Consider the following 71,909-nt stretch of genomic DNA (forward strand, 5'->3'; position numbering starts at 1 on the left):
GCCGAAGAGCTCTGAAGGGTTTATTCCACTTAAGAGCTAACAAGTTAGCCCTCTGTGGTTTCACGGATGCTGGCAGAGACAGACTCCTCGAGACAAAGGGCAGTTTGTTATTCACGGCAGTAGCAGAAGCCAGAGCATCAGCTTTTCTGTTGGGTCCCTAAGCCCCAGTTCCCACAGGGCAGCAAGAAGAGGGTTAGATGAAACCAGCATATAGAGTGTATTTTGTTACAGTAAGGGGAACCCCAAGTTCAGGGCACCTGAATCTTATAATGGGCAGTCAGCCTGCCTATTCTGTGCCCCAAGGGCAACATGATCTCTCTTTAGAAACAGCCTTGGAAAGAGAGTCCAGAACAAAGGCAGACAGTGCCTCTGCTTCCAAGACTTGTGGAATCAAGAAAGGCTCCTAGAGAATTGTCTCTCAACACACATAAGAACATGTTAAGGAGGCCCATGTAGCTGGAGTGTTTTGAGGGAAGTGGAAAGTAGAATAAGGTGAGGTTGAAAAGCCAGGCAGGTACAGAGGAGCCAGCGCCTTGCAGACCATAAAAAGTTTATTCAGAATGCAACAGAAAGCCATTGAGTGATTTTTTTTTTTCTTTTGACATCTGAAGACTGTAACTTTATTTTTTTCTTCAGCTCTTTTGTTTTCTTTCAATTTATAATCTTTCTTTTAATTTTATTTTTTCAAACAGCAGGTTATTAGTTATCTATTTTATGCATATTAGTGTATATGTGTCAGTCGCAGTCTCCCAATTCATCCCACCACCACCACCCCTGCCCCGCCTCCGACGTTCCCCCCGTGGTGTCCATACCCATTGAGTGATTTTAAGCCGTGACATGTGATAGAATTTCAGATTTAAAAAGATCACTAGCGGAGGCTTCCCTGGTGGCGCAGTGGTTGCGAGTCCGCCTGCCGATGCAGGGGACACGGATTCGTGCCCTGGTCCAGGAAGATCCCACATGCCGCAGGGCGGCTAGGCCCGCGAGCCATGGCCACTGGGCCTGCCTGTCCGGAGCCTGTGCTCCGCAACGGGAGAGGCCACAACAGTGAGAGGCCCGCGTACCACAAAAAAAAAAAAAAATCACTAGCTATCTTATGGACATCTTTATATATTCATTCCTTGCATCTCTGTAAGGCAGCTAAGAACTAGAAAGATCCTCTGTTTAGGTAGGTGATTTTTGTCAGGATGAGATCACTGCACTGCACTTTGGGTAGTTTCCCCCTTGTGGGGACTGTGACTGTATAATTTATGGACAGTTTATGGCTTCACCTTAGGGCCTTGCCTTAGCTGTTCCTTCTGCTTAGAATACTTTCCCCCTCACTTTTCAGATCCCAGTTTAAATGTCACTCCTTCAGAGACTACCCAGTCTAAAGTAGTCCCAGTCACCCTGTCACCTCATTTTCATTCTTTGCTTATCACTTTTTCAGTATTTTTCTTGTTTCTTATTTGTTTTCCCCAACTTAAATACAGGCCTCACGAGAGCTGGGGACTTTGTCTTGTTAACTCTTGTGTCTCCAGTGCCTCATAAGGTGCTTAATCCGTGATGAGTGTTGAAAGCTGTTGCTCACCACATTCTCCTCATCACATTTGACCCAGAAGGAATTTTAAAGTCTGTAATGAGGGAGTAGTGTGTTAATCTAAGCGTGATATGAAGACTAGTCAACTGTGATGAAAATCTGTATAATTCTCCAATTTACATTTTTTAAAGTGTTGGAGGTGATCAGGGTTTTGTTTGCTTGCTCATCGGGGAAGTGCTTGGCCAAGAAAAATCTGCACATTATATTTTAAGGAAGGGAAGAGAATGTGAGGAAGGCAGTAAGAAAGTCACAACTAGCCTTTTTCTTAATGCTGAAAGTGGCCTTCCGTTTACTCTAGTTCTGTCACTTTAAGACGAGGGAACTGAGACTGACCAAGAGGCCGGGTCCTCCCTGGGAGTCTCACGGGCCAGGGCCTTGCTTACATGGTGTGCTGTCTTCTGGTGCAAGTGATTTATTTAATAAGCATGTATTTTATTAAAGTCAAAAGCTTTAAAAAGCAGAGTTTAAAAGGGAAGTTGTTATTATATAAATAAGGATATTCTTTGTTTAAAAATTGAAAACATTACAGCTGAGACTCAAGTCCTCCATGTTTACCCCAAACCCATTTCTCTCCCTGCTTCCCTATTTGCCTGCTGCTTGCTTTTAGTTAGTGTGTGTCCTTCCAGACTTTTTTCTGTGTGTCTTCATACAAATATATATAATCAGAAAATATCTGGCGTTGCTTTGTGTATATATTTTTTTATCACAATTGGTATCATACTGTGTGTATCTTACGGTAGTAGGTATGCTGCATCAATACATGTATTGAGTTTTCTCTCTTATTAACAAATAACAAAACAGGGCTGCAGCAAACATCTTTGTTCTTTGTACTCATGTGCGGACATACTTTTTCTTAATTTGGGTTTTGGATGCCTGTTGTATACATAGCCATTTACTCTAATAATAATTGTAACAGTATCAGTTGTTGCTAAGGTTACTTTGTTGTGTGACAGATGTCAAGAGTAGAGATTGCTGAACTAATGTGACACAGTAATCTCCAGTCTCTTAGGAGATCCAGTGAGGAAACATCCAAATTGATCTGTTACTCTTGGTAATCATTATTTTAATGATTATTTATTTTTACAAACTGATTTTACAGTTTATTTTGTTGGGTATTTATTCTGTTTCTTGTCCTGTGTGGAGGAGAAGAGGCTTTGTTTGTTTGTAGGAAGCTTAATGTTGTTATTCATTTTAAAAACTCTTAGGTGCATTATTGCAGTTAAAGTAAGACTTTTGTCTGACTCGTCAATACAGACAAGAGAGTGAAGGTTTTTAAGGTTTTCTTGCTCTAGACTTCTGGTTTGTGTATATATATATTTGCAACAGAGCACAGAGTGATAGAAATAAAATGGGTTTTGCAAATTAGATTACGGATTGTTTAATCTCTTATTAGAGATCGTTCCTAGGGTCAACTGGAAAGCACTGGAAAACTTAAGAACTTTGAAAAAGAACTTATTCAATCTATATTTTCTTTTACAATCACCTGAATTGAGGTATACTTGACATACAGTAGAATGCACCCATTCTAAGTGTCCAGTTCTTTAATATGTTTGTTTTTGTTTGTTTTCAGACCCGTCACAAAGTGAACTAATGGGAGAACCACATTTGATGGTTGAATATAAGCTCGGTTTACTGTAATGCAGTGTGCTGTTCATGGAAATAGAGGGGCTGCATCTTGTTTATAGTCGTTTTTTACTATAATTTGACGTGCACAACATTAAAATTACTGACACATGAGAATTTTTGCCTAAATAGTATCTGTGATCATTTGAAGTTATTTGGGTCTTTGGTTTATGTGATAATTGAAGGCACTAAAGGGAGATGGTTTAAAAACTTCTAATTTATATTAAAACAATAGCCTTCTATGTCTTTAAAAAAATGTTGCTGATTAATATCATAAAACTATGCACAGGTTCCAATTCAGCCTGTTTCCTAGTTATTTCATAAATTTAATTTTGAATAATCATTATTGGTATTTGAGCCTGCAAACTTCATAGTAGCATCTTTCAGAATAAACATCTGTTCAGTGGCAGCATTTCAAAGTAAGTACAAAATAAGACTATTATATTTTACCTTGTTTCAGTATAGTCCATTAATACTCATAAGAATAACACTTGCTTTATTGATGCTACTTAGGATTATAACTACATTCTTTGATTCTTTCAGGTTGAAAAGTATAAGTTCAGAGGTTTTGATTTTGGTCTTGTCTTTAAAGTGAAAAATTAAACAATCAGCAGATGTCAATTAAACTGTAGTACTGCATAGATTAATATATCATAAGATGCTTAAATTTAAAAAGGAAAACAGAACATTTGTGTACACATACAACTATTCATGAACAAATTCAATAATAGTTTATTTAAAAATAAATCTTCCCTATGGTTGTTCTTTGTTAATAAGGTATTTTTTTATGGACCTAGTATACAAAATTAAAGATTATCAATTTCTCAGGAGTATTTTTATTGTCTAAGTCACTGATTTATGACTGAAGGCAATGTTTTCTCTCCCCACTGGGAGTGGGGGGGTCATTTAACAGTGTCTAGAGAAATTTCTGGTTGTCACAACTTTGGGGAGGGTTTCCAACTGGCATCTAGTGCAAGGAGGCTAGGGATGCTGCTAAACATCCTACTGTAAAAATTGCTCCTGACCGTTGAGAATTGAGCTTAAAACTGTCTTTGCCAACACAATATTTGCCAACCCACTTTACACTTAAATATTTATGAGAAAATATAGAAATAATGAAGGTTCACTAATTGATTGTTTCTAAATGTGTTCTCTTTCAACTAATTAACAAAGTTGGATATTTCTGTACCTTAATTAGTTTTAGGAATAGTAGATACTCTTCCTGACCAGTAGAAGGTACTATGAATTAATGAACATAGTTTAAATGGAAAAACTGATGCTTTAAACACAGAAATTGGTAATCATGATTAGTGCTTATTCTCTGAAGGTCTTCATGCTTGCCCCTCTCTCCTTTTCCTCTTTTACCTCCTTTGTGTTTACACCCATGATCCTTATCCCTGGGTGTGTGTAAAATCACCTGGAAATCTTGTGAAAGAATTTTGGTGTCAGGGTCTGAATCTCAGAAATTCCAGAAGGACGAGTCTGGGGTGGATCCCAGGAAGTCTACTTTTGAAAAGCTCTCCAGGAATGAGAACCTTTGATTTATATGCTTGCTTTCGCCTTTATAGTAATATTTATTAGCATCAGTTAATTCTTCCCGTGTACCCCGGTGCTGGAATGTTTGCTAGTAGTCTCTGCAAACTGCAGTGTGTGCCTGGAGTTGGGATGATTTGGGTTCCTTCATAAGAGTAAATTTCAGGTTCCTCTGAGATACTTTGCCTAGGTGCCAGACTCTTCAGTTAGGCATTTTTTCTTTCAGATGCCGTGGGGTTTGTTTTAAGGAATTAGTTTAGTATTTTGAGGGTTTAAGAGATACTTCACAGGTTGGTGCCTGATTACAATTAATTTTACTAACACTAAAATGATAAAATTCACAATAAAAGAGATATAAACATAATTAATGGACTGTAATGTAGTTCTGTGTTACTTTTTTTTTAATATATATGTGAATAAAGGAATTTGTGGGTTTTATTGTCTCAAAGCGGGTGGGTTTGCAAATAACTGAGCACTGTTTGGCACATCATGGGATGGCTCTTTCACTAGACACGTCTCTTCAGTCCTACCCTCTGTACAAAATATAAATGATAGGCTTATTATTTTTTATTAATTTTTCTTTTTGCAGTGGGTTTCATCCCTCTTTCAGGAGTACACATAAGTATAACCCAGTGCTTTCCTGCATTTTGTTATTCCTTTGAATGCAGACATTTCAAGAGTGTAGAAAATTGTCTGAACAGGTAGATTACTTTTGAAAAGCTGAAAGACTGTATAGTGTATAATCTTCCACTGGAGTCTACAATTGGATGAATCTAAGTTTAACCAAATTTTGACTTGATATTTCAATAAAGCAAAACCAAAAATGTGATACTTCATTGAACTTATTTAGCTCATGATTTCAAAGTTGAAATTCAGGTTCCTTCAAGTACAACAAATCCTTAATTAAGAGCCCATACCTTGGTGGGGGCAGTGGCCAAGATGGCAGAGTAGAAAGTCCCTGAACTCACCTCCTCCCATGGGCATGTCCAAATGACAGCTGTTTAACAGCACACAGCTGTCTGTGGAAACAACCTGAAGACTAACAGAAAAGATTTTCCACCATTAAAAACATAAAGAAGGGGCTTCCTTGGTGGTGCAATGGTTGAGAGTCCGCCTGCCGATGCAGGGGACACGGGTTCATGCCCCGGTCCAGGAAGATCCCACATGCCGCAGAGTGGCTGGGCCCGTGAGCCATGGCTGCTGAGCCTGTGCGTCCGGAGCCTGTGCTCCGCAACGGGAGAGGCCACAACAGTGAGAGGCCCGCGTACCGGAAAAAAAAACATGAAGGAAGCACGAGTCAGGTAGGAAGGACAGAGATACAGTATATCAGGACCCACACCCACAGGTTGGTGAGGAAGTGGGAGGAATATCACAATTATAGAGATCTTCCCCAAGGAGCAAGGGGTTTGAGCCCATTGGACTCCCCAGCCTGGGGGTCCTCCACCAGGAAAATGAGCCCCCAGAACATCTGGCTTTGAAAACCAGTGGGGCTTATGTTCAGAAGAGCCAGAGGGCTACAGGAAACAGACTTCTCTCTGAAAGGGTAAGTGCGATCTGACTCCCAGTGTAGACGTTAATTCGAAAGGACAGAGGGTCAGACCTGCTTGCTCATCTTGGATCCAGGGAGGCAGGAGGCACCTGGGACTCCCCCTGGGGAGAGATGCTGGCAGCATCCATTTTGGGGAACTTGTTCTACCACAATAACACCAGCATTGTGAAGCACCATTTTGGAATTCTCATGTCCTGTTAGCGCCAGGGACCTGGTCCCACCTATCAGTGGGCCAGCAGCAGCCCTGTGCCCCACTGGGTCAAACACCCAACCACGTGGGAAGCCTACCCTGCCCTCCAGCAAGTACAAGCCACTGCACAAGGCACAACCTCGCAACCAGATGGGCCAGGGTCCAGCCCCACTGCCAGCGCACCCACCGTGGTCAGTTCTGCCACAGAGAAGGGCACACACAGCCTCCCTAGAGCATAAAGCTCTGGTGACCAGAGGGAAGCCTGCTGCTGGACCCCATAGAGCATCTCCAACATAGGAACACTTCTCCAAGATGAGGAAAGTGGCTGACCTATGTAACATATAGAAATAAATTTGCCCGAGAATTGGGTACAATGAGGAGACAGAGGAATATGTTCCAAGAGAAGGAATAAGAACCTCAGAAAAAGAACTAAATGAAGTGGAGATAAACAACCTCCCTGATACAAAGTTCAAGGTAATGATCTTAAAGATACCCAACGAACTGGAGAGAAGAGTGATTAACATAGTGAGACTTTCAACCAAGAGTTAGAAAATATAAAAAAGAACCAAACAGAGCTGAAGAATACAATAACAAAAAATACACCAGCAGGAATCAACAGTAGCTTAGATGATGCAGAGGAATGGATCAGTGATCTGGAAGGCAGAGTAGTGGAAATCACCTAAGCTGAACAGAAAAAAGTTTTAAAAAATGATGATAGTTTTAAAGAGACCTCTGAGACAATATCAAGCATCCTAACATTTGCATTACAAGAGTACCAGAAGGAGAAGAGAGAGAAGCAGGCAGAGAACTTATTTGAAGAAATAATAGATGAAAACCTTCCTATCTGGGGAAGGAAACAGACATCCAGGTCCAGGAAGCACAGAGAGTCCTAAACAAGATGAATCCATAGAGGTTCACACCAAGACATTATAATTAAAGTAGCAAAAAAAAAAAAAAAAGAGAATCTTAAAAGCAGCAAGAGAAAAGCAACTAGTTACATACAGGGAAACTCCCATAAGACTGTCAGCTGACTCTGTAGCAGAAACTTTGCAGGCCAGAAGGGAGTGACACAATATATTCAAAGTGATGAAAGGAGAAAACTTAACAACCAAGAATATTCCACCTGGCAAGGTTATCATTCAGAATTGAAAGAGAGATAAAGAGTTTTACAGACAAGCAAAAGCTAAAGAGTTTGGTGTCACTAAACTGGCTTTACAAGAAAATGTTAAAGGGACTTCTCTAAGCAGAAAAGAAAAATCCACAACTAGAAAATGAAAATTATGAAAGGAAAATCTCACTGGTAAATGCAAACATACAGTAAAGGTAGTGGATCAGCCACTTATATAGCTAAGAGGAAGGTTAAAAGACAAAGATAGTAAAATCACCTATATCCACAATAAGTAAAGGTTACAGAAAAAGATGTAAAATATGACACTAAAAACATTAAACATGGGGTGGGGAGTAAAAATGTAGGTTAGTAATGCATTCGAACTTAAGAGAGAAAATAATCATATACATGTCGTTATATATGTCTCATGGTAACCAAAACCCTAAAGTCTATAATACACACACCCACACACACCAAAAAAAAAAAAAATTCAAACATAACACTACAGATAGTCATCAAATTACAAGGGAAGAGAGCAAAAGAAGAAAAGGACAAAAAAGAACTACAAAAACGACCAGAAAACAATTAACAAAATGGCAATAGGTACATATCTATCAATAATTACTTTAAATGTAAGCATAGGAAATTCTCCAATCAGAAGACAGAGTGGCCAAATAAAAAAAACAAGACCCATATATATGCTGCCTACAAGAGATACCCACAGACTAAAAGTGGGGAATGGGAAAAGGTACAAATGAAATCTGTGGTGGAATGCTTATATCAGACAAAACAGACTTTCAAACAGACTGTAACATGAGACAAAGGGCTTTACCTAGTGATCAAGGGATCAATCCAGCAAGAAGTTATAACAATTGTAAATATATAGGCACCCAAAATAGGAGCACCTAAATACATAAAGCAAATATTAACAAACATAAAGGGAGAAATTGACAGTAACACAATAGTAGGGGACTGCATTTACATCATTGGACAGATCATGCAGAAAAGAAAGAAACATCAGCCTTAAACAATACCTTAGACGGGATGAACTTAACATGTATACATATATGAAACATCCCATCCAAAAACTACAGAATACAAATTCTTTTGAAGTATACATGGGACATTCTCTAAAATAGGTCATATGCTAGACCACAAAACAAATCTTAATACATTTAAGGAGATTAAAATCATATCAAGCAATTTTCCTAACCATGACAGGATGAGACTAGAAATCAACTACAAGAAAAAAAAAAAGAAACCTACAAAAACACAAACGTGGAGGCTAAACAATATGCTACTAAACAACCAATGGGTCACTAAAGAAGTCAAAGGTGGAATAGAAAAAAAGATAATCTGGAGACAAATGAAAATGGAAACAACTAGCCAAAACCTATGGGATGCAGCAAAAGCAGTTCTAAGAAGGAAGTTTATAGCAATACAAGTCTGCCTGAGCAAAGCAGAAAAATCTCAATCTAACCAAACCCAAAGTTAGTAGAAGGAAAGAAATCATAAAGAGCAGAGTGAAATAAATGAAATGGAGACAAAAAACAAACAGTAGAAAAGATCAGGGAAGCTAAGAGTTAGTTCTTTAAAGAGATAAACAAAATTGTTAAACTTTTAACCAGGCTTATCAAGGAAGAAGAGAGGGGACCCAAATAAGTAATCAGAAAAAAAGAAAAAAAATAAAGCTTTTGCACAGCAAACTATCAACAAAATGAGAAGGCCACCTACTGAATGGGAGAAGATATTTGCAAGTGATATATCCGATAAGGGGATAACATCCAAAATATACAAAGAACTCATACAACTCAACATCAAAAAAACAACCCAATTAAAAATGGGCAGAGGGGCTTCCCTGGTGGCACAGTGGTTAAGAATCTGCCTGCCAATGCCGGGGACATGGGTTCCATCCCTGGTCCGGGAAGATCCCACAATGCTGCGGAGCAGCTAAGCCCGTGCACCACAACTACTGAGTCTGCGCTCTAGGGCCCGCGTGCTGCAACTACTGAGCCCGCATGCTGCAACTACTGAAGCCCGAGTGCCTACAGCCCATGCTCCGCAACAAGAGAAGCCATTGCATTGAGAAGCCCGAGCACCACAATGAAGAGTAGCTCCCACTCGCTGCAAAAATAGCCCCCGCTCGCTGCAACTAGAGAAAGCCTGCTCACAGCAAAGACCCGAACGCAGCCAAAAATAAGTAAATAAAATTAAAAAAGAAAAAGGGCGGAGGATCTGAATAGACATTTTTCTAAGGAAGACTTACAGATGGCTAACAGACACAAGAAAAGATGCTTGACATCACAGATTATCAGGGAAATGCCAATCAGAACCACAATGAGATAACACCTCACATCTGTCAGAATGGCTGTTATCAAAAAGACCACAAATAACAAGTGTTGGCAAGGATGTGGAGAAAAGGGAGTCTTGAATCCTGTTGGTGGGAATGTAAATTGGTGCAGCCACTGTGGAAAACAGAGTGGTTCCTCAAAAAATTAACAATGGGACTACCATACAATCCAGCAGTTTACTTCTGGGTATTTTTCTGAAGAAAACAAAAACACTAATTTGGAAAGATACATGCACTCCTATGTTCATTACAGCATTATTGACAATAGGCAAAATATGGAAGCAATATAAGTGCCCATCAACAGATGAATGGATAAAGAAGATGTGGTATATATATATCATGGAATAATACTCAGCCATAAAAAAGAATGAAATCTTGCCATTTGTGACAACATGGATGGACCGAGAGGGTATTATGTTATGCTAAGTGAAATAAGTCAGAGAAAGACAAATACCATATGGTTTCACTTATTGTGGAATGTAAAAAATAAAACAAAGGAACACAACAAAACAGAAACAAACTCACAAATACAGAAAGCAAACTGGTGGTTGCCAAAGGGAGGAAGATGAGGGGTTGGGCAAAATCAGTAAAGGGGATTAAGAGGTAGAAAACTCTAGTTATAAAATAAATAAGCCGGGGCTTCCCTGGTGGCACAGTGGTTGAGAGTCCGCCTGCCGATGCAGGGGACACGGGTTCGTGCCTCGGTCCGGGAAGATCCCACATGTCGCTGAGTGGCTGGGCCCGTGAGTCATGGCCGCTGAGCCTGCGCGTCCGGAGCCTGTGCTCTGCAATGGGAGAGGCCACAACAGTGAGAGGCCTGCGTACCACACACACACACACACACACACACACACACACACACACACACACACACAAATAATAATAAAAAGCCACAGGGATGTAATATACAGCATAAGGAATATGTCAATAAAATTGTAATAACTTTGTACGGGGTCTGATGGTTACTAGAGTTATCATGACAATCATTTCATAACGTATGCAAATGTCAAATCATTATATAGTACACCTGACACATAATATTGTAGTCAACTATATTTCAAGTTTTAAAAAACCTATACTTTTGTTGTATTATACATCCTTAAATGTTGTTTAAGTATGAGAACATACTGTTAGGTTTGTTAATAGAATTTCAGCAGAGTTTTTTTTTTTTTCTAGATCGAAAAAGTATAAGGGACTTTAAAATGTTTTTTCTTTTAAAGATGAAAAATCAAGTTTTGAAAATTTAGAGTTTGCTCCGAGATCTTGAATTTATTTCTAGAGCCAGTAGACATGCTTTGTCAGTTGTACTTTGTCTTTTTGCTTCTTTTTGGTGTCTCAACCTGGTGGAGACAAAAGCTATACTGTTCATCTCTGTGACGAAATAGAGGTCACATAGAGGATACAGCTTTGGATCAGTGAGGGCCCAGAAGGAATTCAGCTTTCACTTTGGCTAGGCTTATTTACTTTTGGAGAGATGGATTGATTTTAACTCAAGACTTCAGCCAGTCTTTTTGTTTTCTGTATTGTATAGAAACATTGCAAAACATAAACCAAATTAGTTTTTCACCAACTCTTACTAATTTGGAAACTTGGAGAAAAATAGAATAATACATAGAGGGGAATTGCTTGGCGGTCCAGTGATAAGGACTCTGGGCTTTCACTGCCATGGTTCTGGGTTCAGTCCCTGGTCAAAGAACTAAGATCACGTAAGCCACGCGGTGCGGCCAAAAGGAAAAAAAAAATACATAAAACACCCAGTATAACCTTCATGAGATTCACCAGTTGTCAGCATACTGCCTTATTTCCTCATGAGTAGATTCAGGATAAATGTTTTTGGCAAGAAGTCTACAAAGATGATGTATGTACTTACTGTGTCATATCAAGAGCCATGTGAGGTCAGGTTGTCCCACTTATTGGTGTTGCTAAGTACGATCACTTGGTGGACAAGTGGTGGCCGTCAGAGCTCTCCATTGTAATAGTACAGTTTTCCTTTTGTAATTAATAATAATAATCTGTGAAATAATAACTTGAGACCTTGTATACATCCTGTTCCCGAAGAACCTTTCACCCAGAGGTTTTAGCATCCATGAAAAATCTTTACCTCAGTCATTTACAACATGGTCATTGGAGACAGGAAAGGGCCGAAAAATTGTGATATTTTATTATTCCTTCTGCATTTATTGGTTGACAGATTTTTGTAAAGCCAGGTTCCCCCCCCCCCATTTCTCTTCCTCTTTAAGGTATCCTTTGGACTCATGGATTCCTACTTAATGTTTTATAATCCATTCCTATCATTACTCTTCTTAATGCCCTAACTCTTATCATTTTAATGAATACATAGACGTTCCATTTGAACAGAAAATTACATTGGTTTTAAAGTGCTACATTTAATTTCTAGCATTACTAATTAATGTTTTTCACAGAATATTGAATATATTTGAGATACTTTAGTTATCATAATCGTAGTTATCATGGAAGTTATGACCGAAGAAATCCTATGTTAGCCATCGGGAAACACTGCTGCCCTTAATCTACTGATGTGTGGCCCGATCACATGAGAAAGTCACAAGACCAGGACAGGCAAGGGCAGCCAGAGCCTTCTCCATTTGGCACTGTGGCTTAAAAGTAGGCACTATATTATGAACACTGAAGAAAAGACAAAGGGAACTGATAAGGCCCAAGAAGCATTGCATTTTTCTTCTTTTTAAACTTTTTATCATGGAAAATTTCAAACACCTAAAAGTAGATGGGAAAATACAATATAATCTCATGTTTCCATCATCTAATTTATCCATGGCCAATCTTATTTCATCTATATTTTTTACCCACTTTCCCCCTCAATGTCATTTTGAAAGAAATTCCAAATATTATTTATAGGTGTAAATACTTCAGTTTATAAAAGCTAACCTAACCACAACACTGTTATTATCATACCTAAGTTAACAATAATTCCTTATAATTAAATGTCCAGTCAGTATTCAGATTTCTGAAGGTCCAGTAATAGTTTTTAAGCTATTTTGTTTGAATCAGATCCAAGTAATTTACACGCATCGTGATTGGTTTTGTACCAGCTGTCTCATAATTTACGGCTTCTACCTCCATTTCTTTCTCTTTTTCTTGTGAGTTGTTGAAGAAACCAAGTAGTTTGTTCCATAGAGTTTCCCACAGTCTAGTTTTTACTGTTTGCATCTTTGTGATACAGTTTAACATGTTCTTCTCACCCCTGGCTTCAGAGGCTCTCTCTTTCCTTAATAAAATGAAAACTCCGGGGTTTGGCTTTGGGTGAAAGATAGGCAAGGTCAGCACCCAGATTCCATTTCTCTTTATTTCACCTTGCACTTTGTAGGACTCATTTGTTTTATTTTGGCTGTCCAGCATCTACTCTGATAGACTCTGAATTCTTTAGGGGAACCGCCTTTTCTCTGAGTTGTGTTGTCTTGGGGGAGGGCGTGCTGTTCCCTCTCTAGAATGCTAAGAGGGCCCACCTCTCTGCTCCTAATGACTCCTGGGGAAGGCTTGTGACCCAGGTCAGCTGATCAAACTTCAGTCCTGGACTTGGATTCTAGAGCAAGGACAGGAGGAGAACGGTGAGGCGACCCATCACTGCCAGAGGCAGTGCCCTTCGCCCTTCGTGCTGCATGATCATTGCTGTGTCGCTGCCGCTTTATGTCTGGAGCTCCCCTGGCTCTTGATTGTTTTCTTAGGCTGTTCCTAAGCTTTTTATTGGAGCTGTGAGCTCCTACTTTTATTCCAGTAAATCCCCGTGGGCTTAAATAAACAGAAATAAACAGTACACGTTGTTGCCTGCAATCGGGATCTCTGAATGATGCAGTAATTGGCATTAAACAGTTGGTGTTACAGGAAACACGTCCCCAGAGAAATTTGGGAACTGAGGCTGGTTATCTCACTGAGTCAGGTTAGGCAGTGAATCCAGGTAGGAAATCTAGCTGTCCCTGGCAGGCACTTGTAAAATAGCTACCCCATCTGGTCACATGAAGTCACACGCGCAATTTACAGCAAGGTTCTGGGCAACCAGAATGGGAAGAAGTCAGGATGGTGGGGTGGCTGCTTCTGACAGCAGTGAAAGTTTAAAGCAAGTAAATAACATATTCAAATCTCCAAACCAACCTACAGAAACCTAAAGAGTGTCATTTCTTACAGGTAGAGCACTTGGCAGAAGACAGATGTGAGTCTCCTGACTTAGTACAGCTGGTGCAGTTACTGCCCTACCAGGTTTAAAGTGTGAAAACTGGAGCACTGTGTAGGACCCCGAGAACTAAGGGGGAATATGATTGAGGAAGGAAGCAGATTCTTCACTTAGAAGGAAGAATTCACTTCACTTAGAAGTCGTCCTTTTTTTCCTTAAGACTTCCTTCACCTGAGGGGTCAGTGTATCAGGGAAGCCAGTAAGCCTCTTGCCCCAGTGCTCTTTATTTCCAAACCCAGAGCCAGTGGTTAGAGCCCAGCATGCCCCCTGGAGGCCAAACCCAAAGGAATTTAACATGTAGAAAGAATGTGGGGACCTTGCCAGTTTATGTCAACAGGAATTTCAGGGACATGTGAACGAAGAGATCTTGAATGTGCTTTTAGATTAACAATATGATGCCCTTACACAAGATAATTCCAGATTCATTTAACTCAAGAAGATGGATGTGTTTTTAATAATTTCCCAAACTGGATTCAACACAGGCCTATACTGAATGAAGATGAGATGCCAGAAGTCCTTAGTGTAGTGCAGAGCAGTGGTTCTCAGACTTTTTTGTGCATTAGAATCACGGGGCAGCTTTTAAAATCACAGATGGCTGGGTCGCACCCCTCGAGTTTGTGATTCAGGAGGTTTGAGGTGAAGCCTGAGAATCTGTGTTTCCGGCAAGTTCTCAGGTGATGGTGATGCTGCTAATCCAGGGACCACACTCTGAGAACTGCTGGTATAGAGGGAGGAGATCAAATACTTTGAGAGGAAGGAAGGTCGGAGTAGTTTGCCGATGTAAATCCCCTATTCACTGGCCACCTAACTGTCTTTCGCAAGACAAGCTGGATAACATACCTTTACCAAGGCTTTCAAACATATATTAGTGCTGGCTTCAAAGCCCTGATATAGTCTTTCTTATTTAACATTATCGAGGTGTAATTTACATAGGACAGATGTACCCACTTAAAGTATACGGTTATATACATTTTGACAAATATACGTATACAACTGTATAACCACCACCAAACCACCCCTAAAAGTTCTGTCCTGTCCCTTTTTATCCCTGTCTTTCCTGATGCGAGCCCCAGGCAAACACTGACCTGCTTTCTGACATTGTAGATTAGTTTTTTGTTTTTCAAGAATTTCATATAGAGTCATGCAGTATGTAATTTTTTGTGTCTGGCTTCTTCTGCTTTGTATAATGTTTAAAAACTTATCAATGTTGTTGAGTAGTTTTGTTCTCTTTTATTGTTGATTAATATTTCATTATATGGATATAGCAATATTTTGTCTACTCATTCATGTATTGAAGGATATTTGGGTCATTTCCAGTTTGGGGCTATAATGGATGAAGCTTCTATGAACATTTGTATACAAGCCTTCGTACGGACATCTGTTTTCGTTTGTCTTGGTAAATAACCTGGGCGGCATTGCTGAGTCACGTGGTAAGTGCCTGAACATTCCAGGTGCTGGCTCCCTCGTTAGTACTTGGTCTTGTCACACTTTTTAAACTTAGCCATTCTAGAGAGTACATGGTGGTATCTCACTGCAGTTTTAATTTGCATCTCTCTCATGACTAATGGTGTTGAGCATTACTGTATCTTTATTTTGTGAACTGGTTTCTCAAATCTTTTGCCCTTTCCTCCACCTTTTAAAAAGTACAGCCAGTCCCCAACTTACGATGGTCTGACTTATGATTTTTCGACTTTTCCATCGTGCAAAAACAACTGGCATTCAGTAAAAACCGTACTTTGAATGTTGACTGTGGCTCTTTTTCTGGGCTAGCATAGATCCTCTCTTGTGCTGCCGGGCAGTGGCAGCGAGCAGAGCTCCCCGTCAGCCACGCCGTCACAAGAGTGAACAACTGGTGAACTTGCAACCATTCTGGACCCAGACAACTATTCTGTTTTCCCTTTCAGTACAGTATTTGATGAATTATGTGAGATATTCAGCACTTTATTTTGAAATAGGTTTTGTGTTAGATGATTTTGCCCAGCTGTAGGCTAATGTTAAGTGTTCTCAGCACGTTCAAGGTAGGCTGGGCTAAGCAGTGATGTTCGGTAGGTTCGGGGTATGAAATGCATTTTTGACTTATGATATTTTCAGTTTATGATGGGTTTATCTGGACGTAACCCCATCATAAGTTGAGGCAGATCTGTAGTTTGCTTATTTCGTTGAGTTGCAAGAGTTTTTTTTTTTTTTTACTGTATACTGGATATAAAGCATCTGTCAGATATATGTATTGCACATACCTTCTGGAATCTTGGCTTGCCTTTTCATTTTCTTATTGGTGTGTTTCAAACAGCAGAAAATTTTAATTTACATGAAATCCAATTAATGTGAGTGTTGGTGTTTTGTGTCTTTGGCATCCTATCTAAGGAATTTTGCCTAACCCATGATTATAAAGATTTTCTTTAATGTTTTCTTCTGGAACTTTTATATCTTAACAGTGTTGTCTTCTAATACATAAGCACGTATCTTTCCATTTATTTAGGTTTTCCTTAATTTCTCTCAGCAGTGTTTTATAGTTTTCAGTGTACAGGTCTTAAACATATTTTTTAAATTTGTCCCTAGATATTTTGTGGGTTTTTTTCAATACTATTTTTAAGTGGTATTGGTTTTGATTTTGATTTTATCAGTTGCTTGTTGCTAGTATATAGTCATAGAATTGATTCTTGTACATTGACTTTGTATTCTATGACATTGCTAAGTTCATTTATTAGTTCTAGTAGTTTTTTTTTTTTTAAATGAAGCTTTAGAATTTTCTGTGTCATGTCGTATGTAGATAAACAGCTTCACTTTGTCCTCCCCCATCTGTATGCCTTCTTGCCTTACAGCTAGGACTTCCAGTATAGTGTTGAATAGGAATTGTAAGACGGGGTATCCTTGTCTCATTCCCAATCTTAGGGGGAAAGTATCCAGTCTTTTTACTATTAAATATCGTGTTAGCTGTATGGGGTTTTTTTGTTTGTTTTTGTTTTGTAGATGCCCTTTATTAGCTTGATCCTAGGTTCTTGAGAATTTTTATCATGAATAGATGTTGAATTTTGTTAAATGTTTTTTCTGCATCTCTTGATATGACCATGTGGTTTATTTATCCTTAGTCTGTTAATATGATGCGTTATTACATTAAGTGATTTTCAGATATTGAGTCAGCCTCACGGTTTCTGGATACCCTCACTTCGTCAGGATGTAGTATCTTTCTTATATATTACCTGATTTGTTAATATTTTGTTGCGAATTTTTTGTTTATGTTCATAAGACATATTAGTGTGCAGTGTTGAAATACCTTTCTAGGCCCAAGATGGAGCTGCTCCTGCCTGGGTGCCACATCAGCAAACCAAAACTTAGGTAACTTTCGTGTCCATAAATTCTTCCCTTGACCAGAAAGGCAGTATATCCAGTCAGCCCATCCCCAAATGCCAAACCAACTCTGGGCTTTATACAGTTGGTCCTTTGTATCCACAGATTCCACATCCTCAGATTCAACCAACCTCAGATCAAAAATATTTGAAAAAAAAATTCCAGAAAATTCCAAAAAGCAAAACTGGAATTTGCCATTCCAGCAACTATTGTATTAGGTATCATAAGTAATCTGGAGATGATTTAAAGTGCACAAGAGGATGTGCATAGGTTATATGCAAGTACTGTGCCATTTTACATGAGGCACTTGAGCATCCATGGATTTGGGTATCCTCAGGGGGAGGGGGAGGGAAGGGTCCTGGAACTGATCCTGAGCGATGACTTTTCTTGATCCGTGTTCTTTATCATATAAAAAGCTTCCTGCCTTCCACTCCGTTTTGCCGGTCTCCAAATGTAGATTGTCCCCTTCATGAAGTGTTAAAGTTTGTATCACCTAACTTGTCTTCTTAAATTATTTTTTTTTTAGGAGTAGTTTGCTTTTCTTGTAGTTTCTTTATCTGGTTTTGTATCAGGATAATGCTGACCTCATAAAACAAGTTGGGAAATGTTCCTTGCTTCTATTTTATGGAAACACTTGTGTAGAATTGATCTGTTTGTTCCTTAAATGTTTGGCAATGAAACCATCTGGGCTGTGTCCCATCTTGATCACATTCTAGCTGCATATCATTCCCAAGAAAGCTGTCTCTAAGTAATGATCTGTAGCCATGTAAGTCCAGAAACTTCTGTCAAGTGCAACCAGAATCGATTTGACTCAAGGGACTGCCTCACGCTAATCAAATGAGGCTGATTTTTTAAGCCTGAACTGAGCCAGGCGCTGTAACAAGTGTTTTATATTAACACTACTTTATGTATTCTGTAACCTAGAATCCCAGTAATTACCATGAGGGACGTATCTCTCCAGTAACCAAAATATGTGTGTCCTCCATGGAGAGCAGGGGTTCAGCACAGTACTGCCCTGGGCCAGGTTCAGCTTGTTTTGTTTGTTTTGTATGTTTTGTTTATTGGAGCACAGCTATGCATGTTCGCTTATGCACGGTCTAGGATGCTTTGTGCTACGACAGCAGGTAAGTGAGTAGCCGTGACAGACTGTGTAGCCCACGAAGCCTAAAATATTTACGTTCTGGCTCTCTGGCCACTTACAGAAAAGTTTGCTGACCCCTGATCTAGAGCAGTGATTCTCAACCCTGGCCACATACTGGAATCACCTGGAGAACATTTGAAAAACTACTGTTGTCCGCCTCCCACTCCCAGCAATTCTGACTTGGTTGGCCTGGGCTGGGACCTGGGCATTGGCGGTGTTTAAAACTCCCCAGCAGTTCTGCCCAGCAGCCAAGGCTGAGAACCACTGGCCTAAAGTAAGGCTTGGTATTTGTATTTGTTTAACTGCCCGCCCATGCTGATTGTCTGAGTGTGCATTTAGGAATGAGAAGCACTTATCTAGGGCAGTAGTTTCCAGATCTGAATGTGTGTCTGTCACCTGGGGAGATTTTTTTTCATAGATTCTAAGACCCCACTCCAGTCCAAGTGAATTAGAATCTCCAGAGATTTTTTAAAAATTCCTCAGGTGGTCCTGAGATACAGACATTTCTTTAAGAAAGACTGAACTTAGGGCACCTTATTGTTATTAGCAAGATTTTTGGATACTGAGTGAGTAACCAGAGGATTATTTAGTGAGCATAGGAGTGGAGGAAAGGGGTTCCTTGTGTTGTGCAGTACAGGCTATGGAGGATCCTACTGAATAGTCCAGCCTCATAGAAACGGAAATACACCCTCCCGAGTGATGAAAATATTTATTTCTGTTAGCTATGGTATACCTAACCGCCCTTGTACAGTCCTAGATGAAAGGAACATGTTTTTCCTTTTGGTTCCTCTTTATATAGATGCCATAAAAACAAGTCATCCATTAATATTCTTTGTTCAGATAGTTAGGTAATCAGGTCACATTACAGGAGGTTAGATAATAGCTTCCCCTCCACCCCTGCCACCCCATGTCTTGGCTAAATACCCCCATCAGCTTGCATGCTTCTCTAGGCTCCTGGCATCCCATTTTACTAATTATCTCTTAGGACAGACTCTTTGGAGATGGCTAAGCCCATTCATGCTGTGTTCTTACCCTGGGCTACCCCAGTCCAGTCCCCGTATACACTTACTGCATCTCAAATGGTCTTTGCTCAACTGAGAAACTATCTGTTAATCCTCCCACTGTATTAAACATTCCCATGTGTGTTCTCTTCACTTCAGGTGGAATGTGTAAAATCAGGGAAGGTTGAGCTGGAAGGGACTTTGTTATAGACCTTATCTAACCTCAAAAAAGTCAATCTTATGGGCAGTTAGTTGGGTAATGGTAGTGCTTATGTGTTTGGGGGGGCACTTTATACTCTTCTTGATACAATTCTCAATATTGGATTTATAATCTGTCACACCCTTCTGTGAAGAACCTCAGCAGTGCCAAATCCATCTCTGTGTAATCCTGTTGCTTAGTGGTAGCTGAATAACCATGGTCAGGTGAAGCCTGAGACTTGCCTTCCTTGTCCATAAAATGGGAAAAAGGAAGATCTGCTTTGCAGGGTTATTAAGAGGGTAAAATAACTTGACATAGCATTTTGTAAACCATAAAGTACTTTTTATTTTGTTCTGGGAAGAGCATTGTACAGGAAGTAAAACAAAAATCAATCCGTCGGTCAATCTGAGAATAGCCCAGAAGACATTAGCTAAACCTGAAGGGAATGGTCTTGGAAAAAAGAATTTCCAGTCTTTTAAATTGTGAGTGCTATTTGCTGGTGAAGCAATCATTGATTACCTTACAGGAAAAAGCCGTAAACAATGTTATGAAACAGAAGACTACCTATTTTCAAGAGATTACAAAGGAGTTAATTAGCTAGGTGTACTTCAAGACATTTGTGTTATTATATATGGAAACTTAGAAAATGGGAGATATTGAAGGACCTGTGAAAATACCATAAAATATAAATGCATATGGGCTACATATTTTTCAATTTATTTGCAAGGCTGGCTTAATGACTATGGCATGGTATCAGTGGTTACTCTCATAATGCATTAAATATATAGCTTTAAATGATTTTTACAAGTGAAAACAAAACTCTGTGTTCATTTAATTCAAATTTTATTGTGGATATAATGAGGAATCAAAGATTGTCCCTGTCCTCAAGGTGCTCATTGTCAAGTAGGGGAACAAACATTACAAGACAAGGGAAAATGCTTGGATGGCAGTACCCAGAGAGCTGTGGGGGCCCTGCAGGGACGGGGGTGGGGGGGTGGAGGTGGGCAGGAGGGGAGGGTAGAAATGTTCGGAAGGGACACGGAGGAAGCGGAAGCAATGCCTTGGCTGAGACTTAAAAGTTTCAACGTAGGGAGGGAAGAAGGCCCAGTGGAACCTTGTGTGCAGACAGGAGGCAGGAGAGGATGCGGTGTTTTCAGGGACCATGGTGGTCCCAGGATGAGTATAAGGCAGTAAGAGATGGATACCCTTTGACAGAAAGAAGGAGTGAATATTGACTCTATAAGTACTAGTTACTTTACATCATGATTGCCTGTTTACTCAGTTTTTACATTTCTGTAGGAACTATTTGTAATCTCTTTTTTCAGTCACCCCTGTGTTACTTATGGAAATATTATCATGCCTGTCACTGATGAAACATATTAGGAAAAGTGAAAATGTATTCATTAAAGTGCTTCCCTTTGAAGGATATTGCAGCTACTGAGAGCTTTGACTATCACTAACACCTTGATGGGCTCTAAAAAACAAAGCATTACCCAAGTAGAAAAAATTATATTATGAATACTTGAAACTTCTATCATTCTTCTATAAGCGACTGACATCATAATTTTCAACAGTTATGCCTTCAAAATCTTTGAGAGGGGTCAAAAAGTCATTTTGCAGATGAAGAAACTGAGTCAGACAAAGAGTTCTTCTTGGTCTTAATGTGAGAGACTGGAGTATATCAGGGAGATTATTGCTTTTGATTGTATCAGATTTCTTAGTCCCATTTTATACCGATAAGTTTCAGTTTCTTTGGTAAATCCCAAAGTGGGAGGTGTCTTGAGATTTGTTCTTTTATCTACTGGGAATATGTCACGTGGTCTTCATAAAGTGCTCAAAGTGCACGGTGCTGTAAGAAGCTAGATCAGCAACTATTTCTGACTGTTTAGTTTAGAAGAAAGGACTTGCAGCATTGATTATTCATGAAGTACTGATTGTGGAGCTAGTTTATATCCTTCAGAAGTCAAGAGTATATGATATGAGCATTTGGATTTTTTTTATTCACAATTAATCATCTGTCTGAAGTGTCTTCGCTGGATTCTTCTTGTATAAGAAGGACATAGCTTCCCGCATTCCTGCTGATGCACTTGACAGCACTGCCAAAGCAAATAAGACATCGATTAAGGCAATACATAAATAATAAATAATCTGTATTCCATCTTTTCCCTGGTTACATGGCTTTTAATAAATTACACAAAGAAGGAGGATACTGGTATTTTGAATCTAACAGGCTTGTTATGCATAGCTTTCTGAAAATAAAAATTAAAAAAATCTACATGAGTTCTTCCCCTTCCAGATCCCTAAAATGTCCATCTGTCCCATTGTCTCCACCACATAGTCCACATAAAATAGTTGTAACTAAAGCTATTACTGAAGTTCATGTTTAATACCTATAACTGAAGCTAGGATAGAAGACATCAGGAAATAATGAAAATAACCTGCAATTTTAATTTTAAAAATATTGAACAGATTAAAAAAAAATCTCAGAAGACCAACTACATTTACACTAGATGCATTATTAAAAGCACAATGACCTTTAATCTCTCTGCACTGATTTTTCCAATTATAAAAGTTATATGTGTTCATAACAGAGTATTTATAAATATATGAAGAATAAAATTAACATGACCCATTATTCTACTTCCCATGTAATACAGTTCTTACTAAAGTCATCGTTCATGGTACGGATGCACCATCCTTTACTTAACCATTTCCTGTTATTGGCCATTTTGGTCATTAAAATATTTTTTGCCATAATGAACTTGTTTATATATAAATTTTTGACATTTCTGATCATTTCCTCAGGATAGGATTCTAAATGGGATCACTGGTTCAAATACCATGAAGTTTTTGGGGAAGCTTTTGATACATGTTCATGAATTGCTTTCCAAGAATGATAATGCCGAATAACACTACTCCCAGCAAAGTATAAGGTTGATGGTTTCATCACGTGCTCACTAGCAAAGCGTGGAGTTTTAGTTTTGCCAATTCAATAGGTGATAGTCTCCTTTTAAAAAGATACCTAGCAAAAATAGCTTTTCATCCCAGTTACAGAGGAACTGTAAATACTATGGTAGTCCACCTAACACAGATCTAGGTATCAGCATCCCACTGAGACAGTATGTACTGAGGTCCTACTCTGAATAAGACGCAGGCCAGCCCTTTAAGGAGTTCACAGCCATGGCAGAGTTTAAAGCCTGTGTGGATAGATTCTGTTCTCCCTCCCTCGCAGCCACAGCCCACAGTGCTTAGGGGAAGGCAGATGCCAGACCCTGTGCCCCACCTTCTACCCATCCCCATCACCCTGCTCTGCGGCAGCCGTGTGAAATGGGCAAGCCCAGCAGAGGCAGGTTAATGAGCTCTTAGCTCAATGCTTGGGCCCCAGAGAATGTGTCAAATATATTTGCTTGTGCGTTTTCACAACCACTTATCTAGTTGGCTTACACATTTTGTTCATTGAAAGGGACAGGGAGAATACATATTTCTTGTAAGTTTATGCCTCTGGTCTTTTTAGTCTATGTACTATTCACAAATAGAATTTTGTAGTTTGTATTTACTTGGATATTTACATTTGAAAAGGAAATCATCAAATAAGCCAACTCTCTGTAAGGGAAAGAGAATTCTTAATATCCAGTGCATGCTATCTGCTCTTGTCATTTACCCAAGGATCTGTATTAAAGTATATCTTCTTAGAGTAATCTTTGACCTTCAGGGGATATTATACTGTAGGAAGTCATTGTCTGAATGTATATATATGTATATACATATTCATAGAATATATGTGTATTGAAAATACATATGAATATATATGTACTGATAATACATACATATTCTTAGACACTAAATTCATCAGTTGTTCATATTTAAAGATAAGGGGGTAACTTCTCAGAGTGTCTGTCTAACCCAGTGTTTCTTTCTCTTAGTCCTGGTTGGCCACACCACTGTCTCTTTCTTTCTAAGTCTCCAAAATTATTGACAGATGTCTTCATGTCTAAAAGTTCTTGAGAAAAGTACATTCCAAGGCAAAACTTCAACAGATCTATGTAATTGCACTGGTGAGGTCAGGGAATTCAATCCATCTATCCTTTGATAAAAGGATAAAAAGTAATGACATACCATAGACTGATGGCTGGAATTAGTAATAAAACAGCGGAGAGCAGAAAGACGAAGCCTTTGTACCAAGCAACAGTGGCTGAATAAATTCCGTTGAAAGTAGAAACTGCAGTGATTCCGCCAAGTGTTTCTAAGAAAGCGAGACAAGCAAACATGGTGCCTGTTTGGGGTCAGGGTGTGGAGGGAGAGAGAGAAAAGGCTGAGTTACAAAACAACAAACAAAAATAATGCAGAAAATGGCTACTCAGTGAAAAGTGCAGCCCTGGGGGCACTGCTTGGTGAAGGAAAGCTACTCCCTCAATATCCCCGAGAAGGCAGTCACCCGTTTTGTGGGTGAAGAAACGGAGCTCAGGAGTTCTCCCTGGACCTGGTGTGAGAGGAGCTGGAATCAGTTCTTCCAGGGTCCGTGCAGCAAAGCTAAGAGGCACTGGAAGCTGAGGCGTGTGGAATCTGCCGCATCTCCCGTCCCTGCTACAGCCTAAGACGCAGCCCCACCTGCCCCTGAGGTTCGTGGTGCCACCTTCCACTCTCAGTCCCTGCACTAATCTGGGACACACCTGCAGGGGCAGGATGGCTCCCAGGCAAGCAACGTCCCACCCACCGGCCCTCTGAAAGGTCAAGTCAGATCTGGCAAGAGTGACAGGCAAGGCAGAGAGATAATCTTCTTACCATACATTCTGCAATTTGAATTTGATCTCTTCCTCCAGAGTAACAAAAAGTTCAGTCACACGAGATTCCTGTGTGACTCATCAAGTAACTACATAAGTGCCCGGTGCTCTAGTGAAGGTTATGCCACAGTCTGACATTGAGTGATTCTTTAAAACGTATTTTTCTGTCTTACGTGCTTACAACTGGCTCCCCTCTGAGGGGACTCTGCTGTCCTTCCCGCTTGCCACATGCCGAGTGTGGGAAAGGGCAGGCCATGGAGCATTGCTTAAGAAGCCTGAAATGGCTGCATGGTCGGCCCAAGCTCACAATCAGAGAAATGGTCATTATTCTACAAGTTTTGAATTTAGTCTGGAATCCAAGACCATACTGACTGAAGAGTGAAACTTCTGAAAGACAGCTGGTCATCTTGATGTGCTTTTTTTCCTCTTTGTCAAATTCTGCATCACTACAATTGTGGCTGTTCTCAGCTCTCTGTGGCTTCCGTGGCATAAGTTCCTACATAGTTTCTGCAGACTCTTAAACCATTGCTTGTTCCCTACTTTGCCAAGTTTACTTTTCCATGACAAATTGTAATATATTTTTCTTACAGACAGTGCAAATCCTATAAATAATTGTGTTTGATTGGACTGATAGGAAGGAAAAGGGCAAGCTTGAGGATCTAGCTTGGTTATAGTTTACATGTCTAGACTTTAGCTTTCCCCATGGTCTTGATCTTTTAGACTGTGTATTGATTTTTATCTATTTAAACTTTCACTTTATTATACATATTCTCATACATTGCTTCAGTCTTCACTGAACAACGGGACACATGTTCATAAAACAAACATCTCTATGCAGAATGCTGGGTTATCAGAGATATGTCTTCTTTTGACCAAAATGAAAGTTCTGTCAGTGTCAAGGGCACATATGCTCTTTTCACTGCTGTGTCCCCAGGGCGGAGCTGGCACCTGGTAGACATTTAATATATATTTGTCAAATGAACGAATAAAAGCTTCATTCAAGGGCGACTACCAGTCATCAAGCAGCATATGGACTTACTGCCTCTATGATTTATGACAGTACAGGAAGTTAGTTTAATTGGAAAGAAGTTCTCCTAGTTATGTATCTACGTTATTGTTTCATTTTATTTCTGATCCCTTGCTACAGCCGGGGACGGGTGGTATGGTGCTAATCCTATTATGCAGCCGCTTGAGTCCTTTCTTGTTGGGAACTCGGTCAGGCCGTGCTGTGTTCTGACAAACAACCATCTCACGAAGTAGCTCTAGCTTGTTGCTGAACTTCCCTGAGCAGCACAACTTATGATTACTTCATTTCTTTTTAGTGCGAAATTATATTCCGTTGGACAGACACACCTCATTTTGTTTATTCATCAGTTCATGGACATTTGCATTGTTTATGCTTCTTGACTGTTACAGATAATGCTGCTGTGAACGTGTGTGTACAAGATTTTGTGTGGACATGTGTTTTCATTTCTCTTTGGTATATACCTAGGAGTGGAATTGCTGAGTCATAAGGTAACTCTGTTTAACTGTCTGAGGAGCTACCAAACTGTTTTGTAAGACGGCTGCACCATTTTACACTCCCACAGCAGCGTATGAGGGCTCCAGTTTCTCCACATCCTCGCCAACACTTCTTATGGGCTTTTTCATCTTGGCCATCCTGGTGGGTCTCACTGTGGTTTTGATTTGCATTTCCCTGATGGCTAATGATGTTGAGCACTTTTTCATGTGTCTGTTGGCCATTTGTACATCTTTGGGGAGATGTCAGTTCAAATCCTTTGCCCATGTTTTAATTGGATTTTCTTGTTATTGCTGAGTTTTAATAGTTTTTATATATTTTAGATACAAGTTCCTTATCAGGCGTACGATTTGCAAATATAGTCTCCCATTCAGTGGGCTGTCTTTTCACTTTCTTGATGGTGTCCTTTGAAGCATAAAAGTTTTTAATTTTGATAAAGTCTAATTTATCTATTTTTTCTTTTTTTGTTGTGCTTTTGGTGTCGTATCTAAGAAACCATTGCATAATTCAAGGAAGCAGGTAGGTTTTTACATACTGTAGTTTTAATATTCCTAAGTGGTTTTCCAATTAATCCTCATCACACAATCTATAAACAGCTGTGTGAATATGTGCTACATCTTATGAGTGGAAAAGAATCAAGAAATGTATTTTCAGCCTTATTGAATTATGCAGTCTTCTCCAGTGTTGACTAAAGGGCCATAAGTACAATAGCATAATTATGAATTATTCATAAACACTTGATATGAACATTTGCACCAGGCTAAGACATGGAACAAAAGAAAGCTCCAAGGTCTCATATAATATTCATATGATCAAAGCAAAAGGAGGTCAACCACATATGCCTAGTATCTAACAAGTACCCAGTCCTAACTAGAGATTTAATTTTTGTTTTCCTTCTGTACTGGTCATTCTCTGTCCTCCCCTTCAGCTGTTGGATCTTCTGTGCCCTGCTCTGTGCTCGGGAGGCTGACCCCACAGATATTATGACTTGGACTTCCTTGGACTTGGTCAGTGGGGTCCCGGAGGAGAAGGCTATGCAGTTTCTTCTCTGCTCCCTCCCTCCTTGGGCCGTCCTCTCCTCTGTGCTGCCCTTCCCTGAAGTCTCTTGATTGAATCAGCTGAGTGGGATGCTGTTTTTTCTAGGACTCTGACTCAGGCCCAGCTCTAACATTTGGGGGATCCAGCGTAAGAATACAATTAGAGGCCTACAAGTTCTAAGTATTTAAAAGTTATAATTCTGGGAGTTCCCTAGTGGCCTAGTGGTTAGGATTCTGGGCCTTCACTGATGTGGCCTGGGTTCAATCCCTGGTCGGGGAACTGAGATCTTGTAAGACGTGTGGCGCAGCCAAAAAAAAAAAAGTTACAATTTTGACTAACAGACTGTTAACTAAGGTATGTTCTGTCTCCCTACTCTGAGAAAATACCTTCCTAATGATTTGGAGGTCAGACACAAACTTAGAATTCTCAGACGTTTTAGAGTTCCATGTGGAACATGACAGCCCTGGGAGAGCTGGCCCTCACCCTCCAGTCCCCAGCCTGCAGGCTGCAGCCACCCACATCGTATTCTACCTCTTGTTCTGCTCAGAAAGGGTCATTTACACGTGGGTGTAGACACCCCGCCCTGCGATTCCAAGGTTGGGCCAGACCCTCCTGTCAAGAGTCACCCTTTGGCTACCCCTTTGGTGTACAGGAGAGCACACTGGGGTCACAGTCTACCCTCAGGAGAACGGGTCTGAGAAAGAGGATCATCAAGGCATTCACTGGATATGAGCTGTTCAGCTGGGAGTTATGGGGACCCATGCACACGTACCCAGAGTGTAGCCTAAAAGGGGGGAGTGTTGTGGGCTCCCAGGGGGCATATCGCCTGGCCCTGAGGTCTCCCCTCCCCTTGGGGCGGGGCAGCTCCAGAGAAAGCCCTCTAAAGCACCAGGCCCCGGGCAGGGGCTCCCCTGCTTGAATATAAGCTCTCCTAACGCAGCCCTTACCAATTCCAAAGGAGTTCTGTGCAGAAAAAGGGCTGTAGAATATCCTGAAGAATCAAACACTGATGGTACACAGATACGAGTTGGTACAGATCACAGATTCATTCTGTTCCTTAAGCAAATTAAACTCACCTTGTTCAGTAGAACGAACCACTTTTGATATCATGGACCGTAGAACAGAGAATGGCACAACAGTGAAAAGGAATGGCAGCCTGACTGTGAGAGGAATAGTTGGAAATTACTGGCTGAATCAGAAAACTAAGGGTTCATTTTAAAGGCGGAACACTTAATCTCTAAATACTTCATTTTCTATAAGCATCTTAACTCATTGCATCTAACGGCTGAATTAATTAATGGTAGAATTCTGTTTAATTAATTAAGATAGACTATAGACACGTCAGTTTAAGATTACTCTCAAGTTTAAGTTTACTCTTAAATTCTTATTCTAGTGCAGAGAACAAGAGTTCATGGAAGTTACAGGTCCAGATCTATATAATCTGCCACTTGAAATGGATCTGTTTCCCTAGTTATTAGAGTAACGTCATGTTTAGCAGGTTGCGACTGTTAATAAATTTTTTGTTTTCTGTTTTTGCTCTTTCAGACTTGGCATTCTCATCGTTAAAATTCTTTTATTATATTGATCTACTTATTGGTAAATTGGTTTCTTCTTGCTTCTTCATCTTTGTGGGTGAATAATTTCACGAACACAAGTTGCCTCTGCTCTTAAATTATGACCCTTAATAGTAGCATTTTTAGTTATATGACAAAATGGTAAGATATTACATTTGCAGACCACTTTATGTTTTCATCATGTTTTCACATATATTAACTTACTTGGAGTTGGCAACTCCAAGGGAAACAGGGAGGGAGAACTGGCATTTACTGAACCCTTGGCATTGCGCTAAGTGGTTTACAGTTATCTCTTCTAATATTCGTTATAACCCTCTGACTTAGGTACCACTATGCCCATTTTATAGATGAAAAAACAAGGGCTCAGAGTAGTTCAGTAACTTGCCCAAGGTCACCTAGTGCTGTAGATGGAAATTAAGCCCAATTCTGTTTGGTCACTCTGCTTCCCTGCAAGGTAGCAAGAGGTTAACACTGCCTTTGTAGAAAAAGACTAAATTGGATCTTTCTTGAGGTCCCACTTTAACAGATCCTTTAACCCTTTCAAACACAGTATCTCACTCAAGCCCTAGTTAAGGAAGCAGTCCTATTTGCCAGAAAGTGATTCCTCAAAAGCCAATTCATGAAATGACCAATTTGCTGAAAGATCAATTTGCAAAATCTTCTTGAATATATTCAATGAATTTTTTTAATGTATCTTTTGAGTATACTTTAGACACTTGTCTTAAAATTGTAGCCTTCTTAGCATCATTTTAAGAAATATTCAAGTTTCTTGAATGCTATTTTGAAGGACTGATTCACAAGAAGGATGTTCCTCAAAACAATTTTTTGGCAAATGTGCAAATTTGGAAAATTGTGGTTATTCAACTTTTTTTTTTTTCTTTAAAGTCAGTTGGTTTTCAGCTTCTGGAAAGCTAGCTTTAAACAAATTACCTTTACTTGAACTAAAATGCATTAAATAGAGAATTTTATATTAAAGTTTCTCACCCAACAGACTAAATTCATTTTATGTAAACATCAATACACAGTTCTAGGCTACATTTGTAACTTACCTAAAAACATCATCAATGTTGTTCTGGCAAAAGCAGTCATAGCCATTCCTACCATGGTGGTAAAAATTCCAATGAAGGCCATGTGAATATCTTCCATACAATAAGAAAAAAGCCATATTCCTAGGAAACTGCTGAAAAAAGAGACACTACCCAACGCTGATCCATAACCTATTAAAACTTCATCCCAGCAGAGCGGTGAATCCAATTCATAAAGGATAAAAATGGGGGAAATGCCAGCTGTCACGAAAAAATAAGTGATCATTGTAAAAAGCAACAAACAGAGCAAAGATCGTTGCTCACCAGAATTATTTTTAAAAAGCATGTAAGTTCGGTAAAATAAGTTTTTAAAGCCTTCAGTCCATGATACAGAAACATTCTGAGATGAAGGCTCTTTCATCGAATCCTCAAGAAAGAATAAAATATAAATCAAGTTAACAGTAAGAGCCATAGTAGCAATTAAAAACGACCACACAAAACCTAGTTCTCTAATAAAATAGCCAGAAGACAGTCCTGTTAATCCAGTGACAATTCCAAGCAGGAAGTCAATTATAGCTATTCGAATTGTTCTTTGTTTCTTTTCTTTACATTGATCAACTATGTAGGCAAAAGAGGCTCCCAGAAGTGTGGTGTAATTGCCACAAAGTGCAACCAAAAAGGTAGATGCAATCAAAAGCTGGATTGGAAAGGCAAAATAGGAAAGCAAACAGAGCCAAGCACTGTTTGCAAGAGCACCAACAGAAGACAAAATCAAAGGGAATTTTCGTCCTCCGTGGTCACTATGAGACAGAAGCATGAATGTAGACACGAGACCAGGAATTAACCCACTTATGTCCATCTGCAGATTAAAAAGAGACACTTTTTTCTGAACTTCCTGCAAATAAATAAAAAGAAGACAAAGTGTTTACAGAGGCTTATACAATATGCCTAAAAATACCCTGGTACATACTTTTTCTTGATATTGCCAGTAGGTCAGGGATGGGGAATCTCTAGTGCATGGGTTTGATATAGCTTAAATCTTCATCCAGTTCACAAGGCAAATATCAAGAGGTGATACAATCATCAATGCTCAGTCACAATATTCAGGTACCACAGTGGAGACATTAATCCATAAAAACAGAAGTGTGTGTATTGGTGTATGTCTGACTTACATAGAGGATCCGCAGAACCCAAGGCCTCAGGGACTGGTTATGTAATGACTTCTCCTTCTTCTGTGAACAGTTAGCACTAAGAGATCATGACCACTGTTCTAAAGCAAGAACGGTACCCTTTCCCATGACACACCTTTCTGTCTAAAGGGGAATGAATATCACATGTAAACATCGTATCTGATAGGCCTTTATTTAGATAGAGCTCAGTTGTCCTTTTCACGTGTCTCCACAAATATTCCTTTATTTACTAAAAATTAAGATAAAACTCGAAGAGGAGCTTTGTATTGACTAAAGATGGTAGCATGCCATGAACTAAGGAGTGAGCTAAACTCAACTTTCCTGAGGCCCAAAACAACTACGTACACGTGGATTGGCAGATGTAACAATCGTGACACTAGGTATATGATGGGAAGAACTTGGGGTGATTTAAAAGCCTTTTCTTCTCACCACTTTTCTGTATTTTCCAAACTTTATATTAAAGGATATGTGCCGTTTCTATAATGGAGATTACTAAACTCATTTTAAAAAAGATTTATTCATGTAATATTTAGAAAGCACCCTAAAAACCACAAAAATATGATTAACCACAGAAATATCAGATACTGAATTAATGGCTTTTTAAAATAGTGAGCCTATTTTTATTTTTATATATTTATATAATTCAAGCCATTCCATGTTGCCAGGAGATGTTCTGGTCACTCAAACCCCAAACTTCAGTCATCTTTGCTTCTAGCCTTTCCCTTCGTCCATGCCCCCCAACACAATCTATCCTGTCCCGCTAAAGTTGCTCACTTTACCTTCTTGATGGTCCCATAGTTGCCACTTGGATGACAACTCCCATTGTTTTTCACCTGGACCACCCTGGCATCTAACTGGTCTCTTCATTCAATTCAGAATATAATGTCAATCTTACCACTTTGCAGATCACAGACACTACTGCTGGGCACATGTTGCATAGCACCACAGCATACTATCGGCATGTCTCTCACCTGCTCAGAAGCTGCAGTGTCTCCCTACTGCCTGGGAAAGTCCACACTCCTTAGCCTGGTATTTAAGGCCCCCGAGACGTGGCCTGATCTCATCTTCAGCGTTATCCCCACTCTCCCCCCAGATACGGTCTATGCTCCAGGCACAGTCCATAGTCAGGTCCCACCTAGATTTCCCTGAAATTCTCCAACAGGGGTCATCACTCCTTTTTCTGAACCTTCTCGTAGAACAGTTATCATTCCCCAGCTGTATTTTTTTGTGTATTGATTAAGAGCTTGAGCTCTGGATTCAAATACAGTCAGTTCTGTACACCACAGTTTGAGTGGTCTTTAAAAACACACATCAGCTCGTGTCACTCCTCTGTCAACCCCCCAGTGGCTTTCCTTACACTGCAATAAATGCAAACTCCTTGCCACGGCGAGGGGCGACCCCACGTCACGGAGCCTCTGATTCATCTCCCCTTCCTCACTCCTCTCGGCCGACAAGCCATCCCACAAACCTCCATGCTACTTGCTGTTCCCTCTGCCTGATCGTTGCACAGCTCACTTCCTCAGTTCAAAACCACTTCCTCAGAAGGGCCTTCCCTGACCATCACTCAATCCAAAGCAACCCCACTAATCCCACCCAGCGCTCCAGCCCCTTATCCTTGTTGTTCTTCTCCTTAGAGACTCACCGGCTCCTTGACAGGAAATTATATTTTATCCGATCTGTGCATTGTGTGACTTCCCTCCTACAATCTAAGCTCCCGGCTGGGGTGAAACCTTGTCCTCTTCACCATAGTATCACCAGCTCTAAGAACAGCGCTTCCAGGGAGGGTAGGTACTCGATAGATAGATTGATTAAATGAACAAACCATCAAGTAAAACAGGCCTCTGTAGCTTGCATGCTCTGTGTGATCCTGACCAAATGACTTGTCTCTGTAGCTTCCTCATCTGACCAGAGGGAATGTCAACAGTCCCAACCTTGCAGGCTGTCAGGAGACTTAAAATTAAAGTCAATATAAGGTGCTCCACACAGGGCCCACATACAGTCAGTGCTGTTTCATTTTTACTAGGTTAGATCTTTTGAGCACATCTTTGTATCTCCTACAGATATAGAAGCCATCAAGTAAATATTTATTGAATAAACAAATAAATGAAACAGTTATCGTTTAATCAACTCCTCAGCAAGATGTTCCAGTCTGGGGTTCCTCCTCCCATTTCCACGCCTCCGCCTAAGTCCTGTCCCCTCCTTTTTTCCTACTGTCATCCCAACCCAGTCTGTTACACAGACTACTCACCTCATCTGCAAACCATGTTGTGAATTTCAGATCTTAACAAACTCAAAGCATATTTCAACCATAAATCAATGTTGAGACAGAAGAAATTGTGTTTGAACATTATAAACTCTGGAGAATTTTGTGTTATGTGTTATAGTAGGGTAGATGGGAGAAATCAGAGTTAAAAAAAAAAGCTATCTCCTATACAAGATTGAACAGAATGACAAGGTACTGAGACGGGGATAAACTAAGGAAAGTGCTATCAATTTTAAGGAAGGCACAATTTCATAGGCTAAAATGCATATATTCCAGTTGAGCAGAAGGTATTCCTTACCTGCTGGTAACCAGGGATTGTGTTATTAAAAGGTTTATAAATAAATTCCTGAGCGAGAACAACTTCGTGATCTGTTGGGTGACCCGAAGTTGTCCCCTCCAGCGGCAGAGTCCCTATCTTGAAAGCTGCCTGAAGAGAACAGGCCACAGTGGCCGGTGTAACACTTCAAAACCAATCATTTACAAGGGAAGGAGAGGGCGGTAAGGGGCTTAAAAATTCCTTCCTCCACAAAAGTCAATAGACATCCCAGAATTCCCTACTCTCTGCCCTTTGCCAAGAGTTTCCTTCCACAGCCTTGCCACTTTGTTAAGAGGCCTGTTAGAGATTAATCTCATCGCCCAAGAGAAGTATGTAGTTGTACTTACAGTCACAGGGCTCAGAAAACTTGAAGATTTGAAAGATAGGTTAGATCAATAGCCATATGAATATATATGTTATATATACCTTAACCCCAGATAGATTGAAAAATATGACTTTCATCCAAATAGACTTTCAAAATGTTAAATATAAGTGAAATCGCTCCGATTATTCTGATATTTTTACCCTGAAATTCATGACACTATCTTGCGTACCAATACGTATGTAAGTGTGTATATTTGTTACGTGGGAAGGTTAAATAAAAACAGCATAACAGAGGTTCAACACATATTCTTACACACAACTGATCTTTTGGGAGAGATCTGAGAAAAATCTGAGCTGAAAAAGTCATTTATTTATTTTATCAGGGGCTGACCCTGTACTATGACATCTCTTATTTTTAGGGTTACAAGAACAGTCCACAGATCTCTAAGTGGAAGCTCACAGAACAGGGAACATTTGTTCTCGGATTTAAAGGGGGCAGAATATTCTCTGAGAAGCTGAGCAGGGACAGGATCCAGGGAAGGGGTCAGAAGGAGGTGTTCCTCTGTCCTAAGGAGCGAGTGGTGAGTGGGTCGCCACGCCCTGTCCCAGTTGTGGGTGGGATGGTTTCTGGTTCCCCAATCTTAGAAGAAGCACCTATAGCTCTAGCGCACCGACTGTAAGGCAAGGATCTAGGGCGGTATGTTCTCTTGAACATTAATCCAGTGAAACAGCAGTCAATCGATCAAAAAATTTGGCAGAAATCTTCAAAATGAGACCCCTGCTCTGGGCAGTGGGGGGCTTTCAGCAGCTGGGTTAGGCAGGGAGCAGGGCCAACACTCATCACCTGCACAGTCACAGAGGTCACCAAAGCAGCTGGACCAAGGCCCGTCTCCCGTCACTCTAGAGGGTGAGGACAGCCGACCTTTCCAGACACTCAAGTCCTCTCCTCTGTCCCTCCCACTGCTCCCAGGGGGCTGGTGAAGGAACTCACAGTATGAAATGGAGAAACTGATGAACCTCTGGAACCTTCTTACTCCCTGGAGATATATACATGTAACAGGAACATTCTTAAAGGGAGACAAGACCAAGAGGAGAGCCCCTTGTTGGCCCTTCTGTTTTTATGACCTCACTCTAGGCCAGAACCTTGATATCTGCATGGCTGTTCAGAAATAATCTGTTCTTTTCTCCATGGGTGCAGATGACTCAGAGTCCCTTAGACTCTTTTCATCTTTTGACTGGGGAAGCAGCACCACTCTTTTGCCATCACAAAATATTCCCAAGGGGAAGAGTTCAAAGTTTACAAGTGTGGTGGTTTTTCAGTCATGGTGGGGGGGGAGGGGATTTCCAAATCTGGATGCTCTCTCTGCTTTGCATTTGGACACTGGTAGACTGGTAAAGACTGCCTAAGGGAATGGAGACTGGCGCCGTACCTCCTGGGGGAGGAGGCTGGACCTGGGGAAGGAAGGGCTCTGGAGTATCCGGCTGAACATTTTCAGTGTCCTCAGAGCGCAAGTGGGTGCTCCCCACCCCCCATATCCTCACACAGATGCTCCTCAGCACTGGGGGGTCAAACTGATTTGATAACACCGAATGATGGATGACGAATGCCACCCTCACCCCATGACAGACCCTGGCGCCGGGCCCACAGTCTTGAGGGATGGTCCACTTTCTGGGGTCACTGAAAACTGGGTCATGCCCGTGAAGCGGAAGCGGGTAGGGAGGAAGTGGGCAAGGGAAAGGCAGGACCCATGCTTCACCCGACCCCTGGCCACCAAGTACCATTCCAGCCTGCCCTGTCCCAACTGTCAGGCTTTCCGTGGGGAAGAAGAAAGGAGACAACCACGGAGATGAGACTGCCCTGACATTTTCTGAGACAAAGGAGAAGAGCCAGTGTCACAGAAGAAGGGGGTTTTAAGTAGAAGAGGCAGATTAAAGGTGTCAGGAAGCTTCAGACAGAAAGGAGAATAAAGGCTTTTGGTTTGGGACTTAGGGGTTTTCGTGTGACCCTTAAGAGATCAATGTATGAGGAGTGCAGGATCCTCTTTCCTTTAAAATCCTGTTGCACATTCTCTTTTTAATACATGTTAGGAATATTTTAATTTCTTACCTCCTGGAATGTGAAAATTGGGCTGCTTTTGTTTTTTGCACACTCAGAAACATTGCTATCGGGTGCAATGCTGTAGTTGCCTGTTTCCTCCCATATTCTCCTGTACACATATTGTGTTGTCAGTGGAGCAGTCAAAGTCATAGCAAATACACTAAAGCAGATGGCAGGTTCCACAAATGGAATCTTCATCTTGCTTGGGTAGGTAGCTGAAATTCTATTAAGAAGAAAAGGAGAGAGATAATCAGTTGCACTCTTATCTGAGAGGCTAGATTTTCAATGATGGGGAAGTTGGGGGAACTTTGTGGAGTAAACAAGCAAACTAGGGAACAGAAAGCAGTAAGCACTTCCTAAGACAACAACAACCTCAGACTGTCATACTTACCATTTTTAAGAGCTGGACCTTTAAGGACTCAACCCGCCCTTGAGATGATTCTTTAAGATAGTCTTAATAAGCTGTCTACCACTTTGGCTATCCAGTGGTCACACTACAATTCCCACACTGAATACTGCCAGCTGGTTTTCATAAGGGAAACAGTGAGGTTGCTCTGGGGACGAGACAATTACGTAATTGTTTATTATTGATTTTGCTGCTTGTGAACAGCGGACAGGAAGGGGGCCTTTAAAAAGCAGCTTCCAATCGTAAGGGTTTGTTTATGTTGTTTTAACTCACCCCACGGTCACAGTCTTCCTGCCGATCTAGGCGCGGGTCTGACCGTTTTCGGGGCCGGAGTCTCGGGGGCTGTCTCTTTTCAGGGGCTCCTGGGCAGCAAGTGCGCACGGAGGCTGGGTCTGCGCCGCCGCGCTGGGATGGGAAGGGGAATTGCCGCTGAATTCGACCAGATGCACAGGTCGGGAGACCGCAAGCCAGATTTTAAAGCAAAACAGGAGAGGGCACTTCCGCGTCCAGAGTGACAACGGTGACAGTTCACCGCGCAGCCCTCGCTCAGCTCCTGAGTGGCCCTGCGGGCTCCGCCCGGCGAGCTCCCGCGGGGCCCGCGCGCCGGGCAGCTGCTCCCTGAGCCGTCGGCGGGCTGTCGCTGGGTCCGCGGCCCGGCCTGCGCTCGCTATGACTCAGCTGCGCCAGCCGAGCATCGCCTCCGGCCCAGGAGACGGGCCTCGGGGGTGCTGGTCCCTCGCCGCCTGGGCGGTCGCTGTCCTGCTTTCCTGCGACTGGGCCCCTTGGCCGGCACCCCCGCGGGGATTGGTCCGCTCCGACGTCGCTCCCGAGCGCCCGCCCCCGGAGGCCCCAGTGGGGCCGCCGCAGCCGGCAGCCCCGGGGTTCGTGCAAGGACTGAGGTTAGAGAGCTTTTCTGGGTCCGAATATCACTTCTCACGGAAGCACACAGGAGATTTGCTGCAGAAGTAACATTTTGGGATGCAGGCCACTGTAGCATCCGTGCGGGCCAGGCAAGTGCTCTGAGAAACGCAGAAGAGGGGGACCGGGTAGGGACGCCCGTGGAGGGTGCGGGAGAGAGAGTGCTTCTGGCAGGGTTAGCCGGGGTCTGGAATGTGGTCGCTGGCTCTTCTTGGTGATGCAACCTTGGGCTAATTATTTCATCGCTATGAACGTCCATTTCTTTATCTGTCAGGTGGTCATTAACAGCCTTACCGGATCATTGTGATGAAACCCTCGAGGTGTGCATACAGCACATCCCCGGGGCAAAGGAGGGACAGTACATTCCCCCCAGCAAGCCCACCAGGAACACACCTGAAGATGAACGAGCTGGATTTACTACTTCTTGTAAGGGGGAGGAATGCATTCGCAGGGAACCACGGGATCAAAAGCTAGATTTTCCAGGGCAGAGGTCTCCAGGAGAATTTTGAAATTTTATGTTTTCAGTTTAATGACCTAGAGACTTTAACGTAAGCATATTCTGAATTGTCTTGTAATCAAGTACCGGCACTTGATGTCACCTGTATTTGTATTTCCACTTATGATCACATTGGCTCCAAGTAGAAGTACTTTAGCAATGTCAGAGAAAAGAGGTGGACTAAATATATAAACGATACACCCAAGCTAAATGAAGACCAAGGATGTCATATCATGTTCAAAACGTTTTCGTAGTATTCCAGTAAAACGTGTGGGAGAATTGAGTTACCACCTGACACATGAATAGACATACTGATCTCAAAAGAACCTGTGCTGTACCAGGCAGTGCTATATTCAAGTGGCAAAACCAAAACAGAATATAGTAGCTACTAGATTTTGTTAGTTTCAAGAAGAAATGGCTTTTAAGCTTCTGATAAAATCAGCAAAGTAAGATGTGGTGAAAAGATCTTAGTTACACTAAGCAATGACTGCTAAGTAGGTGATTGTCAATACTGTGCTCATAAGAGTTTAATCATACAACTCCAAGCACAAGTTGTTGAAAGACAATATAATCTGATCATATGACCTTGGTCAATAATATGTCAAAACAGACCTGGATAGGTCTTATCTACCTGAGAAATTCATAACCTAACTTCAATGCTTGTCTTTCTTGACCTCTGTTGCCTTGGATGCCATTGAACAAATTCCTCCTTCTTGAAATATTATCTCTTTTTGGGTTCCATGACACAACTCGATCTTTCTGTCACCCTGAGAGCGCCTTAGCTTCCTCAGTGGGCTTGCTTCTCCAAGGGTACTGTTTCTCAGGTTCCGTCCCAGCTCCTCTTCTGCCCTGTCAGTCACATCCACACTTGTGATCAACCACCAGTATACCCATCACTCCCAAATCTCAAGCTCACCCAGTTCTCTTGAACTTGACACCCAGAGCTTCCACCCGAGTATTTTACAAAAACACTGCACACTTTAAAATGTCCAAAACATATACCATCTTCCTTATAAATCCAATTCCCTCCTGAAAACCCTGTTTCAACTAATGACATCACCTGTCCAGTCAGCAAAGTCAGAGACCTGGGAATTATAACTGGCTTTTTTTTGGCTGCGTTGGGTCTTCGTTGCTGCCTGCCGGCTTTCTCTAGTTGCGGAGAGCAGGGGCTACTCTTCATCGCGGTGCGCGGGCTTCTCCTTGTGGTGGCTTCTCTGGTTGCGGAGCACAGGCTCTAGGCACGCGGGCTTCAAGAGTTGTGGCACACGGGCTTAGTAGTTGTGGCTCGCGGGCTCTAGAGCGCAGCCTCAGTAGTTGTGGTGCATGGGATTAGTAGCTGTGGTGAACCTGTGGCATGTGAGATCTTCCCGGACCAGGGCTCAAACCCGTGTCCCCTGCATTGGCAGGCAGATTCTTAACCACTGGGCCACCAGGGAAGTCCTGTACCTGGCTTTTTGATCACCAAATGCTGTAGCTTTTATGTCATAAATATAACTGGTATGATTTATACCTCTTTTAGGTGTGTGGCTATAAGGCAAGTGGGCCCCTGGATCCAGAGCATTTGGGCTGAGCGGCAGTTTTTCGGCCTGTCCGAGGTTGGGGCTTTGTCTTGCCATCAGCCCACTGGTGAATGGAATCTGAAGGTTGCTGGGGAGGAGGTGGGCAAATCTGCAAAGAGCCCAAGGATTTCCCCGGTGAAGAGTCAGAAATCCTGACTCTTCCCCTTTGGGGTTTCAAGTTATTCTAACACTTGTGATGTGTTGGGACGGTCCTAGTAAGCCGAGTGGTGAGAAATGTACAATAATGGCCCGCAAGAAGGTGTCCACCACGCTGCCGGTGCTGGTGCTGCTGGGGGTGCAGTAAAAGAGCGGGGCTGGTACGGCAGGCCCAGCACCAGAGCCTTTCCTGTCTCAGGGGAAGGCCAGTCAGGAACAGGGGAATGATGTTGCACCCTGTCCTCATCTGCCGCCTTGGGCCTTGGGGTTCCTTAAGAGAAAAACTGATTTTCTGTAAATAAAAATATCTGTCTCTAAAGTTGTACTGGGAACCCAGTCTCCAATAGTGTGGGGTAACCGTTGCTAGCCTGGGTTCTCCTCCCTCCCTGCAATCTGTGCCGCAGTCTCAGTGGGTAGACTTTGAACCCTTACACCCGAGAGCCGGACTTCCTGTTTTCTGTGTCAGCCTCACCAGAGCAGCAGTTGGAAGCTTAAGCAGTCACACCAGACTTCTCAATTTCTTTTCTCCACAACAGAAATATTAAACCAGACTGACTCACCTGGATGAAGTAAGCACCTTGAGGGGGTCTTAATTTGCAAGGAGGGGAAAACTCAGAGAATGATGAATGGACTTCTCTCAGTCAGGATGGAAGCTCAAATTTGATTTATTTGTGTAGTAACTTAAACGTGGCTTCATTTTCCACCACAGCAGGTGACATAGGATATATGTGAAAGCTCCTAGAACAGGGCCTGACACTTGGTGGGTATTCAGTAATCTTTGGATTGGAAGCTAAATCTTGCTTAATTAGACACACGTACTACTGTGTTTGAGCAGTTACAGAGAAGAACCTGACCTCTGCTTCAATTTGGCCTTTCCTTTTTTGATCCCACAGAGCGATCACTTTCCTCCTTAAGAGGAGTCAGTCCCCTTTTTACTGGGCTATGGGAGTAGGGAAGGATTTAAAGTCAGCAGAGTACGTGAAATTCAGGCACAAGTGACTCCATAATACAGGCCACGTTTAGAGGATTAGTCCTCTGCCTTCCATCCCCAGCTCCTTAGAAAGGCCATTAAACTATATTTTTACAGAATATTTAGTTACATGGAAAAATTTCCATGCTATGACAGTAAGTAAAAAAAAAAAAAAAAAGGAAATAAAAAGTATATCGTATATCCCAATTTTGTTAAAAATACATACTTTTTTGTTAAAAATACAAAAAAAGTATACATATGAATGTGTAGAAAAAAGGCCATAAAGTAATGTATCAAATTTTAATAACAATTATCTCTGAGTGGTCGGATTACTAACAATTTTTGTGTTATTAAATACCATAGACAGTATAATTTTCTGTATTCTCCACATTTTCAGCAATAAACACGTATTAATTTATAATCAGAAAAAAGTTTATTTAAAAAGAAATGAGAAAAGGAATTGATAAAACAATTTCTTGTAAAATCATTATATTTGTTACAAAGCTTCAGGAAAAAAGCCCCAAAGATTGATTCTTTTCCAAGTGGTTCTACAAACTTTAAAGTTGAATCAGCAACCGCATGGCAAACTGACATTCTTGGACTGTGACAGGTGGCCTGAGATAAGACAGGATGGATACCAACGGCTGAAGGGGAATCAAGAGTCCTTTATCTAGAAAAGTTACTTAAGAATGGAGAAAGAACTGTTCTGAAATGGAGGGAGAACCAGGGTGAACTTTTGGGCAGCCTGGATCAACCTATTTAAAACCAGACTCACAAAACAGGGAGACTCATAGAGCATAGAAACCCTCTAGTCGGGGCCCCTAACTTTACCCGTAAGAAAACCAAACCCAAAGGGAGTTGCTGTGTTATTCTTCATGGAACGTAGTTGCCGTTTTATAGTCCTGTGCTCACAGAGATATGGAAAGGACCCTGCTTGGAATCCAGGCCCTGCTGCCGCCCATCTTTCCTCCTTCGTTTTCCTGACAGAAAATGAGTGGAGTTTTAAAGAAGGAGTTTAAGAAGGCAGTTTGGAAATTTAAGAAGAAGATTTTATAAAGGAGAAGCTCTGCGGTACGCAAGTGCCCTGGGAAGGTAAAATGTATTCTGTTATCTTTCCACTCAGCAGCTGCTCCCACCATTACCCAGTTTTTACTGCCGTGTCCTCCAGGCCACTGCACTCTCCAAGGTTATGAAAACAGGGCAGTCACGCCACCTTCTCTATGACACTGATGGGGAGCCGTGCCCGCGGGTATTTTTAAATGAAAGGAAATATAACTTGTGCTGTCAGCATTCACATCAGTCCTGACCAGATGGATTATTGTTTATTTTATTTCTCGTGTAACTCTGATCATAGATTTCTAATGCTCTGCAGAAAACCCTCAGGTTAAGGGGAAAAAGTAGGGCAAGAGAATTACCCTTGATACTGAGAAGAGAGAGGGGAAGAGGGAATAGGAAAAAAAGACAGAACACTAAGAGGGGAAAGTGTTATCACTTCACCTCTCTCCCCGCACTCCCTGGAGTCTATAAGAGGGTCAATCCAATCATTGCTTCCTGGCAAGTGCCTCCCTCCTGTGACAGGCAGGATAGCGCCCCTGCTAAACAGACCCATGTCCTACTCACTGGCACCTGAGAATAAATTACCTTGCATGGCCACAGGGACATTTCAGGTATGTGGAGTTTCTGGATGGACCCAATGTAATCACAAGGGTCCTTACAAGTGAAAGAGGGAGGAAGGAGGGTGACAACCAGAGAAGTATTTGACTATGCTACACTTCTTGCTTTGCATACAGAGAAAGGATCCATGAACAAAGGAAGGGAGGTGGCATCTAGAAGCTGGAAAAGACAAGGAGACAGATTATTCCCCTAAAGGCTCCGGGAGTGCAACCCTGCTAGCACCTGGGTTTTAGCCCAGTGAGACCCATTCCAGACTTCTGACCTCTAGAGCTTAAGTGAATAAATTTGTGCTGTTTCAAAAAAGAAAGAAAAAAGAATACCTTCAGGTAATCAGAACAGGTAATCTATAGGTATTCAGGACAAAACTAAGCGGAACTCCTTATTAATGAGTTTTTTTGCTTGTTAGCTTTTCATTCTGCTCCCTAAATATCTGCTCCCCACTGTATTCCTTCTCCCACTGTGTTCCACTCTCACCGCAGCCAGACCCCGGTTTCATCCTGGACTTCTCCGTCTAGTGCATTCGCTCCACAAGTGCTCATTCAGACCTGATTATTCTACTTTATTCAGTCAACAGCAGCGTATCGAGGGATTGCTTTCAGCTCCAACGTGTAAAGAGCTTGGGAGTCAGCACTCTCATGCTTAGAGCAAAAAGAGCTGAAGGAGCTGAAAATCAGTGCTTTATCTTGCGCCCTTCAGAGCCTGAGGTCACAGGGCGCAGCTGCATCCCATGATCTGGAGGGACAGGCAAAGCCAGAGTCACAGCCGAGGTCTCCTTAGCTGGACAGAAGGCGCTAGAGACACATGCTGGCAGGAACATTTAATGGCAGTTTTGATAAGTTGCTGGAGGCTGAGCGTGGAGTAGCCCGAGAGTAAGAGACTCCTGGGATCTGTCACCTAAGGGGGCTCCATGCTTTTTTTTTTTTTTTGTCTACAGGACCCCCACTAGGTTCTCTTGCTGAAGAGCCCAGAATGATTTCCTTATGCCTGGCAGAGGGAGGGGAAGATTTTGAAATATGCCTAGAGCATCCTCGTAACAAAGGGGACGGGCACTTCCCTGACTCCAGCCCCCTCTAGCCTTCCTATCTCACCTAAGGGAGGAGAAACAAAGCTAATAAATACTTGTGCAGGTCACAGCCCAAGGACATGGGTCCACTGAAAGACTGCTATTTAATCCCAAGATTAAATAGCTTCCCCTTCGCCCACACCTGGCCACCAGCAACAGAGCTCCAGTAAAGAACAGTGGGTTACAGCTTGAAGAGCCGACTCTATTTACTGTGAAGCCTCTGGCACCCGCAGCTACAAAAGGTTAAACACAGCCTAAAACCCCAGCCAGACTGATAGCAAAGCTCAGGCTAGCGGCCTATTTAGCGCAGTTCCTATAACGTGACACGTCATGTCCAACTTTCAACAAAAAATTGCAAGGCATTTTAAAAGGCAAGCAAAAACACAATCTGAAAAGCATCAGAAGCAGACTTGGCAGATAGGGCAGAGATCTGGGCATTATTGGACAGACCATTTCAAATAGCTATGATTAATATTTTAAGAGTTCTTTTGGAAACAGCAGACAACTTGCAAGAACAGATGGGTAATGTAAGCAGGAAGATGGAAACTTCAAGAAAGCATCAAAAAGAAATGCTAGAAATCAAAAACAAAGATCCCACAAGCCGAGTGATGCGGCCAAAAAACAAACAGAAAAACCAAACCCCAAAAACCACTATAACAGAAATGAAGAATGTCTTTCGTGGGCTCAAGAGTAGATTGGACACAGCCAAGGAGAGAACCAGTGTGGGAGCTTCTTTGCCCTGCTGCTAAAACAAAATCAGTCTCTAATATAAAACTGGCTGCTTTCTCTCTACTTCAGGGGTTACATGTTGCTATTAGGATAAAGTCCAGATTCCTAGGTGAGACCTACAGCACTGACCTCTACCTACTTCTATAGCTTCGACTTTTACCACTCCCCACCCAGAATGTTACGTACAGACACACTAAACTCTGGTTTAGTAACTTAATGTCCTGATGTGCTAAGTTCCCTCCTCTTAATGGAATGTCCCTCCCCTTTCCCTTCCTGCTTTTGCCATCCGGTTTATCCCTTAAGACACAATTCAGGGAGCAGTGGCCACAGGACGCCTCCCGCCCTTCCCTAACATGTAAGTTAGGCGCCTTCTCTCTCAATCGTAGCGATTACACTCTGTAGCATAATCATCCGTTTTCTTGACTCTTCGGCCCTGGACTAGGCTGTGGGTTTTTAAAGGGTAGGGGCCATGTCTTAGTAGGCCGTGTATTCCAAGCACCTAGTACTTTGGCGTAAAAGACAACCAGTGAATGTTAGACGGATGAGTGAATAAACGAATGAATGCAGAAGGCTCATGGGAGGAAAGAAATGGGTAAATAAAACCAAACTAAACAGGCATTTGAGTCAAAAACCAATTTCTAGTGTGTATTAGTCGGCATTCTTGGTTACAAATAACAGAAATTGACTCTGGTTCACTTAAGAGAGCAGTTTTCTGGAAGGGCATTAGGTAGTTCACAGAATCAACAGGAAGTCCGGGGAGTCATAGAAAAGAAAGACAAAGTGAAGAAGTTGCCACAGGACTGGTCACGGGGACGGGTCCTGGTCCCAGGACACTGGCCGCAGTGCTGTTCTATTGACTCCGCCGCTGTGAGAATCTCAGGGTGATACTGAGTCGCTCTTCAAGGTTCAGAGTCTCAGAGGGAGACTCTAACTCGCCACGCTTGGGTGAGGCGTCTGTGGTGTAGTTGCCGGGGATGGGAAAGGGGAATAGCTTCTCTTCAACTTCCCAAATAGGAGTGCCGTTCACATGCTCAGTAGCCGAGATGACAAAGACCTATGGTTTCCCAGGGCTGCCGTGACAGAGGGCTACAAACTGGGAGACTGAGAACAACAGAAATTTATTTCCTCACAGTTCTAGAGGCCATAAGTCTGCAATCAAGGTGTGGGCAGGGCTGGTTCCTTCTGCGGAGGGCCTCTCTCTTAGCTCCTGGTGGCCCTGGCCATCCTCGGCATCCTCTGACGGACAGCCGCCTCACTGCTATCTCGGCCTCCATCAGCCAGTGTACTCTCCCTGTGTCTCTGTGTCTCTGTCTCCTCTTCTTACAAGGACACAAGTCACATTGGATTAAGGGCCATCTACTCCAGTATGACCTCATCTTAACGAATTACGCCTTCAACGACACTATTTCCAAACAAGGTTTCGGGACACAATTCAACCTAGAACTCCCCGTATCTTCTACATTGGTGACTTCCTTCTAGTCCATGGGATACCAAGGGCAGGGAAGTGGGGTTCTGTCCCACGTGCAGATAGCAGGGGTGCATTGCCTGTGAAGGATGTGAAGACATGATAAAAATGACTAAAGGATGGTTGCTTTTTATTAACAACTTGGGCCAGTGTTCTAAACAACATCAGAGATAAAATACGTCTCCCCACAAATGCGTGTTCGTTTTAAAGAATTGCTGTGTGTGGCAAAAATATGTCCACAAATCCTTCATACTCCTCTTTTTAACAGGTGGAGCCCAATTCCCCTCTCCTGAATGTGGGCTGGACTTAATATTTTTGTTTGGTAAATGCACATGTTAGTTCATGCGTAATATATTTACAGTTTGAGTTAAAAAATTTTTTTTTACACAAACTGGGAAATTTTATTTTTAAAAAATTTTAAAGGTTATATTCCATTTGTAGTTATAAGGACTTCCCTGGTGGCTCAGAGGTTAAGAATCCGCCTGCCAATGCAGGGGACACGGGTTCAATCCCTGGTCCGGGAAGATCCCACATGCTGCGGAGCAACTAAGCCCGTGCGCCGCGACTACTGAGCCTGTGCTGTAGAGCCCGTGAGCCACAACTGCTGAGCCCATGTGCCACAACTACTGAAGCCTGCACGCCTAGAGCCTGTGCTCTGCAACAAGAGAAGCCACCGCACTGAGAAGCCCGCGCACCGCAATGAAGAGTAGCCCCTGCTCGCAGCAACTAGAGAAAGCCCGCGCACAGCAACAAAGACCCAACACAGCCAAAAATAAACTAACAAATAAATAAATATATTGGCTATATTCCATGTGTTGTACAATTTATCTTTGTAGCTTATAGATTATTTATTTTATACCTAATAGTTTGTATCTCTTATTCCCCTACCCTAACTTGCCCCTCCCCCTTCCCTCTCCCCACCAGTCACCACTAGTTTGATCTCTATATCTGTGAATCTGTTTCTTTTTTGTTATAGTCACTAGTTTATTTCTTAGATTCCATATATAAGTGATATCATACAGTATTTGTCTTCCTCTGTCTGACTTATTTCAGTAAGCATAATACCCTCCAAGTCCACCCATGTTGTTGAAAATGGCAAAATTTCATCCTTTTTAATGGCTGAGTATGATTTCATTGTACATGTACATCACATCTGCTTCATCCATTATCTGTTGATGGACACTTAGGTTGCTTCCATTTTCTGGCAATTGTAAATAATACTGCTATGAACATTGGGGTGCATGTATCTTTTTGAATTAGTGTATTTTTATTTTCTTTGGAAAACTCCTCCCCCCCCCTTTTTTTAACATCTTTATTGGAGTATAATTGCTCTACAATGCTGTGTTAGTTTCTGCTTTATAACAAAGTAAATCAGCCCCATCACGTACACATTTTTTTTAACCTTGCTGTAAAAGCTTGAATTATGTTCAGATATTTGTCCTCCTCCACAAGCCCTCAGGTAGGTCTACCATCTCTTGTCCCATAAATAGAATCATTACTGATCTAATCCAGCCATCTCCCTCCCCTGTAATTACTTTAGCCATGGGTGTGTGATGTAATCCTGACACGTGAAGTGTCCGGAGAAGTCTGCGAGGTTGCTTCACTGTTCAAAGAGGCTACATGGAAACACACCCTCCCTTTTCTTGTCTCAGGAAGTTGTGTGGTTGTGAACTCTGGAGTTGCTGCAGCCATCTTGTGACCATAACGAGAGCTAGTAGGGGGTAAACAAGCTGCTGACAACAGTGGGCAAGGTGGAGAAATGGGAAGAATTCAGATCCCTGAATGAATTGTTGATTTGCTGAACTATTTCACAGTGGAGCAGCCTTTCCTCTGGACTTTTGCTTATTTCTTGAAACTGCAGCATAGTTGGTTTACAATTTACATCTGATGAGTTTTTCAGAGTTTGTGTCGGTCTACTGCTGCTGTTTCTTGTTTCTGTTGGTGTTTTCTCCTGGAGCTTTGTTTTCCTGAATGCCATTAGTCTTTATGCAGAGGCCATTGCCCTAGAAAAAGGGAATCTGAGGCTTCCCGGAGGCCTGGGAGAGAGGTGTTTCCTCCTTACAGGATTTGCACTTGCTACTGCCAGGTGCCCAGGGGCTCCACCAGTCAAGACCACCTTAAACCCCACACCTGGCTTGATATCCCAGAAGGGAACCTGGTCTGCAAATCTGCCCAAGGTAAACAAGGTGGGGCTGCAGCCAAGACTCCTCCCTGGCAGTGTTTTCTGTTTCTTCTTTTCTCTTCCAGCCGTAGTCAACAGCCAGCCTTCCTCGAGGTACGCTAGGATTGTGCGGAAAGGGAAGGTTTATCTCTGGTTCACAGTTACCTTGATGGCGGGGGGGCGGCCCTTTGGAATATCAGCCTATAGGAGGGACTCCGGGAAGACCCCCGCCTGGAATCCAAGCCCATGGGTTCTTGCTTTGCTTGTGCAGCAGATGCCCTGGGGCAAAGTGGCCGAGGTCCCCTTGTTGCTCTGGATTCAGACTTTCCCTCAACTTTGGCCTGAGCTTTGGTGACCAGCTTATCAGCTCTTTGCTTTGTAAAGTGATGCCCTTCATATTTCGTCTAGGAAAATGCTCTTTCGTTGAGAGGGTTACTCAGGCCCTGGAGTTATTTTTACGTTGGAAAATACATTCATTACTGTTTAAGTCACTTGAGTCGTGGTTTTCTGCTGCTTTCAGCCAACTGGGCCTGCTCATGACATTAGCACATTCTGTAGGAATTTCTGTGAGGAAGCCTGAAAGTTGGCCAGAGTCTCTAACATTAGGGTTTGGGATGCACTGATTTGGTAAGGATGTCTTAGTTATTCTGGGCAAATCTCTACAGAAGAAAAAAACCCATGTATTTATTTGATTTATTTATTTTTTAAATGTTTATTTTATTTGGTTGTGCGGGGTCTTAGTTGCGGCTCATGGGCTCCTTAGTTGCGTCTCATGGGCTCCTTAGTTGCGGCATGCAAACTCTTAGTTGCAGCATGCATGTGGGATCTAGTTCCCTGACCAGGGATTGAACCTGGGCCCCCTGCATTGGGAGCACGGAGTCTTAACCACTGCACCACCAGGAAAGTCCCCAAACCATCTATTTATAAAGGAGATGTTATGAAAATATTACAGCAAAATAGAAAATGAACATTTATTGAGGGCCACTAGGTATTTAGCACTTTCGTTTTGTTATCTCTGGACTGAAACTCCAGTCGCTTAGGTTAAACAGTGAGATCCTATCACTGAAGATATTACTCCAGGTAATGTGATAGAATAGAGAGGGAAAGGAAGGAAGCAGGGGGGAGGGGCGGGGGGCTGGTGAGACAAGCAAAGAAAGAGGTCTGTTCCATCCTGCTCCCACCTGGAGCAAACTCACCAAAAGCAGTTCACACCACGTTTCCTGCTGTTTGGGGCCAGTCAGAGCGTGTTGGGCCGTGAGCACGGAGGTCTCCTGGGTTTTCCTCACTGGGACACAGTCGTAGCTTGTGAATCACACTGCCAAGTTTACCGACAGTGCAGTTTACATTTGTCTTTATTTTCAAGCCGGGACCTTTAATTAAAAACCATATTTAGGGGACTTCCCTGGTGGTGCAGTGGTTAAGAATCCAGTGCAGGGGACACGGGTCCGAGCCCTGGTCTGGGAAGATTCCCACATGCCGTGGAGCAACTAAGCCCGTGAGCTGCAACTACTGAGCCTATGCTCTATGGCCCGCGAGCCACAACTACTGAGCCTGCGAGCCACAACTACTGAAGCCCGCACACATCTAGAGCCCATGCTCCGCAACAGGAGAAGCCACTGCGATGAGAAGCCCACGGACCGCAACAGAGAGTGGCCCCTGCTCGCCACAACTAGAGAAAGCCCACACGCAGCAATGAAGACCCAACACAGCCAAAAATAAATAATAAATACATAAATATAAAATAATAATAATAATAAATAAATAAATAATGTATTTAGGGAGGCTTCCCTGGTGGTCCAGTGGCTAAGACTCCACACTCCCAATGCAGGGGGCCTGGGTTCGATCCCTGGTCAGGGAACTAGATCCCACGTGCCAAAACTAAAGATCCCACATGCTGCAACTGAGACCTGGTGAAGCCAAAAGAAACAAAAAAAAAAACCCCAAACCCCCTGTATTTAGAGCCACTATAGTTGTGGGGACTATACAACTGGTTTTAGCTGGACCAGGCATGTTGGAGAGAGCCCTGGGAAGCCAGGGTCCTGGGTCCAGCTGGGTTTTCCAGTGGCCTTCAGATCTTTGGAGAATCTCAACTTCTCTGAGCCTCTTTGCCCCCAGGTTTCAAGTACAGGGTTTGATGAGATGATCTTTACAATCTCTTGAATTCTGAAGTGCTGTTTTATGAATGCAAACTTATTCAAGATTTTAAAGGCTTGATATGATGGCAGGTCACTGAGATGATTCCTGTAATACTATCCTCATCCCCTGCACTGTTTTCCTCATAATCGTCCCAGGCCTTCACCTGGCTCACAGGACCGCCATGGGGCCTTGCTGTAGAGAGTGCCGTGGTGCACAGCCCAGAGCCTGCAGCACCCAGCCCTGCCTCTGAAATAAATGCCTCATAGGGAGGGAGCTCCTCACCCGACAGGCCACCCCTTCCCCGGGGACCACTCCCATCCATGCACTGGCCAAGGGGGTGTGTACCAGCCTGCTCGGGCTGCCAAAACAAAGTGCCACAGACTGGGTGACTTACAAACATGGAACAGGAGGGAAGGGGGCAGGGCCCACAGTCTCTAAATAAATCCACTTCTTACCTATCACTTTGTCTCTTGCTGAATTCTTTCTGCCATGAGACATCAAGAACCTGAGCTTCATTAAAGTGTGTGATCTCTGTTGGAAGACTGTGGGTTTTGGCCAAGTTCGAGTCCCAGCCGCGTGGGTTCAAGTCCCAATCTGAGGTGCACGGTTTCAGCATTGGCTTGTAGATGGATGTCTTCTTGCTGTGTCCTCACGTGGGCTTTTCTCTAATCACCCACCCCTGGCGTCTCTTCCTCTTCTTATAAGGACACCAATCATTGGATTAGAGCCCCACCGTTATGACCCCATTTAATCTTAATTACCTCTTCAGAGGTCCCATCTCCAAATACAGTCGTATTCTAAGGTTCTAGGGGTTAGGGCTTCAACATGTGAGTTGCGGGGGACACGATTCAGTCCATAAGAGGGACTGAACAACTCTGAAGGGCCGTCCAGGCTCCAGAGCTTCCTGGAGACTAGCTAAGGCCCCTGTTGCTCTGCTTCTCCCTCTGCCCAGTCCTCCACTCCCCCTCAGGGGTCCACCCAGAGCCCTTCCAGTAAACATCCTGCTCCCAGATCTCCATCGCATTCCCGTCTGTTTCGTGGGGAGCCAGCCCCAGGACACATGCCCTCCACCTTTCCTTTATTTCTCTTCTGGGGAAGACCACTTTGGTAGCATATCCAGAAGGCTGTCCTTATAAGTAAAGCTTCCTTGAAATGCTTATCTTCTTACAATAAAGAGTGACCATCACCAGAGAGGCTTCAGTGGAGGCAGATGGTCTGACCCGGTGGGCTCTAAGATCCCTCTTATGGGACTTACCTGTTCATTGTCACCTGATAGCTCTTCCTTAAATAGTCCACAGGCACAGAGGCTCAAATAAATGTGAAAGCTACATTTCTTGTGCCTGATTCTGTGGTTCTTAGGTCAAACTTAGCTCCCTGCCCAAGCTCCCAGCGGCCCCCAAACAGTTTCACTTTCTCTCTGCCTACCCTTCTTGTACAAATTAAGGAACGATTTCAGGTCATCAAAACTATAGAAATGAAAATTACACTGGAGTGAGTTTAATTGAGAATTGACTCTTTATTGAGCAACTGTCCTGTGTGGGTCACTCCACCACGGGGAATAGGAAAAAAGTAGAAGAAAACCCTCGCTCTAAAGTTGTTACAGGGAATTCCCTGGCAGTCCAGTGGTTAGGATTCGGTGCTTTCACTGCTGTGGGCCTGGGTTCGATCCCTGGTCAGAGAACTAAGATCCCTCAAGCTGCACACAGTGCAGCCAAAAAATAAAATAAATAAACTTGTTACAGAGCAGGTGGAGGGGTGAGTTATATTTGGACTGAAACTTGTCATTGTCATGGGCCACTTTGGGGAGGACTTGATGATGGAGGCCTTGGGAAATCTAGGTCCTATGACCAAAGATAACTCCAGTCACGAGAATCTCTTTATCTCCCTTCGCCTCATCGTTAAATGCAACACGCCATCCAAGAGGCACCAGTTAAAGATCTATGATAATTTTTCCGGATGTTGCAGGACAGTGACCTTGGGGGAAGATGTAGGGGAAGACTGGATCTCCAGCTGCCTTGGACCAAGGTTTCCCACACTCATCTTGGCACAGCTGGTGGGTTGGGACCCTCTTACAAACTCTCTGAAAAGCTTTTTGAGCTCTTTGGAAACAGATATGGAGAAAACATAAAGATTATGTTTGCAATATTTATACAAGAAGAGTAACACATTTCTCAGTTGTTCTGTTCATACTGGCAACCGCTATTGTTCACAGAACCTACAGCCTCAACAAAAAGTTAGTATATTTATGTCTGTCCCGTTTCCTCTAAGAGTCCTATATGTTTCCCTAAGAAAAAGATCCAAATACACAACCTACACAGTGAGTACAGGAAACTCTCAAAGGTTTAGAAGAAAACCTCTTCAGACTCCGGTGCCGGAGAGTGGCAGCGTATAGCTCTCGAATCCATCCCTTGCCTTCTGTCGCCTCACAGTGGAGCCTCGGCAGAGCGGTGCCTGTCTCCACTCTCCTCTGGGAGCGTTTATCTGCAGTAGACATCACAGGAGAATCTGCATCCTGCAGAGCTGGGTACCAAGTCTAATGAAAGCCCCCAGGGAGCCTTGGCCTGAATTCTGAGACGGCTGTGAAGCCCACACACTGGAGCTCTCGCCTGGCAAGACCAGGCTGCACTGTCATTTTCTCTGGGTTTGGTCAAGGTTCAAGGCTTCGGGGCATGAGGGGGTTCTGGAAGTCCACTGGGTGCTTCTTTTTTTTTTTTTTTTTGCCACACCACGTGGCATATGGGATCTTAGTTCCCTGAGCAGGGATCGAACATGCACCCCCTGCATTGGAAGTGCATTGTGTTAACCACTGGACCACCAGGGAAGTCCCCACTGGGTGCTTCTTATGCGGACCTGGGGAGACCTGGGCTGAGTTGGGCTCTGTGCTCTGAAATCGGTTTAAAACAAAGAGATTCGACAGAGACTCATTTCCCCTCTCTCCAGGAGTCCCTAAACTACTCCAAACCTGCCCTGGGATTCAAGGTCTAAACTAGATTTGTCCCGCAAACCCAAGGCTGGCTGATGGGGCAAATAGTAGCAGGTTCAGAACCCTCCTTGGGCAGCAGAACGGGTCTAGATCCTTCTGATCCATGTGCACTACTTTGGGACATTTCCTAGATGGCTGCTAGGTAGAGTTTGGGTCTTTGCTTAGAATGTGTTTACCCCAGACTGTTAATGGTTTAATTCTCAGTTGAAGCTAATGTCAAATTACATTCATTTCTTTTTCATGACTTACATTTGTCTGTTGTTAGGAGTCATTTTCTTTAATTTTTTTTTTTTTAGGAAAGCAGGCTCCTTTTAACCTCTGTGAGAAGGTGAGCTCTTTTGCATTTTGCAGTAAGTTCTGTGAGGAGGAATGAGTCCAATCTGTTCACCCAGTGATGCGTAATGAAAATACATTGCATTCATATGTCAGGGTTTTCTTCCAAAGACCACTCCCAACCATCACCTCTTTGAAGTTATAGACATGAATAGACGTATATATAGATACACATATGAAACCAGATTAATTAAGGATGTAGTTATTAAATATGTGTGTTTATATATATGTGTGGTATTAATACTGTGTATGTGGATGTATATATACATTGGTGGATATGTATAAGGGTGTGTGTGTGTGTGTTATGTAATTGTAAAACTTAAGCGAACTATGGTATAGGGACATTTTTGTCAATTTTGTCCAAGACCAAAAAAGAAAAAAAGAAAAATGTGTTTGTGACGTAACATGGAAATCTTTTAAAGATGAATTTAAAATATCAACTTGCATTTGAAGTTTGTGTGAGCTCCCCGGGACAAACACTTCTCTGAGGTCCACCTCTCCCCCTAGACCGTGGAATTGACTCTGACCATCCCAGAATACGGATCTCTAGCCTGTTTGAGAGGAGAAGCTGTTTTGCATTTTCCAAAGCCTTGTGCACTCCTCTCTCGGGGTGAAAGGGTTGAGGTGATAGAGGAAATCCCAACAAGCCAGGCCCACATCCTGGGAGCCTGACAGCTCAACTGCTTCCTCGCTGGGAATCTCTGGGAACTGAGTAGAGGAGCAGAAGGGAAGGGGTGGACCTGAGACCGTGGCCCTGCCTTTCACTCTGTGAGACCCTGCTTTCAACTCTTCGGGTGTCTACCCAGAAGTGGGATTACTGGGTGATACGGTAATTTTTTTGGGGGGCCACACCTTGCAGCATGCGGAACTTCCCCGACCAGGGATCTAACCCGTGATCCCTGCAGTGAAAGCACAGAGTTTTAACCTCTGGACGCCAGGAAAGTCCGATCATATGGTGATTGTATGTCTGATTTTTTTGAGGAGCCTCCATGCTGTTTTCCACAGCAGCTGCACCTTCAACATTCCCACCAGCAGCGCACAAGGCTTCTAATTTCTCCACGTTCTCACCAACGCTTGTTATTTTCTGTTTTTTTAAGATGGATTTTTTTCTTAAAGATGAGGAACTAACTGGGTTGTAGTCAGCCTTTCTCTAAACTTGTTCTGAAGCTCACCTCCTCAGAACCATATTATAAACATGCAGACTCCTAAGCCCACCCCAGACCAGGTGGGACCTCAGAGTGTGAGCTTTTAAGCAAACTCCTGTGAGCGCCGCCTCCTGCACTCCCAGGAATGCCTCCTACAAGTGGGACTGCAGAGGTTTCAGGGAGACACGACATTCAGCCCCCTAAAAACCACAGCGTGGAGGAGAACTCAAGCCACACCCATCAAGATAATCTTATCACATGGATTCACGTGGCAGCACAGATTAAAAAATCACAGTCATTCATATTGTTTTTTCAAGTTCTCAGTCTTTTCAGCCGTGATCTACTAAAACATCAAATCAAGGTCTGGAAACATGACATTTTTAGCTAAGGAAATGCTCTTGATCAAAACCAGATTTTTACTGGTGATCCTCGAATGAAATAGCCCATTATCAGCTTCCTACAGAAATCTCCCCAGAGCTATTCTCAGGCAGCAGGGAAGCAATCTTCCCCAGGACCACTTCCCCGGCCATCACACCTACTGTGATCTGAGTCATGCCTTTTGTCTTGTGCCTGGAATTTGGGGATGTTTATGAAAATCTGTTGTAAATACTAGTCATAATTCCTCCTTTCACAAGATTCTTTATTTCAGAAAAATGAGTAGCCCATCACGTACAAACGTCATATCACTTCCAGCCCCATTGTCACCTGGAAATATTCCCTCTTCCGTTTTACTAGAGATTATTTAAAGGTTTTTGAGAACAGTGTGTCATAGAAATCCTCCAGCGAACTTAGTGTCTGGGTTGCCACCAATCATGTTAAAATACGCTTTTGCATCAGCTGTACCTACTTCAGATTTTGAGGGCAGAAAATGGAGTTTTGTGTTGAGAAGTAAATGCTAATGAAAAGCAAAATATCCTTTTAATGCAGACTCCTTGAGTTTAACATCTGTCTACTTGCTTCACTTAAGTTCCCAAAGCAGGTGGAGACATAATTAACACATATATCATGATGATATTTTCTTTAGCACAATAAAACCTTATTTTCAAATTAAACTGCTCTGATATTAAGCATTAACATTTTAAGGTAAACATGTTGTGCTGGTTCAAAACTTTCAGAAAATAGAGAATAGGTCACTGGAGATTTCTTTCCAGGTGGTGTCTCTCAGCTTTCTACTGATGCCTTCAGATATGGATGTTCAACTAGACCAGATGAATATAGCAAAGCAGGACATAGTCCAGACTGCCCAGCTAGTCTCAAGCAAAACAAACAAAGCAAATGAAAAAGACAACATTCCATTGAATCCCTGTAAATAGAAATACCTGCGCACGTTGTGTAAACCGTCACTTATCCCTGTTTGTACTTGGCAGATGGTGGTGGAGGGGGAAGAGATAGTTAGAAATAAAATGGTCAGATGTGTGTGTCTAATTAATAGTCTGGGAGAAATAAGTGTACAGCTTATAGAAGCAAGTATTTAAAACTGATTTTTTAAAGAAAAAAATTATACTTTTAGTTTTTATAGGGACATACTGAAATGGAATTGTCCAAAGTAAGGGCAGTTCCATTCATGCAAATACCAGCTTTTTGAAAGGCTCTGAGGCAGGTGAATTATTACCTGGGCATTTGGTGTCAATTTGACTGTTTGACAACAAGATGGGAAAGAAGGCAGGCTGGGAAAAGTTGGTCTTGATTTTTAGTTCTGTTCAATTGAAGATGGTAGCAAAGGCATCTTTCATGGGTAGTTTAAAACTCTGGAGAACAGAGCTTCTGAAACTAGGGTGCGTACGTATCACCCAGGGACTGTGTTAAAATGCAGATTCTGGTTTAGCAGGTCTGGGGCAGGGCCTGAGAGTCTGCATTTCGAGGAAGTTCCAGGTGAACCCTATATTGCTTGTGGGAGGAACACACCGAGTAGTCAGAGACTATAGCTCTTTGTCGTGCTGTCTTTTGGCCGTTCTGGAGCATGTTGGATCTGTACCCAAGTAACTGAGAGAAGCTTTGCATCTCTCACAGCTGCAGAGCAGAAAGCCCTGAACAACAGGAAGATGGGTCCAGCTAATAACCTTAGCCCTCTCAGCTGTCCACCTGCTTGACTCAAACCGAGTCCTTGTTTTGAGATTTAAAAGTGTGCTTTATACTTTCTAGAGGGGTTATAGAGTGCAAATGAGATTGGTATGGATGGCAGATGACTCGCCAGCTTCATCAGAGACAACAGTGTTCCCATTTTACAGAGAAATCCGGGCCCTACAGACAATATCCTCCTTTTGGGAGAAGCCCTTGGGGATGGACAGTGCCATGAACATTTACCTCTCAAGATGAGCTCCCATTTTTCTTCCCATATTCCTGGTCCTGCCTGTTCTTTTATTTCACAAAAAGTGTTAGTTAAATTTTATCAGGAATGAGAGGTCATTTTGTCCCAGTGTTCTGTCATAGAGAAATTTAGTGAGTCAAAGATCAAGGCCAAAGTCTGAAAGTCCTGTGTGGAGAGGTTGCCGCCTAATCCCGAAGTCTGCCAGGACTGAGTTTTTGCCTATTGCACGATTGCTTTCATTAAGAAACATGTTTCATTGAGTCACAGGGTTGTGGGTAAAATAGTTTCCAATTTCTCCCCTTCCTAACGTCCACATATGCCACTCCTCTGAGGCTGCAGGGCCTGTGTGCATCTGGCGACTTCAGGCTTCAGCTGTTAAGTTCTTAAACTGGTAGCCGCACAGTAGATTTTCGGTCCTTGTCTCTCTATTCACTGGCCACACCAGCTCCCTCCGGCCGCACCTCTTGTACACAGCTACTTACCGAAACATTACCTGTCATCAGTCTTGAGTCATTCATCAAGCAGGCCTTTAGTTTGAGATCCACACAGTTAAAGGGGGCCTCCTTTTTTTTTTTTTTTTTTAATGATTACGAGCTCCTGTTTCTGACATTAAATTTCCTTTACTCAACGTCTTAGCCATTAGGGCTGCCCCTAAATAAAGAGTCCAATTTTCCTCCTCTCTGGGCACATGCTAAGTTTGTATTTTATTTTCTCTTTAAAAGTTAGGCTTATCGTGTGACTTGTGTTGGCCAATGAAATGTGGATGGAAGTTATATGTTACTTCCAGGAGGCAATATTAAATGCTTATGCACAATTCTGTTCCCATTCTTCTGGTATCACAGAAGCATTTCCCTAGAGGGATCTTCTAGCAACCCTGCAGCCGGGCCCCTGGATGGTTACGTTGAGAGGCACACCCCCATCACCAAATCCTGCACTCCACACTACACATGTAGTATGAGCTGCAAATAAACCTTTATTGTATTAAGGCCCAGATGTGTGTGTGTGTGTGTGTGTGTGTGTGTGTGTGTGTGTGTATGTGTGTGTGTTGGGGGGTGTTTGTTACAGCAGCCTAACCTATTCTATCCTGACTGCTCCACTGGCATTCAGCTGGTGGTGTAACCCATCATTTGTAAGTACAGAACTGCTAGGAAACGGCCTTTAGATATCATCTTCATTTTCTTTCTTTCTTTAAAAAATATTTATTTATTTATTTATTTGGCTGCATTGGGTCTTAGTTGCAGCATGTGAGATCTTCATTGCCTTGTGCGGGATCTTTTAGTTGCGGCATCTGAACTCTTAGTTGCAGCATGTGGGATCTAGTTCCCTGACCAGGGATCGAACCTGGGCCCCCTGCATTGGGATCGTGGAGTCTTAACCACTGGACCACCAGGGAATTCCCTTGTCTTCATTTTCTATTGTAGGATGGGGGTTGGGAAGGAGGGGACTAGTTCTTTCAAGCTTAAGAAGACAGTTATCGTAACCACCGTGAGGAATCACTTCCTCATCTCAAACAGCTGGCTGATAGGACAGTAAGAGCTGAAGTTCTTGTACGTTGTGAGGACTTCACAAATATTTATTTATTTAAAAAACACTTTAGGGCTTCCCTGGTGGCGCAGTGGTTGAGAGTCCGCCTGCCGATGCAGGGCACTCAGGTTCGTGCCCCGGTCCGGGAAGATCCCACATGCCGCGGAGCGGCTGGGCCCGTGAGCCATGGCCGCTGAGACTGTGCGTCCGGAGCCTGTGCTCCGCAACGGGAGAGGCCACAACAGTGAGAGGCCCGCGTACTGCAAAAAAAACCACAACCCCCCCCGCCAAAAAAACACACTTTAATATGTGTACAGCATGTTCCTGATCATTCTTCCAACGCCCCCCTCAAGGGCACATCTATCCTGGATCTAGATATATCCAGTCTTCAATGAAAGCTGTTAAAAGAAAGACACATGTAGTAAACCAGCATCAGATTACACTCTCTCTAGAAGGAGGATTGACTCAAGTGCTCGGGGGTAATCCTTTTTGGGGGGAGGCGAGGAATCAGGTACCAGGCCCACTTGGCTACTGTACTGTCTCTGCTCCATTTGGAAGTCAGTTCTGGAGCCCTGGCCGGCAGGTCCTGCTTGCTTCCTCCTGGCATGACCCGCCATTTCTTTGACTTGGTGACCAAAACCTTCCCCAAATCTTCCACTCGCCGTATCTCACCTCTGCTGACATGGCCAGTAGCTGATAATGAAACACTGGGTCATCCGTGGGCATTCCTTGTCATGATTTTCTCCAGTCCTTCCGGGGCTTGAAGTTAATGCCAATAAAGAAAATATTAGTTCTCCCTGATGTTTTGAATGGCGGGCTTAATTGTTTAGGCTGCAACTCAGAAACCAAATATGTCAGACGGAAAAAAAATTTTTTTTAATCCTACATGAGAGGTAGTATTAGAAAGTGATGAGATTTTGGCTTCTGAGCTCAGACTGCCTGAGTCTGAGTTCCACTGTGGCACCTACTAGCTGGGTGGCCGTGGGCAGCTTCCTCAGCCTCTCTGTGCCCTAGTTTCCTCACCTGTAAAATGGGGCTATTGTTAGCGTATATTTCGTTGGCTGCTGTTGTGAGCATTACACGAGTCAACACCTGCAAGAAGCGTGCTTGGGAAACAGCAAGTGCTTAGGAAGTGTTAGCCCAGAAAGGAGGAAAATAGCCCGACTGAGGGTACAGGCCCCGGTGTCCACTCCTCTGTGGCCTTAGGCAAGTTAATGACCTCTTTAAGCTTCAGTGTCATCGGCTGTCAAAGGAGGATAATGATAGTACCTACCTCATTGGAGTTTGGTGAGGTTGAAATGAAAGAGTATGTGTAAAGGTCTCAGCAAATAGCGCTGGGTCACCCAAAATGCTCAATAAATACCTGTTATTTTACTACTACTACTATTATTTAAAAATTTTTTTTAAAGTCTCAGCATTAAAGAAAACTCTGCTATACCTCCTTTCCAAACATCCTATGCTTTCCTCTTCTTTTGGCGGCATTTATCCAACAGTTTGAAAGATCGAATTCCTGGCGTTGTCCAGTTTTTCTTTGATGGGGTAGTTTCTTTGATCCCGGAGAATACAATGTTTATGTTGGCTGTCAACTGGGCAACGCCTAGGAATTATTTTTTAAAATGATCTCATGTAGTTTCCCAGAAATTCTCCGAAACACAAACGTTTTTAGGGGCAAAATAAATTTGAGGCTTCCATTAGTTCTTTAACACACCTTATAACCCATCTCCCAGATGCTAACATTTGCCTACACACCCCGATACTTTGCCAGAAACTGCATGGTTGTGACATCTAAGATGAGAATTGTTTGGGTTCATTCAGTACATTCTTTTTGGTTTGAAGTATGTTTTATACTGGAAGTTGAAAAGAATTACCTGTGTCATATTTAGACTACAGTGATTTGTTTTCCTATCCTATGTACTTACCCAGGTCTATTTCCTACTTTATTTTACAATTACTCAAAGAGCATTGATTTCAAGGCTTCTGTGAAATCTCCAAATGTTTCAGAATTAGGTTATTTACTGTACCTTCACACTTCCAAGAAACACCACATTCATCTCCGTTCCTGAATCAGAAAGGTCTCTAAAAATATCTATAGGTATGGAAATAAATTTATGATGAGAAAAACAGCATCTCTTTTTATCTCTTAACTCTTAGAAACGTATAAGCAAATGTACTGGTTCAAGGCACGTCTACTTCTCTCAAAATACTACCACCAAGTTTCTTCAGGAATAATGCTGTCTCACATACTTTCAGAAACAAGCACTCCTGCATGGGAAGCCTTTGCTCCTCATTCTTCTGGGGATGTTCCCCTTTTAGGAAAGTGCTGACCCATCACCTGGCTGCAGTCACACGCCTGCAGTTTCTAACAGAGCCACGTGCTGGCAAAGATCAGTGGGGACTCTGGCCGTTCTCAACGGCCCTTGTGACTGGACAGGGCTCTTTGCAAGACCAGCAATGTCTCTTCGGTTAAAAGAGCTTTTTGAAGCTTCAACAAATACCAAATCACTAAAAAAGTTTGGTGGGTAGGGCTTGCCTGGTGGCGCAGTGGTTGAGAGTCCGCCTGACGATGCAGGGGACACGTGTTGGTGCCCCGGTCCTGGAAGATCCCACATGCCGCAGAGCGGCTGGGCCCGTGAGCCATGGCCGGGCCCGTGAGCCATGGCCGCTGAGCCTGCGCGTCCGGAGCCTGTGCTCCGCAACGGTGAGAGGCCCAACTCCGCCACAACAGTGAGAGGCCCGCGTACCACAAAAAAAAAAAAAAAAAAAAAAAGTTTGGTGGGATCCCCACACCACGTGGCGACCTGGCAGGATTCATCAGAAGGAGGCTGGCTAAGACAAAGTACCAGCGAAGTTGGGTTCATTCGGATCAGAACAGAAGAGGCAGCTGGGACTTCAAGGAGAACGATGAGCTGGGGAAGCGGCATCTAACGAAGGAGCATGTGAAAAAAGCAGGACATGCGAGTGCTGTGCATCCAGGGAAGGAAGGGCGGAGCCGGCTGAATGCGACGGGAAGTCCGCTTTAGTTGAACATGAAGGGATGGGGGAAAGTGATCTTCAGAAGGAAGCATGGCGCATGGATAGCCGCAGCCAGCGTATCGTAACTGAATAATTTGCTGTTTGGGAAGACGGAGAAATTGTGTGTGTAAAGGAAGCCACGATCCTGCAACTCGTTCAAAGTGTACCCCCTTTGCCCAGCCCCACGGCCCCAAGTGGGTGGCTGCTGGCGTGCACCTCCACCAGGGTCACTGCGGTCTACGCAAATCTGGCCATTCCAGCCACGGTCCTTCCGGTGGAGCTGCGGACAGAACGGAATTATCTGAGAATGGCTTACTTGAAGGTCTCAGTTGCACAGGGCTCAGTGTGTTAACTGATGTCCTCCCCTCCGCCCCGAGGTACCATCCTCTGTATCATCTCTGCAGTGGGTGCGGTGCCCAGTTAGGCTCTTCCCAGGGGATGGAGCCCCGACTCGCACATCCGTGCATAAACACCCTCAGCTAACTGTCCCTTACCTCCGCTTCTCCTTCCGGGCTCTGCTTCCTTCTCCAGAAGGCTAGTCTGCACTGCAGCCTCTTCCTCAGACACCACTTCTCTCCCCTGCCCTTTCTTCAAAGTCTTCTTCCTTCGAGCTGATAACATTGAGAGGGGCAAACTCAGATTTCTGCAGCTAAATTTTACTGACTAGCTGATCCTCCACACTGTGACAGGGGGATGTTATCTATTTCTTCTCAGGAAACCTGAACACCTAGGTGGGAAAGGCCTGATTTCCTGGAAGAGCACTTCTGGAAAGACCACCCCCCCAGGAAATGAAATAAACTTTTTATCCAGGTACTTCCTGTTTCCTCAGTTTAAAGTACTCCCTCCCCTTGCCATACTCTTGTAAAAGAACTTCAAAGCAGGGCCTCCCCGGTTTGGGCTCCGATGCTTTTTCCTTTTAACTCTTTGTGGTTTACTCTAATTGGGCATTTAGTTATCCTACAGAATGGTCTGTGGCTGTTCAAAGAACGCGATCATTAAATGCTATTCAACTAATTTCTGCTAATACTCTTGTGTGTATCCAATCTGAACACATCTGTTATATTATTCTTGTGGTTTGTGGCTTCAGAGGAGGATGCATGCCTTGTTGAGATGTCCTGTGAGATGAAAGGAACACAGTGGATGATACTATCACTTCCAAATGTAAATAGTTATATTTATTTATTACAATTTGCAAAAATGTATACCCATTACACCTTCACTTGCAAAATTATGATCATTTCTGTTTCTCCATGGCCCACTTTCAGTTCTACATGTAATCGTTCTCCTGGAGAGGCACAAACAATGATGACGTTTAAGAGTCTCAAGGTTAGGGAGTCATTTCATAGATACAAGTGTTTTTTGTTTTTTTTTTTAAACTTCATAGAGCTAATAGTTCTTGGAAGGAACATGTAAAGAAGCTATCCATCATGTAAACCTCCTTATAAATAAATCTATTAGAGGTTGGAAGGATCTTAAGAAAAGGAGGCACAAGAAAGGTGAGCTATGTGAGGTGGCAAATTCCCACCTCAAAGAGCCTCATTTTCGTTGCAGAATGGGAGAATGAAAAACTATTTCACAAAGTAGTTTGAAGATCAAAATCCAAAGGAGATGATGCATGGGGAAATGCCTCATAAAACTCAAATGCAAAGAACAAATGTCAGGTACTAATACTGTTTTGAGGGAGGCAGACACAAAAATGCTGCAGGAGAGGAGCATGAGGATGGGTGGGGACAGGGTAGACATCTGGATGGTTGAGCACCCACAGTGTCAAGAAAGGGGGACAAAGAAGTGAGGAGACCCTGAGACAGACTCGTTTACTTCATGGCTTGGTACCAGGTATGGCTCTGGGGGTCAAGTCAATGATGGGTGGTGGTGAGAGGTGGTGTTTCCTAGTGCATGGGATTTGATGTCAGAAGAGCTGGCACTGCCAGTTGACAACTTGAAGACTTTGGGGAAGTTTCTCAGCTCTTATCCCTCAGTTTCTGGTCTGTAAATGGCAGATAATGATAAGTGGTATTGTCAGCATTAAATGGGAATAACAGAAAATTTGACTTTGTAAACTAGAAAGGGCTGTGGTTATTCGATTGTAGATCAGCAGTGATTGACCAGCTCAGTCTCTGAAGTGCAGCAGTGGTACCAGTCCACACCAGTAGCCATTGTGCTCCTCACCACCATGTGCTCCCTGTTTCACTTAAGAATGTCCTTAAGGACTTCCCTGGAAGTCCAGTGGTTAAGACTTCGCCTTCCAATGCAGGGGGTGCAGGTTCAATCCCTGGTGGGGGAGATAAGATCCCACATGCCTTGCGGCCAAAAAACCAAAACATAAAACAGAAGCAATATTGTAACAAATTCAATAAAGACTTTAAAAATGGTCCATATCAAAAAAAATCTTAAAAAATATAAGAATGTCCTTATGGAAGCAGAAAAATTAGGTTTATTAAATGTCAGCCCTTGAGTACCTGTCTTTTCAATATTCTCTGTTATGAAATGGAAGTACACTTAAAGTACTTCTGCTGTATGATGGTTACGTGCATAAGGAAAAGTGCTCATTCAGTTGTTTGAGATGTGAGCTCAACTAGCCACTGCCTGCCCTCGTCCCCACGGAACAACAATTTTACTTAAAGAATGATTAACTGTCAAATTATTGTTATTCAGTCCTGGGTATTTGAATACCAGAATATTTCATATTGTTTCCCTTAACACAGAGGAGTTTTACACAGGGAACTATATTCAATATCTTGTAATAACCTAGAATGGAAAAGAATTTGAAAAAGAGTATATATCTATCTATCTATATATATCTATATATATCTGAATCACTGTACTGTACACCTGAAACTAATATAACATTATAAGTCAACTGTACTTCAATTAATATTTTTAATTAAAAAAATACATGGAAGTTTTAAAGTTTGATGTAGTTCCATGTATCTATTTTTGCTCTTTGTTTTATATCCAAGAAATCCTTGCCAAGTCCAATGTTATGAAGCTTTTCCCTATGTTTTACTCTAGGAGTGTTATAGTTTCAGGCATTGTATTTAGCTTTTTAATCAATATTGAGTTAATTTTTGTTCATAGTGTAAGGATCCAACTTTGTGTGTGTGTGTATGTGTGTGTGTGTGGTTGTCCAGTTTCCCCAACACCATTTGTTGAAGAGACTATCCTTTTCCTATTGTCAAAGATTATATATCTGAGGATTTATCTCTGGGCTTTCTAGTCTATCCTGTTGGTCTATATGTCTGTCTTTATGTCAGTACCATACTATTTTGATTACTGTAGTTTTGTAATATGTTTTGAAATCAGGACATGTAAGGCCTGTAGCTTTGTTTTTCTTTCTCAAGATTGTTTTGCCTATTTGGGATTCTTTGAGATTCCATATGAATTTTAGGATGTTTTTTCCTATTTCTGCAAAAAATGCCACTTCATAAGGATTTTTTTTTTTCATAAGGATTTTGACTTTGATAGGGATTACATTGAATCTGTAGATTGCTTTGGGTAGTACAGACATTTTAACAATATTAAGTCATCCAATCCATGAACATGAGATGGCTTTCCATTTATTTATGTCTTTTAAAATTTCTTCCAGTATTTTGTTTTCAGTGTACAAGTCTTTTGCCTCCTTGGTTAAATTTATTCCTAAATATTTCTCTTTTTTTTGATGCTATTGTAAATAGGATTCTTTTCTTAATTTCATTTTCAAGTTGTTCATTAGTATATAGAAGTGTTTAGAATTGTTAGTGTATAGAAATGCAACTGATTTTTGCATATCAATTTTGTATCCTGCAAGTTTGCTTAATGTGTTTATTAGTTTCAACAGGGATGTATGTGTGTAATCTTTAAGGTTTCCTACAAATAAGATCATGTCATGCAAACAGAGATGAGTTTACTTCTTCCTTTCTAGTTTAGATGAAGTGGAAAGAGTAGACATCCTTGTCTTCTTCCTGATCTTAGAGAGAAAGCTTTCACTTTTCCACTATTGAGTATGACATTACCTGTGGGATTTTCACATATGGCCTTTATTATGTTGAGGTAGTTTTCTCTTTCTAGTGTGTTGAGTGTTTTTATCATGAAAGGGTATTGAATTTTGTCAAATGCCTTTTCTGTATCAATTGAGATGATTGTGTGGTTTTCGTCCTTCATCCTGTTAACGCGATGCGTTACAGTGACTGATTTTACTGTCCTTGCATTCCAGGAATAAATCCCACCCGATCATGGTGTATAATCTTTTAAAAGTGTTGTTGAAGTTGCCTTGTTAGTATTTTGTTGAGGATTTTTGCATATTTTTCAGGGATATTAATCTGTAGTTTTCTTTTGCTATAGTATCTTTATCTGATTTTATTATCAAGGTAATGCTGGCCTTGTAAAATTAGTTAGGAAGTGTTCTCTCCTTTTCAACTTTTTGCAAGAGTTTGAGATGCTAGGTGTTAATTCTTCTTTAAATGTTTGGTAGAATTACTAGGAGTATAGCCTGTGGAAATAGAGTCTAAGGAATACTAAAAGACACAAAAAAAGGCAATTTGCACAAGTATGTTTATCATAGCACAATTGCTGGTAGTGAAAAATTGGAGTGACCCAAGTAACCAATGCACAGCAAATGTTAAGCAAACAATAGTACATCAGTATAAAAAAAACTCTACGTAACCATTAATGTGACAAGTATATAGATTATATTCAATAAAAAATGAGCATACTCAATAGTTTAGAGTATAACTCACTGATTATAACTCTAAAAATTCAAGTTTCAATATTGATCAGAAGAGAAACATTTTAGTTGATTTTTTTTTTTTTTTTTTGGTAAAGTGGTTATGTGCACATTAACATTTATAAGTGATAGACAATCACTGCAGGACTATTCAGGTCTGGATACAAATAGGCCAGGATGAGCCATGTCAATGTTGGTGGAGGCCTCTCTGGGTACTCCCATCCACTCTCTGGCCTCCTATCTCCTCACGGTCTGGTCGGAGGGAGGAAGGTAGGGTAGGGCAGTTGTGGGGCTCCCATAGGCAAAGGCATTGACTGGGGGTCCATGAGGAGGGCCAGCAGAAATTGGGGTACCAGCTGGGGTTGCTTGGTTGACTTGGTGATACGTCACACGTCATCAGGTCCCTCTGGTTATTCCTGGATTGGCAGGGCCAAGGGATTTGCAGTCCAATCCAACTATATTTACTCCACATTTCCTGAGTGCCTCCGTGTGCCAGGTGCTTCACCAGGCCTTGTGGCGGCTCGTGGGGCTGCATTAGCTAGGGGCCCTGCCCATAAACAGCTCTTATCTGAAGAGCATAAGCAGATACCAGGGAGTCTCCACCAGCCATGAAATGGACGGGCAGTGATATTTTAGATTCTTGAAGATAAAATGTACTGATAAACCCTACTGATTAATAAGTTGTCACGCTTTGGGGGCAGTCGTTGACTAGGGCTGCTCTCGGGTGGCCTGACACCTGTGTTTCAGTGATTCATTGTGTCCCAGAGTAAGCTGGATTAAAAGACTGGGGAGGCTCAGAAGGGAGGAAAAGTGACCAAAGCAAACCAAAACGGCAGCAACGCAAACAGGGCAACCTAGTCATAAATTGTATGGCTTTTTGGAGGAAGACATGAATGAAAAGAATCCTTTTCCTGAAGGTAAATGTTTTGTTTTGTCTCCAAAGTATTGTTTCTTCCTGTAGCAAAAAAGTTAGGGCAAGATGCAACTGTCCTCAAGGTCAGCTTTAGACATTTTCCAACGCAAAAAAATATTAATGAGAAGAACTGTGTTGTTTTGTTTTACATTTTTGTAAATCACTTTAATATCTGGCTTGATAGAAGACAGCTGGATTCTCATATCTGCTTCTGCATCCAGTCTGTTGTGATGTCACACATTAGATACAACTCCAGGTACACCGGTGCGAGAATGAAAGGGAAAAAGGCAAATAAAATCATATTATTTTGAAAGTAGTTTTGACCTCTTCTATCCACTGAAATGGTCTTGGGGATGCCAGGGGGCAGTGTTTTGAGACCCTCTCTTTAGAGGATCCAACTCTTCCTGGGGCTGGAGGGGTCACGCCCCCTCTTTCGCAAACCTTAGGGCACTTAAAAGACCTGTTCTTTCTTCTCTGGGTCAAGAATAAATGCAAGTTTCCAAGACTCAAAGCCACGATTGCTTTCTGAGAGGAGGGTGAGAAAACCACTTCTCATTATTTTTTAGTGAGACATCCATGGAAATCACTCCTGCAAATCTCTCAGTTGGATTAGTTGCTACAAAGGGACTGCAGATCGTGTTGGGTGAGGGTGGACGAGGAATGGTTTGGAAGGAACAGTACAGAGGGGGAGGGGGATGGGAACTGAGCAGTGGCCCCCTGGGAGGGCTCAGGACACACTCAGGTCCCCATTAAAACTGGGCCGTCTGAATACTGTTACACTCCCCTCTGGTTTTCTCCTTGCCTAATCTTTTCCTGAAATTTCTCTTTCACACCCACAATGGGGGCAGATACAGGGATCTCCCTGGCCTCTCTCCTTTATCCTATTCCATTTCCCTCTCTCTAGACTAGCAACCCTTGCTATCCAGTTGAAATCTTAGTACCTGTGTGGCCTTGAGCAAGTTGTCAACTTCTCTAAACTTCACTTTCCTGATCTGTAAATGGGAGATTATAGCAGTATCTACCCCGGAATATTGTGCAATCACACAAGAAAATGCATGCAAATCACTTAGCACAGTCAGCATCTGGTCTGGGATGCAACAGACACTCATTCACATTAGCCATTATTAAGAAGCATCTCTGGTAAGGCCCCTGTGAGGCGTAAGAACCAACTGACACTTCTTCTGTAACACAGGGCTTTACTTCATATCCCCTCCATAGTTTATTAAAGGCCTCCAAAGCAATAATAGTTCGAATTTAGTTTATATCTTACCTGGGGGTGGCAAGTCTGGGAGCATCCTCTTGTGCCAAAGGCTTCAGTATTCACCTAATTATCTTCAGCAGCAAACACTGGCCACAGTAATCCTATTGGCACAACTCCTCCCTTTCTTGCCGCTTCTCCTCATTCTTTTTAAACCAAGACCAGTCTTAGGCCCACCTGAAATTTATCATGGATCACACAGCAAGTGCAGAAATGCAGAGCCATTTCTCCATGGATCATTTCCTCTCAGCTGCTTGCTTTTCTCCCTGGCTTGCTGGGCTGGGGGATGGGGGGGATTGTGACCACAGCAGCTGCAGCCCTTCCCTGGGGCTCCATTCCCCCGAGGCAGAAGGAGTTGAACCATCCACTTGGTCACAAGGTCCTCGCCACCCTCTGCCCAGCTGCTCAATTCTGAGGCTAATTTGGCAGAACACAGGACTTGCATTGAGTTAGTGAGGATCAGGTCTTACGTCCTCTCTTATAGACATTTTTCCTCATTTCTTTTATGAGCTCAGGTTAATAAAGTAATAGACCTTTATTAAAAAAAGAAAAAAAACCCTTGGGGATTCCCTAGCGGTCCAGTGGTTAAGACTCTGCACTTCCACTGCGGCGGGTGCGGGTTCAACACCTGGTCGCAGAAATAAGATCCCACGTGCCACTCAGCCAGAAAATTAAAAACAAAAACGAAAACAACAGCAACAAAACTTTTTTTTTTTTCAGTTTATCATCCCAAGGTACTCAGATTTGACAACTGGATTATTTAGGGAGTTGTCTATCAGTCACTTATCCAACATATATTTCTTGAGAGTTTCCCATGTTACGGACATAATTCTCTGTTCTGGAGATCCAGCAATGACCAGGGCAGACAAGCTTCCATCTCTGATAGAAGAGGATGAGGGGCAGAAAACACACAAGGAAACAAACCGGAAAATAGCCTGGAGGCCAGGTGTACCAGGTAGAGATTTTGGTTAATAGCAACAGAAACTGACTTTGTTTTAACAAAAGGTGCAGGGGGTACTCATAGAATCGAAGGAAAGGCTGAAGAATCAAGATCTGGAAGCTCCCAAACCAGAATAACTTTGAGGATCTAGGAAACTAGAAGTGACTGACAGATGGACAGTATCTTTTCAGCACACCCACTCAAACCAGTCAGGTCCTGCCTTCCCCCCCACCGCCCCTGCTTCTTCGTAGCTCCTTCTGAGTCAAGATCTTTGCCTGGAGAGAGGGCAGCTGGTTGGTCTAGCTTGACTCACATACCCACCTCTTGGGCAGGGGAGGGCAGGCCATCTGTATTGACAGTCCCTCCAAGATTCTCTCAGATGGTTAGAGTGGTAACTCCCCAAAGCAAACGTGGGGTGCTGTTGCAGAAGCAGGAGAGATGGCTCCCAAGCAGACAAAAAGGACAGCTGTGCCCCAGTTTAAAGCAGTTTCATAGGAGAAGCCTAGGTAGCGGTTTTAGCTTAGGCGGGCGTTCCAAAAATGGACGTGATTTTGGTTTGCATTAATTAGATCCATCTGGGTTTCAAGGTGGAACCAACCCCACAGTTCCCTATAATGGTGAGAATAGGATTGAGGATCTAAGTTTAGTCATTTTGAGAAGGACACTGACTATTTAAAATTTATCAGGATCGTGAAGGATCTGGGAAGCCTGATGTATGAAGAATAAAGAAGCTGCTGTAAATAGTCCAGAGCCCCTCAAAGAGAGGCTAGTGCCTCACTATTGTGCTGTAGCCTAGAGTTAAATAGGAAGTTTCATTCCCTCTCTAAACATAACTTATTATATAATCTTAGTCTATCAAAGGAAAGCTTTAAAACAGTGTCTCAAATTTGCTATTTCTGCACATTTTTGTTTATTCCTCTGTAAAATGAATTCGAGCCAGATAACCTTTGGAATCTCCTCCAGTTTTAAAATTCTGTGCTCTACAAATCTCATCATCTTTATCAAGCTGTTATGAGATAGCTATGTTGTAAAAAAATTTATTATTAAGTTGGTAACTTTGCTTGCCGAAATTTATTCTGTAATATTTTTGTTTTTTCCAAGAGTGTTCAATTAATCTTCATAATCTTCCTTTAAGTAGAGCAGAGTCAAATGGAACTTCTTCCATTTTAAAGATCAGGAAAGGAGAAATATAGTGGTTCATAGATATGGGTACAATACATGTCATCTTGTTTATTTACACTGATGTATTATTCTTGTCCCTTTTGTAATAATTATACATCAGACACTGTTAGAGAGTCACGTTGTGAGAAGATTATTGTCAAAGCGGAAATTTTATATTTATCCAAAAGTTATCTATGGGGCAAGGTCTATTTGGTTATTTAGTCATGCCAAAGTCTTAAAAATAGTTAAGATGATATGTGAGCATAGAACTCAATGATGAAACCTAAGATCTTTCAAGAGGAAGAAACAATTACAATTTGCAATTCAATTAGAAAAACACAATTAAAGGAATAAGAGTGTCTCTTCTCCAGCTGAATATTAAAGTTCACCACAAAGGAAAGCCTCGTGTGCAACACAGTTGTGGCTAGTTAACTACAGTATGTGGTCTGGAGTGAGTGCAAGCTCAGGGCCAGATCATGAACTCTACAGGAGCCAGGGATCAAGGGTCACTTATGAAGCAATGCTTAGAATCACGTAACTTGTAAATGCCTGTCTATTGCAATATTTCACAACACACAATGCACTCCCTATCTTTTCCCTTGACATTCAATATGCAATTGCTCAGAAATGTCACATGCTTGGGCTTATTAATAAAGAATTATTGGGCTTCCCTGGTGGCGCAGTGGTTAAGAATCCACCTGCCAATGCAGGGGACACAGGTTGGAGCCCTGGTCTGGGAAGATCCCACATGCCACGGAGCAACTAAGCCTGTGAGCCACAACTACTGAGCCTGCACTCAAGAGCCCACGGGCCACAACTACTGAGCCCACCCGCTGCATCTACTGAAGCTCACTCACTCTGGAGCCCGTGCTCCACAACAAGAGAAGCCACCGCAATGAGAAGCCCACACACCGCAACGAAGAGTAGCCCCTGCTCGCCGCAACTAGAGGAAGCCCGCGCACAGCAACGAAGACCCAACACAGCCAAAAATAATAAATAAAAATGAATAAATTTATTTTTTAAAAAAAGAATTACTGATACGTTGACAATGAACTGAATCCAAGGCAAAGCTGACTGGTCTCTGCAAACAAGCTGAATCAATTCCCAAGGCGCTGGGCAACTAAGTTTATCTTCCTGACCCTGGGATAGAATGAAAAGGTCAGACTGCAGACCCCACGTCTGGAACAGCGTGACCTCAGAAAGAGCAGGAGGATAGACGTCAGTCTTGCTTGAGTTCTGGTCTTCTTGATTTGCCTCTGCCACGGGAGCTGTGTGACTCTGGAATCTTGTGTAAGATTCTGTACTTCTCTGGGCTTTATTTATTTCACCTGTAAAAGGAGTGAAGCAGTCACTCCCCAAGGACGTTGTAAAAGTATCACAGATTAGGTGATGGGAAAATATGATGGTTCTATGCACAGTCGGCGTTCTGCTTTCAGAGCAAATCTGCATTCAGGTAAAGGGATAGTCTTTCCCATCCCATCTGCTGATCTGACAGGTATGCCCTGCAGGCCTTGCCCTGGTTATTCTTTTGTTTTGTTTTGTTTTCCTCTTTTTTTTTTTGGCCCTGATCCATAATTGAATAGGTGTGCAGGTCTGGGTCCCTTATTTCTTCTGCTCACGGGCCCACTGCGCCGGGGTCAGGGTTTTCTGCTCTAAGGCATGGATGTGCAGGAGCTCTTCTGCTGGGCAAGTGTTCACAAGCCCGTGTCTCTGAAGCAGCGGCTTCCCCTTGAACTTGGCCGACACCACAAGGACGCGGAGGCTGGACGCGCAACAGTTGGGAGTCGTGTCCCCCACTTCCACGTGCTCCATCTCCAGGTCCCTGTGCAGCTTCTCCCTGGAGGTGCTGGGCACTGAGTTCCACTGTGGCCCCCAAGCGGGGACGAACTGCAACTCGGACCCCTGCCGCACTGATATTCTTTGGTTTTTACTTTTGTCTCA

At 42.6% G+C, this 71,909-nt stretch overlaps 2 protein-coding genes and 1 pseudogene across 5 annotated transcripts in view; 1 reads left to right on the forward strand and 2 right to left on the reverse strand.

The window, feature by feature from the left end:
* The window catches only part of POMP (proteasome maturation protein), a 12,991-nt gene extending 9,672 nt beyond the window's left edge, over positions 1-3,319 (forward strand). Inside the window, exon 6 of the mRNA XM_060129118.1 lies at positions 3,150-3,319. Within this exon, the coding sequence (XP_059985101.1) occupies positions 3,150-3,217 (68 nt within the window). The 3' untranslated portion in view covers positions 3,218-3,319. The remainder of the gene's footprint in view (positions 1-3,149) is intronic.
* Positions 3,320-20,654: 17,335 nt separating this feature from the next.
* On the reverse strand, positions 20,655-36,986 carry SLC46A3 (solute carrier family 46 member 3). 4 transcript variants are annotated; one of them, XM_060129205.1, is made up of 6 exons: positions 36,636-36,986; positions 35,966-36,179; positions 29,790-30,660; positions 28,243-28,326; positions 23,945-24,101; positions 20,655-21,924 (listed from the first exon to the last, which is right to left on the reverse strand). In XM_060129205.1, the coding sequence occupies exons 2-6, from the start codon at positions 36,152-36,154 to the stop codon at positions 21,840-21,842; spliced, it is 1,386 nt and encodes a 461-aa protein (XP_059985188.1). In that variant the 5' UTR covers positions 36,155-36,179; positions 36,636-36,986; the 3' UTR covers positions 20,655-21,839. The 4 variants fall into 4 exon arrangements, with proteins under 4 accessions (XP_059985188.1, XP_059985189.1, XP_059985191.1 ...); XM_060129206.1 differs by lacking the exon at positions 28,243-28,326; XM_060129208.1 differs by lacking the exon at positions 36,636-36,986 and having other exon boundaries at positions 29,790-31,078; positions 35,966-36,104.
* A 34,584-nt stretch (positions 36,987-71,570) lies between these two features.
* The window catches only part of LOC132508988 (bolA-like protein 2), a 3,621-nt pseudogene continuing 3,282 nt past the window's right edge, over positions 71,571-71,909 (reverse strand).

This window comes from Lagenorhynchus albirostris, chromosome 18 (genome assembly GCF_949774975.1).
Source record: "Lagenorhynchus albirostris chromosome 18, mLagAlb1.1, whole genome shotgun sequence".
NCBI classification, from domain to species: Eukaryota; Metazoa; Chordata; class Mammalia; order Artiodactyla; family Delphinidae; genus Lagenorhynchus; species Lagenorhynchus albirostris.

Coding starts and splice junctions, on each gene's coding strand:
- SLC46A3 (XM_060129205.1), bottom strand. CDS start 36,154: ATGAAGATTCCATTTGTGGAACCTGCCATCTGCTTTAGTGTATTTGCT. Junction 30,661..35,965: donor CAATTTTCACATTCCAGGAG/GTAAGAAATTAA, acceptor ATTTATTTGCAG/GAAGTTCAGAAAAAAGTGTC. Junction 28,327..29,789: donor AACATTGATGATGTTTTTAG/GTAAGTTACAAA, acceptor TTCCTCTCACAG/TCAGGCTGCCATTCCTTTTC.